This window comes from Mesoplodon mirus (assembly GCF_964341445.2).
Source record: "Mesoplodon mirus genome assembly, chromosome: 14".
NCBI classification, from domain to species: domain Eukaryota; kingdom Metazoa; phylum Chordata; class Mammalia; order Artiodactyla; family Ziphiidae; genus Mesoplodon; species Mesoplodon mirus.
The window spans coordinates 16,870,748-16,941,910 of NC_138990.1; the positions used below are offsets into that span (position 1 = coordinate 16,870,748).

Consider the following 71,163-nt stretch of genomic DNA (forward strand, 5'->3'; position numbering starts at 1 on the left):
CACCTTCCAACAGGCCGTCTCCAGCCAGCAATTTGAAGCACAGCTGAAATGAGAACTGCCCCAAATGTGAAGATCTTAGGAGCTTCCTAGAAGGTGGGAGGTTAATGATAGGCATCCTGCTGGGATCCCAGGGGAGTCTGAGCTGGCCTGAAGCTCATCTTCCTCCTCCACCTCTCAAGAGAAATGTGGAGGAAAGAAGACTTCAAAAACTGTGAGCAGGCAGAGGGAGGGATATTGGGGGCCGAAGCTGTAACTGAGGTCTTGGAGTGGGCTGTGAGCACGCAGAGCCTCTCGAGAGCCAGGCTCTGCCTTCTGAGGACTTCTCCCCTAAGGCTGCTCATAATTCACGTGATACCAGCCATATAGAGCCGACTTGGCCCACACTGTCACAGAAAGCCTTATCAGAATCTCTTCTTCTTCATACACTCTTGTGTCTGTTACTTGGTTATTGCCTTTGGTACTCCAGTGATGTGAACCACAGTCGCCAGGGGATGGAGGACACTAGTGACCCATCTTGCTCTGTGGCCTCAGTCCACAGCTTGAGGGTAAGGGAAGAGGCCAAATGAAGGTCAAGAAGGAAAGATGGAGTTTGAAGAGAAGACCTGAGTTAAGGGTGTCTTCTCAAGTCTTGATGACTGAAATGTAGCTCCAGTACCTGAAGTCCTGCTTGTTCTCAAGGCTGACCGCGGGGCTGGGTGCACTCAGTGAAGGAACCGTATACACTTAGTATTTCCTTGCTTGCTCACACTTGCCCTCCTCTGATACATCCTCTGCAAGACTGATCTTCCCCTGAAACAACTTTCCACCTGCTACTGTCATCTCAGGAACATTTGCTTCCCCTTCCTATTGCTCCCCTAGAATGCCATTGCAGCCAATTCATAATTTGATAATCATGCTGCTTACCGTAGTCTCAGCAACTTCGGATAAATTTTATTCGCTTTATTCCATAGTCTTCACCCATCAATAATCTTCCTTAACTTCCTAGCTGCAGGTTAACCCATTCGGAATCATTTCTTTTTCTTTCTCTTCTTTGGCAAATCCTTTCTATCTTTTAAGGTCTTTTTCTTGTCTCTCTACCATCCTGCCTTCCTGAACTTCTTTTTTTTCCGTTTCAGTAACCTTTCAATCTCCTTCCCCAATTTCCTCATACACATTGAGAGTTTATTCCTCACACGTTAGACAGCGGTTTATGAATGGCCAGGCATAATGGACTCAGAATGAGTTGTCACCCCCAAGGTACCTGTCTTGCTGGGGATCCACAGGTGAAGGGCTGTCTGCTGGACATATGTTTGCATGGAGTCAGGCTGAGTGGCCTCAGGGTGTTTGCCCTGCACTTGTGTGTGTTTCTCCCTAGTTGGTTTCCTTGTCCAGCCACCTGTGACCTCCCTCCATCCAGCCCAGGGAATCCTTCTCATCACAGGGGTAGGATGTTTGTCTCGTTTTCCATCACATCCTTTCCCCAATGTTTGGTTGTGAGTTGTTCCCATTCCAAAGACCTTTCCTCTTTGAAGAGAAAAGAGAAAATCTTTTCTCTCCTTTCCTCTCACTTCACTTCTGCTCTATTATCTCCTCCGTCCAGAATGGCCCACTGACTCAAATGGGTGTAGATCCGAAGATGGCAAGAAATGCCAGCAATTCTGAAATAATAATACGGATGGATCAGGAGAACTTGAAAACCTTTATCCCGCCACATTAAAAAAAATTGCACTTCCAGTGTATTCAGAGTCTCAGTGTAGAAACACAAATGATAGAGAAATTGAATTACACTCAAGTTTTTCTTTCCTCCTTTCCTGATTTATTCTCATCCTCAAAGTTAACATGATGAACTATTTGTTATGTAAACTTTCAGACATTTTCTACCCATGCACACTTTTCTTTTTTTCCCATAAGAGTGTGAACTAGGTCACTTTCAACATGCTGTGATTCTGTGATTCACTGTCTCCCACCGAGTCATCCACTGATAAAGTCATCTGTTTCATGGAGAAATATTTCCAATAGCTAATAGCCAATGTCTGTGGAGTGCTTACTCTGTGTCAGTTTCTTGTAAGTACTTTACAGATCTTTTGTACAACGTACCCATGGACCAGGTACAATTATAACCCCCAAGTGACAGATAAGTGTAGATAAGTACAAATAAATACAGTGGCCAAGTGACTTTCCCAAGACACTGGGAAGGGCTTCATGTGGAGCCTGAACCTCGACATGCATCGGAAGGTCCCCACAGGAGAGAAACCATATAAGTGTGGGGAGCGTGGTAAGCACTTCAGTCAGGCCTCAAGTCTTCAGCTTCATCAGAGCATCCACACTGGAGAGAAGCCGTACAGATGTGATGTGTGTGGTAAAGTCTTTAGTCGGTCTTCACAGCTTCAGTATCACAGGCGAGTTCATACAGGGGAGAAACCTTACCAGTGTGAGACGTGTGGTAAAAGCTTCAGTTGGCGCTCCAATCTTATAAGTCATCACAGAATGCATACTGGGGACACATTTTATGAAAGCAGCGAGAGTGGTAAGAACATCAAGGAACTGTCAGAGGATAGAAGTTCTACAAAATGTTGTTTTCAAAAAACTCACGTGCAACGTGAATTCTTGCAAGCGTCAGGTCTCATAGGAGAGAAAGTATTTTAAATTAGTTGGTGTTGAAGCAGTAGCTAAACAGATCCTAGTGTTCAGCAGAGCACACAGCAGAGACCCCTTCTGAGTGGTGCAGTAAGGGCTGCATTCAGAACTTTGACATTTATCAGATGTCACTTAGGAGATAGCACTTAGGAAAAGAGTTTGGTCTGGGCTTTAACAAAAGTGTAAGGATGAGCTAGTCAAAATTGATGTCCATGAGAATGTGCGCTCCATGAGGGCAGGGACTTGGCTGGTGAATCTACACAACCTTATCATTGACTAGTGCTTTTAGGTGTGCTCAGTACTTGTGTTTTAAATAAACCAAAAGGGGGAAATGTATAATATATGAAAGTTGTATCCAGATGGGGAAACCTGCAAAATAAAATTAATTCAGGACATGAACTTGTGTTGAAATACTGAAAACCACTGCAGAAAACCAATCTGCAATATATATTTTTTTAAATTTATTTTTGGCTGCCTTGGGTCTTTATTGCTGCACGCAGGCTTTCTCTAGTTGCAGTGAGTGGGGGTTACTTTTCATTGCAGTGTGTGGGCTTCTCATTGCAGTGGCTTCTCTTTGTGGAGCACGGGCTCTAGGTGTGCAGGCTTCAGTAGTTGTGGCACGCGGCTGAGCTGCTGTGCAGCATGTGGGATCTTCCTGGACCAGGGCTCAAACCCGTGTCCCCTGCATTGGCAGGCAGATTCTTAACCACTACGCCACCAGGGAAGGGAAGCCCCCCAATCTTCAATATTAATATGCTATTAGCCTATCGCAACGGGCTCCTTGCCTCCCGCAGCCTCTGTTCTCAAGTTGGGTGGTTATTTGAGACCCCGTCTAGTTTTCCAAGGACTGTGTTCAGTAGAAATTGAACTATCTTGTGATTTTTTTTTTCTGATGGTACAGAGTGAAAAAACATGATTAACTTTGCAACAACAGTAACTGCATAGTATACAATTGATTTTTTGTCTGTCAGTATTAAGGCAGGGTTTACTGTAACACTTTGAAAGTGTCACAAAAATTGTTTGTCCCTAGAAAAAAAAATTTTTAGTTGACCTTGAACTTACTGATTTCTAATTCTCTGCATTTTCATCCAGACTTTGAAATGTTTGCCTTCTAATTATTGTAGCATTTCTTCTAAACTTCTCAGGTAGGGGCTATGCCATATTCTTCCCCCACATCCATGAGGCAAATACCCAGAAAACTTGTAGGAATTTGATAAAATTATCCAGTGTATTATTGAGACAAGACTGACATTTATGTGCTTTTCCCTATTGGTTGCAGTAAAGCATGGTTTCAGGAAAGGAGTATATATATCAGAATATATTAGATCTCTTTGATTTAGAAATCATATAATTGGAAGTTATGGATTATGAGATTAAAATACCAAAAAGATGAACACCACATCAATGATGTCACTAAATTTTTTAATGGAAATTAGTGTACAGCTGTAAGAATTTGAGTTTTGATAGATTCCTATATTATTCTGAAGCCGGTAAAATGATGACAGGGACTTCCCTGGTGGTACAGTGGCTAAGAATTCGCCTGCCAATGCAGGGGACACGGGTTCGAGCCCTGGTCCAGGAAGATCCCACATGCTGTGGAGCAACTAAGCCCGTGTGCCACAACTACTGAGGCTGTGTGCCACAACTACTGAAGCCTACGTGCTTAGAGCCTGTGCTCCGCAACAAGAGAAGCCACTGCAATGAGAAGCCCGCGCACCGCAACGAAGAGTAGCCCACACTCACTGCAACTAGAGAAAGCCCGCACGCAGCAACGAAGACCCAATGCAGCCCAAAATAAATAAATTAAATAAAAAATTTATTTTAAAAATTTATGACATATCATAATCGCAGGAGATACACAATATGGGCTTTGAGAGGTCACAGATTGTAGCCTTCATAGTATAATCAACCATAAATCTTTGTTAGTGTTTGTGTATGTGTGCATGTGCACACATGTATGTGTACATGCATAAGATCATGTGTAAAGGGATACTCTTCCAGAGTGGTTTTCCTAGGCAAGGAGCATTTTGTGATATTTTTCCATTTTATAACTTCATGTTATATTTTTTTCATTGAATAGTGGGTATTGCCAAAGCAGGAAATTATTTTAATAGAATTTGAAAAAGTATTAAATAATTATCCCTTGCAGTTAAGACCTCATATGATTGTTCTATATTGTCATAAGGCATATAAGATCAAAATTATGGTATGAACTCTGGAAGCCAATTTCAAAAACAAAACAGTTCTCAGATTATTTTGCATACACAGAAAAATTCATGAGTTTCAACAGTTGAAGCTTTATTATTTATGCTGTGCTTTAACTACAGATCCATAATAGGGAGAGGGAAAATCCTGGAGCTAGAAACAAAAGTGGATATACCTACATTGTGGAGGTTTAAAAAAAAAAGTTTCTCTTGTTGAAAAGATGCACATGAGGAGAGAACTGAGCATAATAGCAGAGGACCCTCTGGATGTGGAACCAGTAAGGACAAAGCAGGTTTGGATGGCATTCCATACGCAGACCAATGGCGGTATTTTTAATATAGCTGGTTAAAGGGCTTTATTTAGCAAGTTACAGTTGACCCTTGAACAATATGGGTTTGAACTGGGCAGGTCCACTTATATGCAGGGTTTTTTTTAATAGTAATTCCTACAGTACTACATGATCTGTGGTTGGCTGAACCCATGGTTGCAGAATTGCAGATACAGAGGAACCACGGATATGGAAGTCTGACCATAAGTTATTTATACAGATCTGTCTACCCATCCATCCATCCGTCCACCCATCTGTAGAGAGAGAGAGGGAGTGAGTGCACGTGCTAGGTATTTACAGAAGTAGATATGGAAGTGCGAGGATATACAAACACACACATGTGTATGTGATGTATATAAGCATGTACATCCACGTTTCTATTTCAGGGCTGGAGCAAGGAAAGTGTAGAATGATCCTGGAGAAAATTTACTGTGCCAGAAAGTAGGAAAGAGCGGTGGGACGTGTAAAAAGATCCAGCTTGAAGAGACTCACACTGGGTAAATCTGAGCAATTTGACCCTAAAATAAATAATTATCATACAGAATATGAATAAAAAAAGAGGAAGGGAGGGAAGGAAGGGCTCTCATAATAGAATGCCAAACCATAAATATATAGAAGGAATGACGTAATGTAAAAATCATTATTTACAACCATCATAGTAATGATAGGTTCTGGCAAGAGTAATCAATGAATTATCAAACTACTGGTTGAAAGTTTACAAGGAGCAGGATGCTACAAAACCCAAAATATCTCTCCACAAAGTATTGATCACAACAAGAAATACAGTAGGTATAAATTTGGTGAACACTACCTTAGCCAAGAGGTGAACATTATCAATAACAGAAGAAACGAACGTTTTAGATCTCTGGGGTATGATATACTGAGAAGGACGCAACGTTGCTTCAGTATTATGTCTGACAGAAATAAACAACCAGATCTTATCACAAGGAAGCATCCACGTTGAGAGTCTCCTGTTTCACAGTTATGACCACAGGGAGCATAACTGGCCAAAGGTCCCAGCTGCTGCTCTTAAATCCATCACCACGTTTGCCTGGAGGCCGGCCTTGCCCCTGATTGCTCCTAGTCAGCACAGCAGGGATCCTAAGGCAGCCCATTTCTTGGAGACCAGGATTCCTCTGTCCAGTGACCTTTTTTCAAGGACTCTGACAGCCTTGAAGGATTTTACGTAGATGACAAGGCAGTCTCGGATGATTTACCAAATCTTTCTTCCAAATCTTCACTCAGGGTCAGACTTGCACTATGCGCTGATAGTTCTGCCAGCCTTCCAGAGCTCCCTGCCATTTTCTCTCCGATGTTTCCCCTAATGAAATATTGGTTCATTAAAGTCTTTCTCAGCACTTTGCCGTCTAGCTCTTGGAGGACCAGGACAAACCCCAAACCCTAGAAGCATCCCTTTTTGGCTCTTTCTAGTAACCTTCCTTTCCATATGGTAGCCACTAATTTGTAATGGTGTAGATTCACTTAGCCTATTTTGTACTTGATATAAATGGAGTCATGTAATAGGTGCTATTTTGTGTTGGCTTCATTTGCTCCCCAGTATATCCATGACATTTATCCATATTGATGGGAGTGGATACCGTTGATTCATTTTCATTGGTGGATATTATTGCAGTGTGTAAACATATCAAAATCTATTTATTAATCCCATTATTGGTGGGTATTGGGTACTTCCCCATTCTTGGCTATCACAGTTAGTGGTGATGTGAGCAATCTAGAATGTGCCTTGTGCACTTGTTTGAGGGATATTTCTATGGGTGGAACCAAAGGGTTATAGGGTATATGTTCAACTTTGGTAGATACAGTTGACCCTTGAAGAATGCATGGGCATGAGGGATGCATCTGAGTCTTTTATTCCATAGATGTTTTTAAAATCTCTCTCACTTTTGGCCCAAGAGTGCTGCGTTTGGGTTTACGGTGTTTCTTAACTTTGAAATAGTCCAATTTTTCAATTTTTTCTTTCACAGTTGGTGATTTTTTTGGTCTTAAGAAATTCTTCCTACTCCAAGGCAAAAAGGCTGTTATCTTACGTTTCTTTCCTAAAGCATCATTGTTTACTTTTCAAATTTAAGTCTGCAGATCTTCTGGAATTTATATTTTTATATCCTATGCAGTAATGATTAATATTTTTCCCATATGGATATCCAGCTGACTGAGAACCAATAGTTGACCCTTGGACAACATGGGTTTAAACTACACAAGTGCACTTATACGAGGATTTTTTTTAATAGTAAATACTGCACTACTACACGATCCAAGGTTGGTTCAATCCTCAGATGCAGAATTGCCGATTATGGAGAAACCATGTACGTACAGAGGACTGGCTATAAGTTATACTTGGATTTTCAACTTAGCAGAGGGTTGGCACCCCTAACCCCCTTGAACCCTAGTTCAAGGATCAACTGTATGAACAAGAGTTCTTTCCCCTCTCTGCTGCAGTGTTTTCTTTTCTTTCTTTTTTCTTTTGGCCGTGCTGCGTGGCTTGCAGGATCTCAGTTCCCTGACCAGGGATTGAACCAGGGTCACCACAGTGAAAGCGCCAAATCCTTACCACTAGACCACCAGGGAGCTCCCTGCAGTGTTTTCTTTTTACACGTTGTTATAATGTCTGTTTCAACATGGATTTTGATGTCTATTATCTTGTCTATCCTTGAGCAAACACCAGACTATCTTATATTGTAGATTGATAGTAAGATTTAATGTGACTAATATCTTTCTTTTCATTCTTCTTTCAGATTGTCCCAGCTCTTCTTTTATTTTTTATTTTTATGTTTTTTTAGATGTTGGGGGTAGGAGTTTATTTACTTATTTTTGCTGTGTTGGGTCTTCGTTTCTGTGCGAGGGCTTTCTTTAGTTGTGGCGAGCGGGGGCCACTCTTCATCGTGGTGCGTGGGCCTCACTATCACGGCCTCTTGTTGGGGAGCACAGGCTCCAGACGCGCAGGCTCAGTACGTGGCTCACGGGCCTAGTTGCTCCGTGGCCTGTGGGATCTTCCCAGACCAGGGCTCAAACCCGTGTCCCCTGCATTAGCAGGCAGATTCTCAACCACTGCGCCACCAGGGAAGCCCCCAGCTCTTCTTGTAGCTCTTTGCTTTCCCACATAATATTTGTAAACATCTCATCAATTTCCAAGGGAAAAAATGCTGATGTTTTTATTGGGGTTTGATTGAGCCTATAGATCATTTTGAGGATTACTGATATCTTTGTAATATTGAATCTTCAAGCCATGAATATCACTATTTTTAAGAATTTCTCTTGGAGAAAAATAAAAGTGGATCCCATGTAATAAAATGTACATAAATAGACTCCAAAATATATATATATATTTTTTCTTTTTGCGGTATGCGGGCCTCTCACTGTTGTGGCCTCTCCCGCCGCGGAGCACAGGCTCCGGATGCGCAGGCCCAGCGGCCATGGCCCACGGGCCCAGCCGCTCCGCGGCACATGGGATCCTCCCAGACCGGGGCACGAACCCGTATCCCCTGCATCGGCAGGCGGACTCTCAACCACTGCGCCACCAGGGAGGCCCGACTCCAGAATATTTAAAGGACCTACATGTGAAAGATAAGTCTAGAAAGTTAATTTTTAAAAGGTAGAAATATATTTTTTCACCTGAGGAGTTTCAGAAGCACAGATATTAAGAAATTATTGGTTTATTATCTTATAATTAAAGATTTCTATTCCATGAAGAACACAATAGAAAAATTTTAGAAACACGTGCCCAATTAGGAAAGGATACTTGTAATTGGTAAAACTGAAAAGGTATTAATAATCAGAATATGTAATAGAAATGAGGAAGAAAAAGATAGCATCCACATTAGAAAATGGGGCAAAAGTTTTAAGTAGACACGTATAGATGAAGCTACCAAGCATTTGAAAAAAAGATCAAACTTATTAGAAATCAGAGAAATTTAACTAAAACAAGATACTACTATACATTTAATACACTAGCAAAACGGTGATGAGTCGTCCAAATGAAGGTAAGTGGTTGCACAAAAACCTGACGTGCAACTCTTTGGTAATCTGGACTGGTGTAGCCGTTCAGGAAGTCAATCTGGCTATATTATTAAAGTATACATATTTGCTATGAAATAATTTCACTCGGGTATGTATTCCAAAGAAATTCTCAGATACGTCTATAAACAAATGTAAGAAGATGTTTATTTTATTATCATTGGCATGGCAGTTGGAAGAGTACAGGTAAAATGTGGGTGCAGAAAATGGAACTCTATGAAACAAATTAGATAGATGGGTGAATGTTTTTTTTGTTTGTTTGTTTTTCTGCGGTACGTGGGCCTCTCGCTGTTGTGGCCTCTCCCGCTGCGGAGCACAGGCTCCGGACGTGCAGGCTCAGCAGCCATGGCTCACGGGCCCAGCCGCTCCACGGCATGTGGGATTTTCCCAGACTGGGGCATGAACCCGCGTCCCCTGCATCGGCAGGCAGACTCTCAACCACTGTGCCACCAGGGAAGCCTGGATGGGTGAATCTTAAAAATATACTCCTGAATGAAGGAAATAAACACCAGAATGAATTTTATGACACAATATTATTTATATGAATTGAAAATATACACAAGTGCACATTTTGCACAAGAACACACCCAAAAGAAAACACATCAAACAAATTAGAATGGTAGCTTACGGGGTAGAGAAGGGAGTGGAGGGTGCCATAGGGAACAGGAGGTGAATAAATAAAACTTAATCATGTTACCGTATTTCATCATGCTATATCCAAGATTTCACTTTACTCGTAGTGGAAAGAAATCCTGTGTGCTATGTTGGCTTAAGTCAGGAATAGTTCTTGGAGGATACTTTCCTGAAAGAATTTGGAACACATTTTTGAAAAAATCTTTGTTTATACTATGGATGATCTTTTTTTGTTTGTTTTGTTTTTTTCTTTAATTTCTGTTTTGTGGGTGTGTGTGGGATCTACTTTATTTTTGTATTTCATTCATCTGATCTTATATTTTTCCATCTGCCTTCTTCAGTTTTATTATTCATTTATTAATTTCCTGAAATGGATGTTTTCTGAATCAATTTTCAACTTCCTTTCTACTTTATTTGTTTTGTTTTGTTTTGTTTTTGTTTTCCTTGCTGTATGCGGGCCTCTCACTGTTGTGGCCTCTCCCGTTGCGGAGCACAGGCTCCGGACGCCCAGGCTCAGCGGCCATGGCTCACGGGCCCAGCCGCTCCGCGGCATGTGGGATCCTCCCGGACCGGGGCACGAACCCGTGTCCCCTGCATCGGCAGGCGGACTCTCAACCACTGCGCCACCAGGGAAGCCCCCCTTTCTACCTTTAATATATGCTTTTAAGGCTCAACATTTCCCTCTATGTATGTGTTCCAATCTCCAGATCCAATTATGAATTTGAATGTTTCTCTTCATGGTTCTGTCAATGTTTGCTTTATAAAGTATCAGCTGAAGTTATTAGTTTCTGAGAATTTGAAATTTTTATGACTGTGAAGTGTCCCTCCGTATGTCAAGTAATGCTTTTTCCTTCCCCTTAGAGTTCACTTGGTCAAATAGCAATGTCACAGATTTTATAATTACAGAAATAACTTGAGACCTAGGATGTTGATGTCTGTCTCTAGAAAGGATTTTCCCTTGCTTCTGCACGGGTTGTAAGATGCTAACAAAACACGTTCACCTTTACACAATTTCAGGGAATGAGGTGTTTTGGCGTTTGGCTTCAGTCCCTGCCAAAGAAAGCCCAGTTTCCTTCTCCCCTTATTCCAATGGTGAAACTCTTTGGGGTTTACCAGGAAGCCTTCGTGGCTGGTAATGCTTTTATGTCGCTTAGCCTCTTGAAGACGTCCAAAATTCTACTGAGTTTGTACGCCTTTCAATGAACAGAATCTACACTCTTCTGAGGCCTACACAGGCGAACGGCAAGACGGCCTGAGACCTTCTCAGGGATTCCGGAAAGTGAAAACCAGAGTGAAAACAAGTAGTCCAGAGCTCGTGCCGGTAGACACCCCCGCACCCACCCTTGCATTCTGGGACATGTAGTCCAGAGCTCGTAAACTCGTGTAGTCCCAGATACTGCAGCTACAGTAACGCCTCGCTGTAAAGGTTTACCCGCGGAATTCTGGGAAATATGGTCCAGGAGTTCCGGGTTAGTCGCAGGCACTTCCGCCCCAGGAGGACACGTAGCAGCCATGTTTTGCCGGGTGACGGTGTTTCAGGTCCGCTCTTCACGACCCATTCAAGCTTCCCCTTTGCAGACCTTTCATTTGGGGAGAAAGAGGAGGAGCGGCTAAAAGCGGAGGTTTGAGGGCCTGGAGTGGTGATGTACGTCCCGCGGGCGGAGCTTCTTTGCGTTTGGTAACGTAGCCGGGATGGGGTGGGCTCAGGTCGTGCCTCCTGGGGTTTGAGGGTCTCCCCGGTTTTCTTCACCCCTAACCTGACCCCGTCCCCCACCTATGAGCTAGCCCTACCGCTTCATACGGCGTCACACTGGGTGAGTTGCTTAACTCCTCTGTGCCTCCGTTGCTGTTCGGTAAAAGGGGGGAAAAAGGAATGCCTTGTTAATATAGTGTTGTGAGGAGAAACGAGATAGCACAAGTAAAAGGTCTACAACTGCCTGATACATTGTTGGTATTAATACTACGCTAATTCGGGAGGCACCCATTTTGCAGCGGGATTCTGTGAGCCCAGGAAGCTGAATTGTCCTGGACTCCTGGCCTGTTTTGGAAGGAGAGGACTTGTAGCTGGTACGGGGGCGGAAGGGGGTGCGGTATGAATTAGTGGGGATGGAAACACAGCCCTGGTATTTCACAGTCTCCTTTCCTTCCCCAGCCCTGGCTTCTCAAAAAGCACTGCACGGAGGAAGAGGCAACAGAGCCCCACGTGAGTAGGACTTGGCATTCTTCTACTTAAGATATTCCTATAAATTGTAGAACGTATGAGACATGGGTAACGATGATAACTGAGCCTTGGTCACTAATTTCCATTCTAAAAGCTTTATGCAAATGAACATATTTCCATCAGGCGGTGGCTCTGTGAATCGGTACTGCTGTTTTCTCTACTTTAAGGCTGAGGAGCTGGGGGCAGGGAACACAACCCTGTTGGCCCATCCTCACCCAGATGGTAGGAGGTAGAGCTGGGGTTGGGACCCAGGCAGTTTGAGTCCAGCAGCTGAGTTTGCTAATCCCTTTGGTATATTCTCTTTGAGCATAGGGTACTGGCTAGAATCATATCATGAAAGGAGGTTGGGACTTAATTGTGGGGACCTTGAGAGCAAGGTTTAGGCTATTTTCTGAGTGTTTAAGATAGTTTTCTCAACTGGGTCATTTATTTTATTTCAAATAATATGTATATCATAGAAGTAGCATAATCATTATGGAAAAATGCAGATATATACATAAAGAACAATTTTAATTATCTGTAACTTTAGGATGTAAAGATAACAGTTGTTAATGTTTTCGTGCCTTTTTGTCTGGTTACTCTTTGTGTATGTTTCTGTGTCGTGGAGGCTGTTTTTTGTGGGACTGATGTTACACTGCAGTGCTACTCAAGTTGTGGTCCACAAACCAGCGGCATTGGCATCACTTGGATGGAAATGCCCAGCCTTGAGCCCCATTCGAGACCTTCTGATTTATAATTTCTGCGTAGGGGGTCCAGGAGGCTGCATTCCAACAAGATCCCGCAGTAATTCACATGCACGTGAAAATTCGAGAAGCTCAAGAGAGGGTCTTTTCTGGAAACTGAGGCCGAGGAAATTGACCCTGCTGGATGTCACAGATAAAACTGAGCTGGCTTCACCAAAGGCCTACTTAGTCCAATGATTTTATTCCCCCACTAATTATTGTCAACTGTCAGGGCCCCTTTCAGAATCCTGAATTGAGCAGAAGACAGCTAGCAAGTGTAGAGTCAAAAGGGAGGTCGTTAGAAGTTGTGAAGATATCTCTCTCCCAAGCTTTGGGGAGTGGAATCATTGCCATCTTTTGTACTAGATCGAACCCGGGCCCCCTGCATTGGGAATGTGGAGTCTTATCCACTGTACCACCAGGGAAGTCTCCCATTTATTTCTTAAACTTTCCTATATTTATAATGATATAATTACAATTCAGATTCCTGTCTTTTTTCATTTGAATTAGGTATGGACTGTCAAACTATTTTTTATTGTTGTTGCAGAATCCTGGCTTTTCTTAGTTCTCTTTACCTCTGTGCATAATTGTCAAAAGGGTACTTCCTGTTTAAAAAGAAACTTAACGTATTTTTATACCTTTTGTAAAAAGTTGTCCATGTCAATTTAAATATTATTGTTGCAGTCACAAAATCTTCAGGAAGACAAGCAGAGATTTTCAGAAGTCTATAAAGACTCTCCCATAACAGGGCAACAACGTATGACCTCCACATGTCTGACAGTCTTCTGTTGGTAGAAATCACATCTCTAAGGATAATTTCTAACTAAAATATCATCTGCTTTACCGCAGTTGCTAAGAAATAAGAAACCCTGACAGTGGTGTTCTCAGAGCTTCCTACCTTATGACGATCTCACGAGGTGGATGCCCGTGTTCTCCCCTACTGGCAGAGGACAGAACTGAGGCGAAGAGATGTGAATAATTTGCCCAGGGTGACACTGCTAGTGAATGGCGTAGCCTGATCAGAGCCCATGCATATTGACTCCAAAACCTACTCTGACTTACATGGTCTCTGTTTACCCCATACCCAGAATAAGAATGACCCCTGTGGAAGCTGCAGGCACACTGTGAGGGGGCCACTGTGTATGGCTGGGCAGGTCATTCCTCACACAGCCACTGAGGGGGTTCACGGGGGCATCTGGTATCTGCGTGGGGCTCTGCTCATCAAGCCTAATCAGCTGTAGCCACCCCGAGGACTGGGAGCCTTGGTAATTCACAATGAGCACCACGTGGGTTAGTGACTTCTTTTTCTTTAAACCAGTTTCCAGTTTGACTTCTTCTTTCCCTGTCTGTCTTGCTAGGACTCTGCACTGCCCCAGAAGGAGAGAGAAAATGAGCACATTCCAGGTGAGTAGAGCTTGCCTTTCTTGCTGTTAAAAACGCCATTTTTGTACTCAGGTTGGACACAGGTTTTCCTCTTTTTTTTCTTTTTCTTTTTTTTTTTTGATTGGAGTATAGTTGATTTACAATGTATTAATTTCAGGTGTACAGCAAAGTGATTCAGTTATACATATATATACATATATTTTCAGATTCTTTTCCCTTATAGGTTATTACGAAATATTGGGTATAGTTCCCTATGGGTTTTCTCTTTCAAGGAGAGTCTAAGCATATGAGGACCTGAGTGTGCCATGTGTGCTTTTTTTAAAATTCCTGTTAAATTTAATTGGTTTCGGTTTTAATTTTTGTTTTATTTCATCATTTTTTTATTTTACAAGTAAAAGAAAAATTAAGGGAAATGAAGGACATCTTCCAGTCTACTGCTTACCTGCTTACAAATTAGCTGCTTTTATATTTCTGTAATCTCTTCATCATATGTATTCATGGATGTGTATTTGTATTTATAACATAGGTACAGTTTTAAATTGTTTTTTTCATTTAATACTAGCTAACATTCACTTTTAATTGCTTTATCATGTTCCTGCAAACTTATGCACCTATTTTTTTTTTTTTTTTTCTGGTATGCGGGCCTCTCACTGTTGTGGCCTCTCCCGTTGCGGGGCACAGGCTCCGGACGTGCAGGCTCAGCGGCCATGGCTCACGGGCCCAGCCGCTCCGCGGCATGTGGGATCTTCCCGGACCGGGGCATGAACCCGTGTCCCCTGCGTCGGCAGGCGTACTCTCAACCACTGCGCCACCGGGGAAGCCCCTGACCTGGGGTATTTTGAGGAGTCTTGGGCGAATCAAATAATTTTCAGCTTTTTCCAAGGAAAGTACAAAACAGAAAACTTTACCCATTTCTTGTGCTTTTATGTTGGTGGGGTGAGGCTTATGGATGGTCTTTGGGTGAGGGATAGAAGAGGTCTGGATAACCCAGATAGCCCCATTACTTGGTGAGAAATAATGGTTTTGAAGTATGACTTGGCTACTTTAAAGTGGCTGTATCAGCTCAGTAGGAGTTAGCAGTTTGATGTGGCTACCAAAAAGCCAGTCTTAAGAGAAGTACCTCTGGTGGGGGAGGTAAGAACCCCACTCTGCTTTGCCTTGGTCAGACCTTAGTTGGAATACTGTGTTAAGTTCTGGGGACTGTAGACTAAGATAAATATAAAGCAACTAGGACCCACATTCAGGAGAAAGTTTGGATCACAATGTGGAAATGAAATCTGGACGTTTAGGGAAATAGGGCTGTGCAGCTGAAGAAAAGACTTGAAGGGCTGAGATAACAGTCTTCAAATATTAGAAGGATTGTCTTGTGGAAGAGGAATGTTGATTTTTTTTTTCTCTGTGGCCCTAAAAGCTGCAACCAGAAGCCACAGGCTCTGGGGAAGTGGATTTGTCCTTACAAGGAAGAATTTTTTGTTCTATCTGCCTAAATACGTTTTATCTGCCTAAATATGTTGAGTTTTGTTGTTGTTTTAGAAAGTGGTGGATTCCCAGTCCCTGAAGGTCCTAGGACATGTGCCAAGTAATTACTTGGTGGAGCCATGGCAGAGGAAATTCAAAGGTACCGTGGATTGGATTTCACAAGCATCAAAGTCCTTCCCAACCCTGAGCATCTCAGTACCTGTGGACTGTCCTTCCAGGCTTTGCCTCCACCTTTGTCACTAGGGTTGGGGTATGTTTTGGGGGGATGGATAGATGGATGGGTGACGGGGAATAGGAAGAATGTACAATGGCAAAGCAGTTACTTGGTCCATTCAAATTTGGTCTGCCATTTTTAAATTTTGCCTTTCCTATATACTCATTTGCTTGCCCTAAACTCTGGGCACCTGGAGGCCTTTGCTGTAACTGCTTGTGATCCTCAACATCGTACCCCATCTCATGCAATTGGGTTCTTATAAATGTTATTTGACAGTGATTTTTATCAGGTATCAAGTATTGTCAGGCTCCAATAGTAAGCGAATCTAACTTCGCTGTATGTACAAACGCTAGGTTTGTAAAGCTTGTGGCTGCCTCCCCTCTCTGGGGAAAGACAGAACCTGAATTCTTTTCCAAATTTCAGTGAGATGGAAATTTTGGGATACCCATGAGACAGAGAACCAGTCAAAGGGCTTCACACTTAAAAGTAGCCTTAAAAATTACCCATATGCCAGTTGCACTACTCCCAGCCCCCCCTGTCAAGTAGCAATCTTCAACTGTTTTGAAAGATCTCTAGCTCTTTTTATCCAATTAAGGACTGAAAGTGATTGACAGAAGGTTTTTGCTCATAGTCTACAGCTGAACTCTTGTGTCAACAGTAAATATTCCAGCAGAAGGAGTGGGGGTTTGATCATTTTACTGCTTTCTGCAGGGCAGACTCTGTGGGCTCATGGCAACATCTAATCTTCAGTGACCCCAGTTGTCACACCCAGGAGTAGGTTTCTCTCTAATCGTTTTCAGAGCTATGAACAGCAGGGAAACATGATTTATAGACCAAGAGGCATTTTCATCATGGGATTTGTGAGCATTTCATATCCCTTTCCTCATTATGGATACACTGCCCATCCTTTGGAAGAGACACTAAGGTGTTGGTCAGATCCTGTTAACCTCATTTACTTCCATGAATTCATGTCAAGTGTATTATGTTCATGGAGGAGATTTTCAAAACCCTACCAAATGGGTTTAGAGGAAGATGGGGCTAACTTCAGATGACTTCTTTAGGCCAGAGGTTTTCCTAGGCACCAGTAATCATCTGATTCTGCTTTCTAAGGCTGCTTCCCTTACTTACAATTCATACATAGAAGCTAAGTCCTTGATGCAAAGGTGTTCTTTACAGCTGTGGGTTTTACCTCAATCTCTGGGCTCCTTTAAAAAGTAAACTTCGAATATTCTTCTCAACCCTAGTTATTTGAACTCTCTGAGTCTCAGCTCAGTTTATTAACATGATTAATTTGCAGTGGATCTCTATGTCTTATGTCCTTAATACATTGCTTCACACAGGGGCACCAGCTCAGGAAGATTTTGTCTGTTGCAAATTTATGAGGAAGTGGAATATTTATTTTTAGTACTTTTTCACCACCTCCCCAACATCTACCTCCTGATCAGATACCATTTCTTCTTCTTCCTGTCTCTACATTTCCAATGCCATTAAAAAATGGCCCAATTCTCAGCCTGTTTTCCCCTAGTCCTTGCTAAAACAGTGGCTGATGATGGTTTAAGTTAAGGCACCACTTCTCATGAGGTTACTTGTATTTTAATAAAAATCTTTGAAGGGTAAACATTCAAAGTCCTGATTCTCTATGGTTAAATTTTAGGCAGTGTAAAAAATAGTTTTAGATGGAGACGAAGGGAGTTGGGTGGATTACACAGGACATGGGATGAACAGGGCTGTCACTTTTTTTGTTTTTTGCGGTACGCGGGCCTCTCCCTGTTGTGGCCTCTCCCGTTGCGGAGCACAGGCTCCGGACGTGCAGGCCCAGCGGCCGTGGCTCACGGGCCCAGCGGCCCCGCGGCATGCGGGATGCTCCCGGACCGGGGCACGAACCCGTGTCCCGTGCATTGGCAGGCGGACTCCCAACCACTGCGCCACCAGGGAAGCCCGAGGGCTGTCACTTTTGTTCAGTTACATGAACATGGTGACAGGCAAGCATAAATGCAGAGATGGCATTCCTGTGCTGGTATGGGGAAAAGGAAGAGAGGCCACTGGTCAGGACATTGTTTTGCCTAGGGAGGAAGAAGATCCAGTACTTTGGTAATTTATTTAAGCTTTTGTGTTTTTTTTTGCGGGATAGAGGAGCAAGTAGGGGAGCTCATACTTGAAGCCGAATCCGGCCTCCGTACCCTGACACTGAATTAAATCTCAAGACAGAGTTGTGGGTGAAGTAGAAAAGAATAGCTTTATTGCTTTGCCAGGCAAAGGGGGCTAGAGCAGGCGATTGCCCTCAAAACTCTGCGTCCCTGACCTGGAGAGGGTAGTGAGGAGTTTTATAGTAATCGTTCAAAGAGGAGAGTATGATCAGCTCATGGACATTTCTCTGATTGGTTGGTGGTGAGGTAAGTGGGTGTCAGCATCATCAACCTTACGGTTCCAACTGGTTCTGGGGTCTGCGTGTTTGTGGGTAGCACACCATTAACTTCTCCCACCTAGTGGGGGTTTCAGTATCTGCAAAACAGCTCAAAGATATTGTTATGTGTATCCCTTAAGGGGGAACCAAGACCCTGCCCGAAGGCTGCACTAGTGTTTCTTGTGACTATTCCTCCCTTGTCTCGCATCCCCTCCCTTCTCTAATTAGCAACTGTTTGAACCTGCTCCTTGGAACTCAGGGAAGGTCATGGAGGCTGAATGAAGCCTATTTCCTGTAATCAAGAAATGGGGGACACCGATACAGGCTTTGTGCCCAGGAGCCCACAGGGTCCTGCTAGGGATCATACTCAGTGCAAGGAGATGTGGAAAATCCAGAGATAAGGAATCATGGCGTCTTACTTTCCAAGGGCTCCTACTCTATGTTGTGGGGGAAATCAGACGCATTCATTAAGAGTCTGCCCGATTGAAGGATGTGAAAAGAGTTATCACAGAGGTACAACTAACATGCTGGGAAAATGTGTGGTCCATTCTCACTGGGATATCTGGAAGGGCTTCCTGTAGAAAGTGGGATTTTAATTGAACTTAAAAACAATTTGTACTTTGAAAAATTATACTCTTGAAAGAAATGAGTTGAGCAAGCGCCTGTCCTCTGATGGAGGGAGGGAAGTCTGGCCTAGTTGAGTGGAGGCGGGAAGGTGAGTGTTACGCTTAGTCTGGAAAACTCGGCAGGGTCTTCAACCCTACGGGGCTTTGAACGTTCGGTTGACTCTTTTCGGTTTTCTTCTTCTCGCATTGGGAAGCCATTTAAGATTTAAGCAGGGGAATAATAGTCTTAAAGAAAATAACTATGACCAGGATGAATTGAAGGGAGGGAGAAACGACATACTCATTTATCTATAATTTGGGGAAGAGAGGAAGATTATCTCTAATTCATTAGATGTGCATTGTATCAGCAGGAGGGAAATAAGCAGCATATCTTGATACATAAATCCTCCTCCCATATATGCATTCTTTTTCACCAGGGAGCAAGTATTTGGCAGCCAAGTTATCTTTAAAGTAATAATAAGAAAGCTATTTGGAATAAATGTTTCAGAACCATTTGTTACTTTGCACAGACCTATGAGCAAGTAGGATTGAGCTAAAGCATCTACAGTGGTATGTGGTTCTGCAGGGGCCGCCACCCTATTATATATACTTATATCTTGGCTAAACTCCAGCTGTTGCCACTGCTATTAGTCAAAGAACTGAAGTGTCAACGAGCTAGTCAAAATAGCAAAGTGGGAGTCAAGAGTTTTTCCGCCTGTTTCCTAAAGTCTTAGGAAGATTGTTTCCTTTTTATTCCTTATATTCAGAACATAAAAGCCTCCCAGACATCTAATCTTTACTAGGTCAAACATTTCAAAAGGCAGTGGGATTATTTTCCAGTTGCTTTTCAGTTTAAGGCAAGTGTTTTAGGGGCTTCCAAAGCCTCCCTCCTGAATCCATTTATGAAAAACAAAAACAAAAACAAAAAATGAAAGGCATTATTAACCCAACTACATTGTCTTGGTGTAAAAATCCTAACATATAGCGTAGTGGGAAAAGGTTCTGAATCATGACCTAAGAGATGTGAGTTCTAGACCCAGTTTTGTGAATGCATAGCTTGGTGGTTTTGTCAAGTCTCCTATTTAACAGGGAGGGATTAGAATTTTTCTGTATGGTTTCTGTACTATTCAGTAGTATTGTTCACAATTACTTTTGCCTAAGGAGTTTAGAAAATGGAGAGGCACATGATAATGTTGCAGGAAGAGGGACCTCTTCCAGGGCCCAAGAGTGGGCTCTTGTCTACCACTCAGAAAAGAATTTTCTGAGGAGACACACGTGCTGACAAAGCAACAGACTTTATTGGGAAGGGGTGTCCGGGTGCAGAGCAGGAGGGGAAGGGAACCCAGGAGAACTGCTCTGCCATGTGGCTCGCAGTCTCAGGTTTTATGGTGATGGGGTTAGTTTCTGGGTTGTCTCCGGCCAGTCATTCTGACTCAGGATCCTTTCTGGTGGTGCACACATTGCTCAGCTAAGATAGGTTCCAGAGAGAAGGATTCTGGGAGGTTGGTAGGACATATGGACAGGCGTCTCCTCTCTCCTTTTGACCTTTCCCTAATTCTTCCGGTTGGTGGTAGTTGGTTAGTTCCGCGTTCCTTACCAGGACCTCCTGTTTTAAGATAACTCGTGAAAGTGGTTACTGTCGGGCCTGGTCAGGGCAGGCAGTTTTGGGCAGTGGTCTCCCTAAAAATAAGATTGTGGTCAACAATTCTGGGTGGAAGTGATGTGTGTTACTTTTGGGCGAGAACTCACACTGCCAGTGTGAGGCTCCAGAATTCTTTCTCTCTACAAAGATGACTGAGAGAGGTGGCTTTGTCAAGCTGGGGGCAGGAATAAGGAAAACGAAGAGCAGAACTCCTAGGCAGCCCATGATGGGCATGTACAACGAGCGGGAAATGAACCTTTGTTGTTTTAAACCACTGAGATTTGGAGGAATTATTCAAGCTTATTCCTTTTTGTTTGTTTGTTTGTTTGTTTCTTTTGCAATATGCGGGCCTCTCACTGCTGTGAGAGGAAGATAATAACAATGACAAGTAGCAAAACCTCTAAAATGGAGACTATACTCCATTATAGCCAATTAATGGGAGTGGGAAGCTCGGGCTCACTGTCCAGGACATAGAAATAAAAGCTGAGGATGCTCTGAGGCATCTCTTGGATCTCTATAAGCCTCCATCATTTCTGCTGAGTAGGGTTGACAGATAAAATATAGGCTCTTCAGTTAAATATGAATGTCAGAAAAACAACGAGTACATTTTTAAGATAAGTATGCCCCAAATAGTACATAGGATCTACTTATACTAAAAGTGATGACTTATTATTCATGTGAAGTTCAAGTTTAACTGGGTATCCTGTATTTTTATTTAGTAAAGGTGACAGCCCTACTGATGATCCACAATGGAGGCAGTTCAGGAACGATACATGCTGGCTCTCGGACAGTCAGAAATGGCTTCAGCAGATCCAGGTACAGTATGAAATTCTTTCTGGATGTAGCTCAGAAGCCATGGCCAGCCCTTGACTGCAAGTACTGCCTCGGGTTTCCCTGAGGTGGGGTAAACCTTCCTCTTAATGGCCTTTTGGTAAGTCTGGAAGACCATATCCAAGGGGAGCCCCAAAGTCAGTTTCATCCTCACAACCATGTTTCCAATTTCTGGAATTGGCTGCATGTGACTCACAAGAGCTGAGGAGGTTTGTGAAAATTGGGAATGTCATAGCTTGAACCCTTTGTAGGTAAAGTTTTGCTGTTGTGAGAGTTTTACCAGGAGCAATGTGAAAGACTCCATGTGCCCAGGTAGATAGAAATAATCCTGTTCTACCTGTGTGTATGTGACAAGTCTCTAATAGTTCAGAGAGCAAGTATCTGGTCTTAGAAAGACTGATCCAAGCTTGGATGTTTCTGGTGACAAGGCAAGGTCCTGAGTTTCAAGTTCACCTTTTATGGTTGAGGAGACAATAAGGTGGTCAGAAGGGAAATCATGGAGGCGACCTTGGCTTCATCCATCGTGCAGGCTTGTATATGTGGTTCTATGTAGATTGTGTTTCTTCATTCCCAGAGCGAGAGCAGTGCCGAGGCTCTAGAAATGCCATGGATATTCTGAGCTGTCAGTGGCATTTCCCCGGTACTGTTCCCTTGGTGCCGCTCCTTGAAATGTCCAAAGGGATTATCATCTGTCTTGTGGCGGGTCCTAGCATTGTGAAAGGAAGCTGCTGCACCGGGCTCAGAGGATTTCGGATGTGGTGGGAGGAGGAGTAGTACTACGACTATAAATTGTATCACAGCATATCTATTCCATCTTGAGAGTGGGGTTGGGGGGTTATGAAGGGGGGCTTTTATTGTACTTTTATACATTGTACCCTTGAAACTAATTCAATTTTTTAAAATTAATTAATTTATTTTGGGCTGCATTGGGTCTTTGTTGCTGCTAGCGGGCGTTCTCTAGTTGCAGTGAGCGGGGGCTCCTCTTGGCTGTGGTGCACGGGCTTCTCATTGCAGTGGCTTCTCTTGTTGCGGAGCATGGGCTCTAGGCACGCAGGCTTCCGTAGTTGTGGCACGTGGGCTCGGTAGATGTGGCACACGGGCTCTAGAGCGCAGGCTCAGTAGTTGTGGCGCGCGGGCTTAGTTACTCCGTGGCACGTGGGATCTTCCCAGACCAGGGCTCGAACCCATGTCCCCTGCATTCGCAGGCATATTCTTAACCACTGCTCCACCAGGGAAGCCCGATAATTCAGTTTTTTATAAAGAGAAGGTTCCTAATATTATTCCAAAATTTTAAAAATATGTAGTTGGATAACACTATGAAAAATTAACTGATATATTCTTTTATTATTTCTCTTTGCTCCCTGGATTTTTTTCCCCATCCAGTCAGCTAGGCACTGTGAGTTCACTGCATTAGGAAGGTAAAGACTCAGCAGAAATGAGGGAGAAAAACAGAAAAGTCTCAGCTTTGGAATGTTCACAACGGAGGCCACAGTAGAACAGGTGAGAATTCTGTGAACCAAAAATAAATGTCGTCTCAAATGCAAAAAAGTATTCTCTGCACTGGGAGGCAGGAGAGGGAGGGAGGGAAGGACTGAAGGAGAGAGATCAGTGTGGCCAGGGACATGGAGACTGTGCTTGAGGACGATATGCCCAGGAAGAGAATCAGAATCTGGAGAAGATTCAGCCTGCACGTGATCATTGCCTCCAGCCAGCACCCTCATCTCAGACGTTGGGAAATTCAGAGAGAGAGTGGGAGTACGTCAGGAGGGCCACGCGCATAGTCTGTGTGGCAGGGGTTGTGGCCGTTCCCTATTTGTGAGGAGTCCCCAGCAATTTGCAGGCCTCTTCTGGAAAATGCTGGCGGACGTCTCTAGTGCTTATGTGAAAGCTTGTTCACAAACCTTGAAAGATACAGATGTAGATGACAGATAGACGCATAGATAGAAAAATGTCATTAAATAAAAGCTCCAGGAAAGGTTTGGAAAATGCCCTTTATTGCCTAGGACGCTTCTATTGTCATATGATGTTAGACTGAGTGCCGGTCCCTTCATCCTCCTTCAGACCACGGCATTCTGTCTGCTACTCTCCCGAGGGTCCTTTCTTCTCCCTGGAAGGGATAAAACAAATGAGGTAGGACAGGAAGAGACAAGAAGCACTCCAAGCTCTGCTGGTCAGGGTTACCCTCCAGCATTGCCTTAATGCTCAGAGCCACACACACCACAGTGAGCTTGGCTCCAGATCAACTACCACGCAACGAAGGTTCTGGAACACTTCCATATCTCGGGGGACCTCATTTCCACGTGACTCTCTTTCATATTCCCCTTTGTCACAGAAGGCTAGGTACAGTGGTCAGGGTGAGATCTCGGCTCAGGCCCAAGGCTCTCAGACCTCAAAGTTCTGGTCCTGCAAGGGCCCCCGTCCTCTCTTGAGACCACTCCTGGCTCTCTCTGCCGAGAAGGAGCTGCTGGCGGTACGTCCTCTAAGAGTTGAGGTCCATCGTGCAGACCCTGAGAAAACTCCTAGGAAAAGGCTCCACCTTCTTGTTTACGTCAACAGAGCTGACGTAAAATGCCTTTGTTAGTGCTGGGTGTGTCCCATTTGATGCAACTGCAGAGCCATTAGGTCAACCAGCACATGTGTGCGGCCCCTTCCCTTAGACTCCTCTGGGCCGTCGTGACATAGGCTCAGAAGAGTGCCAGCCTCAAGCCTTACCTCTTCCAAGGGACGGCCACACCGTCTTCCAGGATCTTCTGTCCCATGAATCTCAGTTGCTGTTTGGAACTCAGAGGAGAGAAAAGACCCTGCCTGCGGGGTCTCTTTGGGCTGGGGCCTTCCCCCGTGGGCTGCTCTCCCTCATTCTCCTTTTCTTCTTGCTTCTCTTCCTCCTCCTCCTCCTCCTCCTCCTCCTCCTCCTCCTCCTCCTCAGGTGTGCTCTCGGATTCCACATTGCCCATCCACTGGGCCATGTTGAGATGAAAGACACGGCAGCTGAAGCCCTGCAGGACGCCGCCCTTCACGTGCTGCTGGAGGATCTCCAAGGTGGGGAAGACCCGGCAGCAGGCCATGCACCTGAAGCCGGTCTCCATGGTCACCATCCAGTCCGGTGTCTTGGCCCTGGGTCTCTCCTCGACGGCAGGTGACCCTGATGGGCTGCCTGGCTCTGCCCTTTCCTCATGCTCTTTCTCCTCCCCAGTGGGCTCACTGTCAGACAGGAGGCTTTCGGTGGACACATCAGAGGGGCAAGTGCCTACTGTGCACGCATCCTCAGGAAGGGTCACTTCTTCTATCGTCAGCTGCTTTTCAGGCAACTCCAAGGGTTTCTTTGTCTTCCAGGAGACAGCGACACCCTTGTTCACTTGTACCTGCACGTAGTATATTTTCATGCCCCTTTCCTCTTTGTCTGGGTGCAGATAGTCCTTACAGGGTGAAGAGAGTGAGGAGGAGACACAGTGTGATGGGGGAGCGGTCTCCCCTTCTTCCTGAACCTGGGCTAGGGGTGCTGTAGGCCAGGCAGTGTCTCGAAATCTCCGCATTGCTGAAAAAGGAAATTAAAACCATAATAACATGCATGGGCCGTGCCGGAAGCTGAGGGAGCAGGTGTGGTAGACGAGAGAGGGACATTTACATGACGTAGCTATGTCGTGAGCTTGGTGTCTGTTGGCCGTAGGATGGAGCGGTGTATCTGGTGTCATCTGTGGGCTTTTCATGTGCGTGGGGGGGATACTGGAGCGGTGTCTGTATACAGGGGTGTGGAGTATGGTGGTGAGGGCTGTGGTAAGTGAGGGATGCGGCTGGATGCGTGTATGACAAGGAGTGTGATTTTGGTAATATCGGTGGTGCATTACTTGTGGAATGGGGCTGTGGTGCTTGGGGTTTATGTGTGCTCTGAGAAGGGCTGTGCCTGGAGGGCAGATGTATGTGTGAGCTGTGTGGACCTGAGCTGGATGGTCCTGCTCTCAGGCTGGAGGTGTATGATGCAGAACTCTGTCCTTCTCTGGAAGCAAAGGCAAAGACAAAGCCTACATTTTCCTCTGAAGATGCTTAATCTGGTCCCTCTTCCCTCCACCTCAAGCCCAGACCTTTCCGGCCCCTGCTCCTTGACTTCCCCACCATGGTACTACCAGTATTCACACCGCCCCCCCAGACTCAGCTGGCATCCACGCCCTCGGAACAGCTCAGCCATCCTGCCCAGGCTCCTCCACAGAGCCCTCATCACCTCTGATGACCCTGGATTTCCTCTCAGCCTCCCTGGGATCTGTGTGCCTCCTGCCTCACAGCCAAGCACCCCCTCACCTGAGGAGCCCCGCGCCCTTACCAGCGTAGCTGAGCTTGCGCGGAGTAGAAGTACAGAAGAAGTATTTAGGGGCAGAGGAGACCTCCACTGCCCCTGGGCTGCAGCCTTGGGCCACCACAGTGGATCCAAGCCGAGGGGGATCCTCTTGTGACTTCGAGATTCCTGAGGGAGGAATGGAAGGCTCAGGGTGGGTTCATCAGTCCTCTGTCCACAAATATTTGCTGAGTGTGTGACACGTGTCAGGTGCAGTGAATACACACAGTTGAGAGTGTGGTTCCCAGTGGATCCTCCAGGATTTAATTCCAATCAATACTTATTCTCTCACTGTCTAGTTGGTAATGTAGGCCTCGGTGGTGACTGTGAGTGTGTGGGAAGAGTGAGTGATGTGTATCAGTTAAGTCTGTGGTAAGTGTGGGGTTGGCATGGGGAGCACAGTGCAGATGTGTCTATCTGTGTCTGTGGCCTTTGTGTGCATTTTTTCTGTTCACAAGTCAGGAATTCTGGGACATGTAACTTTTCCTCATTACATGGTGTGGCTTGTATTTATGGTGCGTGTTCATTCATTCATTCACCAAGATTCAGTGAGCAGCTACTCCTGTGTATCCGGCACTCTTCCATTGTTGTAGTCTCTGGTAACGCTGCACATTCTAGTAGGGGAAGACACACACTAAACAAAACTACAATAAATATATAATACATCAGCTGGTGGTAAGTATATAAGGGTTGCCAGACTTAGCGAACAAGAATACAAGGCACCCAGTTAAATTTCAGTTTCAGATAAACCCAGAATAATTTTTTAGTGTAAGTATTCCCATGCAGTATTTGTTCTTACTTAGTTTTAGTGTAAGTATGGCCCATACAATATGTGGGACATACGGATACTGAAAAATTACTTGTTGTTTATCTGGAATTCAAATTGAACTGGATAGCCCATATTTTCTCTGGCAATCCTGACATGGGTTACTGAGACTGTGGTTTACTGTGGTTTGTACAAAGCGGGTCTGGCATTACTCAAGAATGTGTTACAAGTGTGGTGTGTATGACACGTGACTGGTTGTTACAGAGGTAATTAGCGATGGCTGAAGTTAGCTGTGTTTGTGCGAGAGTTGTGGAGATACATATATATATATATATATATATATATATATATATATATATAGTGTGTGTGTGTGTGTCCTATATATATAGTGTGTGTGTCTATATACATATCTCATCTCCAGCGTTTGGTGTTGGAGGAGAGGATTGTGATACAGGTGGGTTGTATGAGAACGTAGTACAGGAGGGATCCGTGTATATACCTCCATGTGCTGTGTGTGGTTTACTAAGGAAGTTATATGTGGGGTGTGTGATATTTTTGCTGCATCAGAGTGTACATGGGTGTATGAGTTACTGTCTCATAAAACACCCCTAACAAGAATTCTGTATACACTCTTACGTACACCGAGTGTCAGCCAGGTCCAGGCAGGGTGACAAGAACTTTACCACGCAGACTTTATATCTGGTAAGCACTCTAACCCCATTCATCTCGCTCTTCTCTGCACTAACACACACACACACACACACACACACACACACACACACACACACACACACACACACACACACACACACACACACACACACACACACACACACACACACACACACACACACACACACACACACACACACACACACACACACACACACACACCAAAATATTCTGAATGGTCAGGGGCAGTCATTGCCTTCCCCAGCCTGTCCCAGCCACTGCCTGGAAATCTGCCTGCTGTCTAGACCTCCATTGCCAGGGCCCATCCTACAGTCTCCAGGGCCCTGGGCCTGGTAGGAGCTACTGGGCTCTAATCTGGGGCAGAGGCCTCTAGCTGGAGCTTTGGGGTGACCACCCCTCTCCCAGGGCAAGCTACTCGCCTACATTTAATGCACGCAGGCACCACGTGGCCCGTGGCTCTCAGAGCTCCCTGCAGGACCCTGAGGCCATTTCTCACCCCCGCTCACGTTGTCTCAATCTCTGGAAAACCCTTCCCTTCCCTTGATCTCCTTTGGGAAATTCTTCCTGTTGAAGGAATAAATCCTCCTTGCTTTCAATATGACACCATCCCTAGACAAACAATCTTCTTTCAAAGTGCATTCCACTTGTCAAGATATTTTTCAACAGGGCCTTCAACTCATGGGGCTTCTCTTTCCACTTTGGTAAAAGAGGCCAAGTAACTCATGGGTCTCTCTCAGCATCCTTGCATCCTTCACATCCCCCACCTCATGACCCCAGGGAAAGATCCAAGAGAATAAGAGAGAAATCGGGGACTGAGAAAAGCTGCACCTCTAGGTCTGTGCAAGCAGGATGCAGCCTGCTGTGAGTCCGACAAAGCTCCAGGCCCGGCTGCCCCAGGAGAGAGTCCTCAGAGCAGCGGAGCTGACCTCCCATCTCCCAGGGGGCATCTGGCCGTTCTGTGCCGTCTCACACCCCAGGGGCCCTCCAGATAGATACGGCAGCATCAGTGAGACAAGGTCTCTCGCTCCCTGCTTCACAGGTGACACGTTCTCAGTCCCCCGCTTCCTAGAGAAGCTTCAGTTTGGCAGAAACCCATGTGCCCCAGCCAAGTTGCCCCCCACATACCTCCTCCGTTCTCGGCAGTTTCCTGGGACTCTTCATTTTCCAGATGTTTCCTCTTTTGTCGCCGTTCCATCGTACCAACTAGAAGTCTCCCTTAGAAGATGCCTCAAGAGATGTCCAACTCCTCCTCTTCCCTACAGGTTGGCCCTTCTTGGCTCTTGGGCAATCCGTTGAAATGATTCAATACAAACAAAAATAGTCAAGTCTCCTAAATGGCTGAAAAACTTGTACCACTGAGTGAACCAGCAGTACTGCCTAGTGCTCACCAGGGCTGTTATGTTTGCAAGGTTGCCAGGCGCACAGTGGAATTCTGTGACCTCAGTGATGACATCAGAGCGTTCGGTGGACCTAGGTTGAGCACAGTGTCTGCAGTAGCACAGGCCCCATTTTCAAGAACAATTCCTTTTTCCCAGCCGAAGCTTTCCCGTGAAAGGGAAAGGTTCATACCATATCTATTATAAATTGTATCATACCATGTCTATTATAAAATTCACATTTTGATTGGAGATCTTTTAATGTCTTTTCTAGAGAGATTTAATATGAATGTTTTAAATGGTCTCCAGTTTCCCTGTGGATTATTGACATTTTAAACTCTGCACTTCAATTTTCCCTCAATACGTGTAATTTTGTCACGGCTATTTCTGTACTTAAAGATGAGGAACTATATAATTGATGTCTTCATTTTTTCCCCATCTCTTTCCAAGGCACTGCATTTGATTGTGTCTTGCGACTGAGTGAAAAATGCTAGTCCTTGAGTCAGGACATTGGGCCCTTTAGCAAGTAACTCAACCTATCTGGGCTTCAGCTTCTGTATGTGCGATCAAGAGGCTTGGACTAGCTGACTTTTCAAATGCTGTGTTTCTTTGATTCACTCTCACTTACTGATCTGCTCCTTAAGAAGAGGGTCTGTTCTCATAAAGTAACAACAGTCTTTCGTACTCAGTTTGTTAGTTATATTGCCTTCTACGTATGCTTAGCTCTAAATAATTTATACGGCTCTTGTGACAATTTTTAGATCTTCTTTTTTTCTTATTTTCTTTTATAGTTTCTAATTTGTTATCGCCAGTGTAGAGGAGCCTGATTGACTTTTAAAATTTATTGATCTTGTATGTGTGTGCCTTGTTGAACCGTCTTATTAGTTCCTGCTAGTTTATCTGTGGGTTCTTTTGGGTCTCCTAGATAAATGAGCATATTAAATGTAAATAATGTGTTCTTTGGATAAAGTTTATTTTCTTGCATCTCTCTATATAGAAGCAATATGTTGAATTGATTTAAATATTTAAATACTTACATACCTGTTATCACAATCTAACATTCTTTATCTTATTTTCTTTCAATCAATATTATGTTTTCAAGATTTATCCACGTGAATCCATATAGATCTAGGTCTTTGATTTTTGACTGTTTGATATTATGTGATCACATGCATATAGCATCATTTATTTTCCATTCAAGCATTATTGGACAATTGGATTGTTTCCCTCCCTTCTCTAGAACAAACAACATTTCCTAGAATATCCCTGAAGATGTCTGACAGTCGAGAAGGGCCAGGCTGCCCGAAGGATTGCTACTTGCTTTTAGCCACCTTCCAACAGGCCGTCTCCAGCCAGCAATTTGAAGCACAGCTGAAATGAGAACTGCCCCAAATGTGAAGATCTTAGGAGCTTCCTAGAAGGTGGGAGGTTAATGATAGGCATCCTGCTGGGATCCCAGGGGAGTCTGAGCTGGCCTGAAGCTCATCTTCCTCCTCCACCTCTCAAGAGAAATGTGGAGGAAAGAAGACTTCAAAAACTGTGAGCAGGCAGAGGGAGGGATATTGGGGGCCGAAGCTGTAACTGAGGTCTTGGAGTGGGCTGTGAGCACGCAGAGCCTCTCGAGAGCCAGGCTCTGCCTTCTGAGGACTTCTCCCCTAAGGCTGCTCATAATTCACGTGATACCAGCCATATAGAGCCGACTTGGCCCACACTGTCACAGAAAGCCTTATCAGAATCTCTTCTTCTTCATACACTCTTGTGTCTGTTACTTGGTTATTGCCTTTGGTACTCCAGTGATGTGAACCACAGTCGCCAGGGGATGGAGGACACTAGTGACCCATCTTGCTCTGTGGCCTCAGTCCACAGCTTGAGGGTAAGGGAAGAGGCCAAATGAAGGTCAAGAAGGAAAGATGGAGTTTGAAGAGAAGACCTGAGTTAAGGGTGTCTTCTCAAGTCTTGATGACTGAAATGTAGCTCCAGTACCTGAAGTCCTGCTTGTTCTCAAGGCTGACCGCGGGGCTGGGTGCACTCAGTGAAGGAACCGTATACACTTAGTATTTCCTTGCTTGCTCACACTTGCCCTCCTCTGATACACCCTCTGCAAGACTGATCTTCCCCTGAAACAACTTTCCACCTGCTACTGTCATCTCAGGAACATTTGCTTCACCTTCCTAGTGTCCCCCTAGAATGCCATTGCAGCCAATTCATAATTTGATAATCATGCTGCTTACCATATTCTCAGCAACTTCTGAGAAATTTTATTCACTTTATTCCATAGTCTTCACCCATCAATAATCTTCCTTAACTTCCTAGCTGCAGGTTAACCCATTCGGAATCATTTCTTTTGCTTTCTCTTCTTTGGCAAATCCTTTCTATCTTTTAAGGTCTTTTTCTTGTCTCTCTACCATCTTGCCTTCCTGAACTTCTTTTTTTTTTCGTTTAAGTAACCTTTCAATCTCCTTCCCCAATTTCCTCATAAACATTGAGAGTTTATTCCTCACACGTTAGACAGCGGTTTATGAATGGCCAGGCATAATGGACTCAGAATGAGTTGGCACCCCCGAGGTACCTGTCTTGCTGGGGAGCCACAGGTGAAGGGCTGTCTGCTGGACACATGTTTGCATGGAGTCAGGCTGAGTGGCCTCAGGGTGTTTGCTCTGCACTTGTGTGTGTTTCTCCCTAGTTGGTTTCCTTGTCCAGCCACCTGTGACCTCCCTCCATCCAGCCCAGGGAATCCTTCTCATCACAGGGGTAGGATGTTTGTCTCGTTTTCCATCACATCCTTTCCCCAAAGTTTGGTTGTGAGTTGTTCCCATTCCAAAGACCTTTCCTCTTTGAAGAGAAAAGAGAAAATCTTGTCTCTCCTTTTCTCTCACTTCACTTCTGCTCTATTATCTCCTCCGTCCAGAATGGCCCACTGACTCAGATGGGTGTAGATCCAAAGATGGCAAGAAATGCCAGCAATTCTGAGCTAATAATACGGATGGATCAGGAGAACTTGAAAACCTTTATCCCGCCACATTAAAAAAAATTGCACTTCCAGTGTATTCAGAGTCTCAGTGTAGAAACACAAATGATAGAGAAATTGAATTACACTCAAGTTTTTCTTTCCTCCTTTCCTGATTTATTCTCATCCTCAAAGTTAACATGATGAACTCTTTCTTGTGTAAAGTTTCAGACATTTTCTACGCATGCACACTTTTCTTCTTTTCACATAAGAGTGTGAACTAGGTCACTTTCAACATGCTGTGATTCTGTGATTCACTGTCTCCCACCGAGTCATCCACGGATAAAGTCATCTGTTTCACGGAGAACTATTTCCAATAGCTAATAGCCAGTGTCTGTGGAGTGCTTACTCTGTGTCGGTTTCTTGTAACTACTTTACAGATCATTTGTACAGCGTACCCATGGACCAGGTACAATTATGACCCCCAAGTGACAGATAAGTGCAGATAAGTACAAATAAATACAGAGGCCAAGTGACTTGCCCAAGACGCTGGAGCAAATCAAAATCCATGCCTCTGTAATCATTTTGCTCTATTGCCTCTGTCTGGGAGGCTTGATGATTTGGCAACTAAAACCTTAAATATCATGTTCCATTTTTATATCTGTGACACAAGCGTGGGGCTGTGATACGGGGTAACTAACCTGACTACTTTTGAAAACCCTTATGCACCTGGATGAAAGTAAGCCAGGGACTGCAAGCCATAGATTTAAGGTTTCCTACCAACTTTAAAAAATAGCTTCTTGAATGCAATTTATGTAGTGTCAAGTCTAGGATGTAGTCCAAATAGTAACAGAAAAATGGAGATATGTAGGAAAATACTTAAAGTTGACAAGTATTGGGAGTGTAGTATTTTTGGGGCCAGCGTGTAGACCACAGGAAAACTTGCTGTTTCCATCCCAAAGGGAAGAGCCCTACGTTGCAACTGCCAAGGTCCCTGGGGCAGCAAGTGTGCTCACTGCTTAGTAAAGAAGCATCCTCAGTTTGATAGAATCATATGGGAGCCTTACATTTGGTTAGCAGTTCTACATTCTTGATGTAATAATATTTTCAGGGTGTGGGAGGGTATCAAGCTCTGAAAATACCCTTGGAGAGATCTGCTTATTAAGTTTGGCTTTTTCAATCTCCCTACTACTTCTTTACTAAACACCAGGCGGTTTCCTTCACTTTTCAGAACCATGTTGTTTTTCCCTTGTCTAATGAACTTTGAAATACTTTTGGATGAGCTATTAAGTTTGGGGAAAAATAAACATCTCTTTAAAATAAGGAAGATAATAACAATGACAAGTAGAAAAAGCTCTAAAACAGAGAATATCCTCCATTCTAGCCAATGACTGGGAGTGGAAGGTTCGTGCTCGCTATCCAGGACGTAGAAATAAAAGCTGAGGAGGCGCTGAGGCGTCTCCTGGATCTCTATGAGCCTCCATCATTTCTGCTGAGTAGGGTTGACAGATAAAATATAGGCTGTTTAGTTAAATATGAATGTTTGAAAAACAACAAGTACATTTTGAAGATAAGTATGCCCCAAATAGTTCATAGGATCTACTTATACTAAAAATAATGACTTATTATTCATGTGAAGTTCAAGTTTAACTGGGTATCCTGTATTTTTATTTACTAAATCTGACAGCCCTACTGATGATCCACAACGGAGGCAGTTGAGGAGCGGTACATGCTGGCTCTCGGACAGTCAGAAATGGCTTCAGCAGATCCAGGTACAGTATGAAATTCTTTTTGGATGTAGCTCAGAAGCCATGGCCAGCCCTTGACTGCAAGTACTGCCTCGGGTTTCCCTGAGGTGGGGTAAACCTTCCTCTTAATGGCCTTTTGGTAAGTCTGGAAGACCATATCCAAGGGGAGCCCCAAAGTCAGTTTCATCCTCACAACCATGTTTCCAATTCCTGGAATTGGCTGCATGTGACTCACAAGAGCTGAGGAGGTTTGCGGAAGTTGGGAGTGTCATAGCTTGAACCCTTTGTAGGTAAAGTTTTGCTGTTGTGAGAGTTTTAACAGGAGCAATGTGAAAGACTCCATGTCCCCAGGTAGATAGAAATAATCCTGTTCTACCTGTGTGTATGTGACAAGTCTCTAATAGTTCAGAGAGCAAGTATCTGGTCTTAGAAAGAGTGATCCAAGCTTGGATGTTTCTGGTGACAAGGCAAGGTCCTGAGTTTCAAGTTCACCTTTTATGGTTGAGGAGACAATAAGGTGGTCAGAAGGGAAATCATGGAGGCGACCTTGGCTTCATCCATCGTGCAGGCTTGTATATGTGGTTCTATGTAGATTGTGTTTCTTCATTCCCAGAGCGAGAGCAGTGCCGAGGCTCTAGAAATGCCATGGATATTCTGAGCTGTCAGTGGCATTTCCCCGGTACTGTTCCCTTGGTGCCGCTCCTTGAAATGTCCAAAGGGATTATCATCTGTCTTGTGGCGGGTCCTAGCATTGTGAAAGGAAGCTGCTGCACCGGGCTCAGAGGATTTCGGATGTGGTGGGAGGAGGAGTAGTACTACGACTATAAATTGTATCACAGCATATCTATTCCATCTTGAGAGTGGGGTTGGGGGGTTATGAAGGGGGGCTTTTATTGTACTTTTATACATTGTACCCTTGAAACTAATTCAATTTTTTAAAATTAATTAATTTATTTTGGGCTGCATTGGGTCTTTGTTGCTGCTAGCGGGCGTTCTCTAGTTGCAGTGAGCGGGGGCTCCTCTTGGCTGTGGTGCACGGGCTTCTCATTGCAGTGGCTTCTCTTGTTGCGGAGCATGGGCTCTAGGCACGCAGGCTTCCGTAGTTGTGGCACGTGGGCTCGGTAGATGTGGCACACGGGCTCTAGAGCGCAGGCTCAGTAGTTGTGGCGCGCGGGCTTAGTTACTCCGTGGCACGTGGGATCTTCCCAGACCAGGGCTCGAACCCATGTCCCCTGCATTCGCAGGCATATTCTTAACCACTGCTCCACCAGGGAAGCCCGATAATTCAGTTTTTTATAAAGAGAAGATTCCTAATATTATTCCAAAATTTTAAAAATATGTAGTTGGATAACACTATGAAAAATTAACTGATATATTCTTTTATTATTTCTCTTTGCTCCCTGGATTTTTTTCCCCATCCAGTCAGCTAGGCACTGTGAGTTCACTGCATTAGGAAGGTAAAGACTCAGCAGAAATGAGGGAGAAAAACAGAAAAGTCTCAGCTTTGGAATGTTCACAACGGAGGCCACAGTAGAACAGGTGAGAATTCTGTGAACCAAAAATAAATGTCGTCTCAAATGCAAAAAAGTATTCTCTGCACTGGGAGGCAGGAGAGGGAGGGAGGGAAGGACTGAAGGAGAGAGATCAGTGTGGCCAGGGACATGGAGACTGTGCTTGAGGACGATATGCCCAGGAAGAGAATCAGAATCTGGAGAAGATTCAGCCTGCACGTGATCATTGCCTCCAGCCAGCACCCTCATCTCAGACGTTGGGAAATTCAGAGAGAGAGTGGGAGTACGTCAGGAGGGCCACGCGCATAGTCTGTGTGGCAGGGGTTGTGGCCGTTCCCTATTTGTGAGGAGTCCCCAGCAATTTGCAGGCCTCTTCTGGAAAATGCTGGCGGACGTCTCTAGTGCTTATGTGAAAGCTTGTTCACAAACCTTGAAAGATACAGATGTAGATGACAGATAGACGCATAGATAGAAAAATGTCATTAAATAAAAGCTCCAGGAAAGGTTTGGGAAATGCCCTTTATTGCCTAGGACGCTTCTATTGTCATATGATGTTAGACTGAGTGCCGGTCCCTTCATCCTCCTTCAGACCACGGCATTCTGTCTGCTACTCTCCCGAGGGTCCTTTCTTCTCCCTGGAAGGGATAAAACAAATGAGGTAGGACAGGAAGAGACAAGAAGCACTCCAAGCTCTGCTGGTCAGGGTTACCCTCCAGCATTGCCTTAATGCTCAGAGCCACACACACCACAGTGAGCTTGGCTCCAGATCAACTACCACGCAACGAAGGTTCTGGAACACTTCCATATCTCGGGGGACCTCATTTCCACGTGACTCTCTTTCATATTCCCCTTTGTCACAGAAGGCTAGGTACAGTGGTCAGGGTGAGATCTCGGCTCAGGCCCAAGGCTCTCAGACCTCAAAGTTCTGGTCCTGCAAGGGCCCCCGTCCTCTCTTGAGACCACTCCTGGCTCTCTCTGCCGAGAAGGAGCTGCTGGCGGTACGTCCTCTAAGAGTTGAGGTCCATCGTGCAGACCCTGAGAAAACTCCTAGGAAAAGGCTCCACCTTCTTGTTTACGTCAACAGAGCTGACGTAAAATGCCTTTGTTAGTGCTGGGTGTGTCCCATTTGATGCAACTGCAGAGCCATTAGGTCAACCAGCACATGTGTGCGGCCCCTTCCCTTAGACTCCTCTGGGCCGTCGTGACATAGGCTCAGAAGAGTGCCAGCCTCAAGCCTTACCTCTTCCAAGGGACGGCCACACCGTCTTCCAGGATCTTCTGTCCCATGAATCTCAGTTGCTGTTTGGAACTCAGAGGAGAGAAAAGACCCTGCCTGCGGGGTCTCTTTGGGCTGGGGCCTTCCCCCGTGGGCTGCTCTCCCTCATTCTCCTTTTCTTCTTGCTTCTCTTCCTCCTCCTCCTCCTCCTCCTCCTCCTCCTCCTCCTCCTCCTCCTCAGGTGTGCTCTCGGATTCCACATTGCCCATCCACTGGGCCATGTTGAGATGAAAGACACGGCAGCTGAAGCCCTGCAGGACGCCGCCCTTCACGTGCTGCTGGAGGATCTCCAAGGTGGGGAAGACCCGGCAGCAGGCCATGCACCTGAAGCCGGTCTCCATGGTCACCATCCAGTCCGGTGTCTTGGCCCTGGGTCTCTCCTCGACGGCAGGTGACCCTGATGGGCTGCCTGGCTCTGCCCTTTCCTCATGCTCTTTCTCCTCCCCAGTGGGCTCACTGTCAGACAGGAGGCTTTCGGTGGACACATCAGAGGGGCAAGTGCCTACTGTGCACGCATCCTCAGGAAGGGTCACTTCTTCTATCGTCAGCTGCTTTTCAGGCAACTCCAAGGGTTTCTTTGTCTTCCAGGAGACAGCGACACCCTTGTTCACTTGTACCTGCACGTAGTATATTTTCATGCCCCTTTCCTCTTTGTCTGGGTGCAGATAGTCCTTACAGGGTGAAGAGAGTGAGGAGGAGACACAGTGTGATGGGGGAGCGGTCTCCCCTTCTTCCTGAACCTGGGCTAGGGGTGCTGTAGGCCAGGCAGTGTCTCGAAATCTCCGCATTGCTGAAAAAGGAAATTAAAACCATAATAACATGCATGGGCCGTGCCGGAAGCTGAGGGAGCAGGTGTGGTAGACGAGAGAGGGACATTTACATGACGTAGCTATGTCGTGAGCTTGGTGTCTGTTGGCCGTAGGATGGAGCGGTGTATCTGGTGTCATCTGTGGGCTTTTCATGTGCGTGGGGGGGATACTGGAGCGGTGTCTGTATACAGGGGTGTGGAGTATGGTGGTGAGGGCTGTGGTAAGTGAGGGATGCGGCTGGATGCGTGTATGACAAGGAGTGTGATTTTGGTAATATCGGTGGTGCATTACTTGTGGAATGGGGCTGTGGTGCTTGGGGTTTATGTGTGCTCTGAGAAGGGCTGTGCCTGGAGGGCAGATGTATGTGTGAGCTGTGTGGACCTGAGCTGGATGGTCCTGCTCTCAGGCTGGAGGTGTATGATGCAGAACTCTGTCCTTCTCTGGAAGCAAAGGCAAAGACAAAGCCTACATTTTCCTCTGAAGATGCTTAATCTGGTCCCTCTTCCCTCCACCTCAAGCCCAGACCTTTCCGGCCCCTGCTCCTTGACTTCCCCACCATGGTACTACCAGTATTCACACCGCCCCCCCAGACTCAGCTGGCATCCACGCCCTCGGAACAGCTCAGCCATCCTGCCCAGGCTCCTCCACAGAGCCCTCATCACCTCTGATGACCCTGGATTTCCTCTCAGCCTCCCTGGGATCTGTGTGCCTCCTGCCTCACAGCCAAGCACCCCCTCACCTGAGGAGCCCCGCGCCCTTACCAGCGTAGCTGAGCTTGCGCGGAGTAGAAGTACAGAAGAAGTATTTAGGGGCAGAGGAGACCTCCACTGCCCCTGGGCTGCAGCCTTGGGCCACCACAGTGGATCCAAGCCGAGGGGGATCCTCTTGTGACTTCGAGATTCCTGAGGGAGGAATGGAAGGCTCAGGGTGGGTTCATCAGTCCTCTGTCCACAAATATTTGCTGAGTGTGTGACACGTGTCAGGTGCAGTGAATACACACAGTTGAGAGTGTGGTTCCCAGTGGATCCTCCAGGATTTAATTCCAATCAATACTTATTCTCTCACTGTCTAGTTGGTAATGTAGGCCTCGGTGGTGACTGTGAGTGTGTGGGAAGAGTGAGTGATGTGTATCAGTTAAGTCTGTGGTAAGTGTGGGGTTGGCATGGGGAGCACAGTGCAGATGTGTCTATCTGTGTCTGTGGCCTTTGTGTGCATTTTTTCTGTTCACAAGTCAGGAATTCTGGGACATGTAACTTTTCCTCATTACATGGTGTGGCTTGTATTTATGGTGCGTGTTCATTCATTCATTCACCAAGATTCAGTGAGCAGCTACTCCTGTGTATCCGGCACTCTTCCATTGTTGTAGTCTCTGGTAACGCTGCACATTCTAGTAGGGGAAGACACACACTAAACAAAACTACAATAAATATATAATACATCAGCTGGTGGTAAGTATATAAGGGTTGCCAGACTTAGCGAACAAGAATACAAGGCACCCAGTTAAATTTCAGTTTCAGATAAACCCAGAATAATTTTTTAGTGTAAGTATTCCCATGCAGTATTTGTTCTTACTTAGTTTTAGTGTAAGTATGGCCCATACAATATGTGGGACATACGGATACTGAAAAATTACTTGTTGTTTATCTGGAATTCAAATTGAACTGGATAGCCCATATTTTCTCTGGCAATCCTGACATGGGTTACTGAGACTGTGGTTTACTGTGGTTTGTACAAAGCGGGTCTGGCATTACTCAAGAATGTGTTACAAGTGTGGTGTGTATGACACGTGACTGGTTGTTACAGAGGTAATTAGCGATGGCTGAAGTTAGCTGTGTTTGTGCGAGAGTTGTGGAGATACATATATATATATATATATATATATATATATATATAGTGTGTGTGTGTGTGTGTCCTATATATATAGTGTGTGTGTCTATATACATATCTCATCTCCAGCGTTTGGTGTTGGAGGAGAGGATTGTGATACAGGTGGGTTGTATGAGAACGTAGTACAGGAGGGATCCGTGTATATACCTCCATGTGCTGTGTGTGGTTTACTAAGGAAGTTATATGTGGGGTGTGTGATATTTTTGCTGCATCAGAGTGTACATGGGTGTATGAGTTACTGTCTCATAAAACACCCCTAACAAGAATTCTGTATACACTCTTACGTACACCGAGTGTCAGCCAGGTCCAGGCAGGGTGACAAGAACTTTACCACGCAGACTTTATATCTGGTAAGCACTCTAACCCCATTCATCTCGCTCTTCTCTGCACTAACACACACACACACACACACACACACACACACACACACACACACACACACACACACACACACACACACACACACACACACACACACACACACACACACACCAAAATATTCTGAATGGTCAGGGGCAGTCATTGCCTTCCCCAGCCTGTCCCAGCCACTGCCTGGAAATCTGCCTGCTGTCTAGACCTCCATTGCCAGGGCCCATCCTACAGTCTCCAGGGCCCTGGGCCTGGTAGGAGCTACTGGGCTCTAATCTGGGGCAGAGGCCTCTAGCTGGAGCTTTGGGGTGACCACCCCTCTCCCAGGGCAAGCTACTCGCCTACATTTAATGCACGCAGGCACCACGTGGCCCGTGGCTCTCAGAGCTCCCTGCAGGACCCTGAGGCCATTTCTCACCCCCGCTCACGTTGTCTCAATCTCTGGAAAACCCTTCCCTTCCCTTGATCTCCTTTGGGAAATTCTTCCTGTTGAAGGAATAAATCCTCCTTGCTTTCAATATGACACCATCCCTAGACAAACAATCTTCTTTCAAAGTGCATTCCACTTGTCAAGATATTTTTCAACAGGGCCTTCAACTCATGGGGCTTCTCTTTCCACTTTGGTAAAAGAGGCCAAGTAACTCATGGGTCTCTCTCAGCATCCTTGCATCCTTCACATCCCCCACCTCATGACCCCAGGGAAAGATCCAAGAGAATAAGAGAGAAATCGGGGACTGAGAAAAGCTGCACCTCTAGGTCTGTGCAAGCAGGATGCAGCCTGCTGTGAGTCCGACAAAGCTCCAGGCCCGGCTGCCCCAGGAGAGAGTCCTCAGACCAGCGGAGCTGACCTCCCATCTCCCAGGGGGCATCTGGCCGTTCTGTGCCGTCTCACACCCCAGGGGCCCTCCAGATAGATACGGCAGCATCAGTGAGACAAGGTCTCTCGCTCCCTGCTTCACAGGTGACACGTTCTCAGTCCCCCGCTTCCTAGAGAAGCTTCAGTTTGGCAGAAACCCATGTGCCCCAGCCAAGTTGCCCCCCACATACCTCCTCCGTTCTCGGCAGTTTCCTGGGACTCTTCATTTTCCAGATGTTTCCTCTTTTGTCGCCGTTCCATCGTACCAACTAGAAGTCTCCCTTAGAAGATGCCTCAAGAGATGTCCAACTCCTCCTCTTCCCTACAGGTTGGCCCTTCTTGGCTCTTGGGCAATCCGTTGAAATGATTCAATACAAACAAAAATAGTCAAGTCTCCTAAATGGCTGAAAAACTTGTACCACTGAGTGAACCAGCAGTACTGCCTAGTGCTCACCAGGGCTGTTATGTTTGCAAGGTTGCCAGGCGCACAGTGGAATTCTGTGACCTCAGTGATGACATCAGAGCGTTCGGTGGACCTAGGTTGAGCACAGTGTCTGCAGTAGCACAGGCCCCATTTTCAAGAACAATTCCTTTTTCCCAGCCGAAGCTTTCCCGTGAAAGGGAAAGGTTCATACCATATCTATTATAAATTGTATCATACCATGTCTATTATAAAATTCACATTTTGATTGGAGATCTTTTAATGTCTTTTCTAGAGAGATTTAATATGAATGTTTTAAATGGTCTCCAGTTTCCCTGTGGATTATTGACATTTTAAACTCTGCACTTCAATTTTCCCTCAATACGTGTAATTTTGTCACGGCTATTTCTGTACTTAAAGATGAGGAACTATATAATTGATTTCTTCATTTTTTCCCCATCTCTTTCCAAGGCACTGCATTTGATTGTGTCTTGCGACTGAGTGAAAAATGCTAGTCCTTGAGTCAGGACATTGGGCCCTTTAGCAAGTAACTCAACCTATCTGGGCTTCAGCTTCTGTATGTGCGATCAAGAGGCTTGGACTAGCTGACTTTTCAAATGCTGTGTTTCTTTGATTCACTCTCACTTACTGATCTGCTCCTTAAGAAGAGGGTCTGTTCTCATAAAGTAACAACAGTCTTTCGTACTCAGTTTGTTAGTTATATTGCCTTCTACGTATGCTTAGCTCTAAATAATTTATACGGCTCTTGTGACAATTTTTAGATCTTCTTTTTTTCTTATTTTCTTTTATAGTTTCTAATTTGTTATCGCCAGTGTAGAGGAGCCTGATTGACTTTTAAAATTTATTGATCTTGTATGTGTGTGCCTTGTTGAACCGTCTTATTAGTTCCTGCTAGTTTATCTGTGGGTTCTTTTGGGTCTCCTAGATAAATGAGCATATTAAATGTAAATAATGTGTTCTTTGGATAAAGTTTATTTTCTTGCATCTCTCTATATAGAAGCAATATGTTGAATTGATTTAAATATTTAAATACTTACATACCTGTTATCACAATCTAACATTCTTTATCTTATTTTCTTTCAATCAATATTATGTTTTCAAGATTTATCCACGTGAATCCATATAGATCTAGGTCTTTGATTTTTGACTGTTTGATATTATGTGATCACATGCATATAGCATCATTTATTTTCCATTCAAGCATTATTGGACAATTGGATTGTTTCCCTCCCTTCTCTAGAACAAACAACATTTCCTAGAATATCCCTGAAGATGTCTGACAGTCGAGAAGGGCCAGGCTGCCCGAAGGATTGCTACTTGCTTTTAGCCACCTTCCAACAGGCCGTCTCCAGCCAGCAATTTGAAGCACAGCTGAAATGAGAACTGCCCCAAATGTGAAGATCTTAGGAGCTTCCTAGAAGGTGGGAGGTTAATGATAGGCATCCTGCTGGGATCCCAGGGGAGTCTGAGCTGGCCTGAAGCTCATCTTCCTCCTCCACCTCTCAAGAGAAATGTGGAGGAAAGAAGACTTCAAAAACTGTGAGCAGGCAGAGGGAGGGATATTGGGGGCCGAAGCTGTAACTGAGGTCTTGGAGTGGGCTGTGAGCACGCAGAGCCTCTCGAGAGCCAGGCTCTGCCTTCTGAGGACTTCTCCCCTAAGGCTGCTCATAATTCACGTGATACCAGCCATATAGAGCCGACTTGGCCCACACTGTCACAGAAAGCCTTATCAGAATCTCTTCTTCTTCATACACTCTTGTGTCTGTTACTTGGTTATTGCCTTTGGTACTCCAGTGATGTGAACCACAGTCGCCAGGGGATGGAGGACACTAGTGACCCATCTTGCTCTGTGGCCTCAGTCCACAGCTTGAGGGTAAGGGAAGAGGCCAAATGAAGGTCAAGAAGGAAAGATGGAGTTTGAAGAGAAGACCTGAGTTAAGGGTGTCTTCTCAAGTCTTGATGACTGAAATGTAGCTCCAGTACCTGAAGTCCTGCTTGTTCTCAAGGCTGACCGCGGGGCTGGGTGCACTCAGTGAAGGAACCGTATACACTTAGTATTTCCTTGCTTGCTCACACTTGCCCTCCTCTGATACACCCTCTGCAAGACTGATCTTCCCCTGAAACAACTTTCCACCTGCTACTGTCATCTCAGGAACATTTGCTTCACCTTCCTAGTGTCCCCCTAGAATGCCATTGCAGCCAATTCATAATTTGATAATCATGCTGCTTACCATATTCTCAGCAACTTCTGAGAAATTTTATTCACTTTATTCCATAGTCTTCACCCATCAGTAATCTTCCTTAACTTCCTAGCTGCAGGTTAACCCATTCGGAATCATTTCTTTTGCTTTCTCTTCTTTGGCAAATCCTTTCTATCTTTTAAGGTCTTTTTCTTGTCTCTCTACCATCTTGCCTTCCTGAACTTCTTTTTTTTTTCGTTTAAGTAACCTTTCAATCTCCTTCCCCAATTTCCTCATAAACATTGAGAGTTTATTCCTCACACGTTAGACAGCGGTTTATGAATGGCCAGGCATAATGGACTCAGAATGAGTTGGCACCCCCGAGGTACCTGTCTTGCTGGGGAGCCACAGGTGAAGGGCTGTCTGCTGGACACATGTTTGCATGGAGTCAGGCTGAGTGGCCTCAGGGTGTTTGCTCTGCACTTGTGTGTGTTTCTCCCTAGTTGGTTTCCTTGTCCAGCCACCTGTGACCTCCCTCCATCCAGCCCAGGGAATCCTTCTCATCACAGGGGTAGGATGTTTGTCTCGTTTTCCATCACATCCTTTCCCCAAAGTTTGGTTGTGAGTTGTTCCCATTCCAAAGACCTTTCCTCTTTGAAGAGAAAAGAGAAAATCTTGTCTCTCCTTTTCTCTCACTTCACTTCTGCTCTATTATCTCCTCCGTCCAGAATGGCCCACTGACTCAGATGGGTGTAGATCCAAAGATGGCAAGAAATGCCAGCAATTCTGAGCTAATAATACGGATGGATCAGGAGAACTTGAAAACCTTTATCCCGCCACATTAAAAAAAATTGCACTTCCAGTGTATTCAGAGTCTCAGTGTAGAAACACAAATGATAGAGAAATTGAGTTACACTCAAGTTTTTCTTTCCTCCTTTCCTGATTTATTCTCATCCTCAAAGTTAACATGATGAACTCTTTCTTGTGTAAAGTTTCAGACATTTTCTACGCATGCACACTTTTCTTCTTTTCACATAAGAGTGTGAACTAGGTCACTTTCAACATGCTGTGATTCTGTGATTCACTGTCTCCCACCGAGTCATCCACGGATAAAGTCATCTGTTTCACGGAGAACTATTTCCAATAGCTAATAGCCAGTGTCTGTGGAGTGCTTACTCTGTGTCGGTTTCTTGTAACTACTTTACAGATCATTTGTACAGCGTACCCATGGACCAGGTACAATTATGACCCCCAAGTGACAGATAAGTGCAGATAAGTACAAATAAATACAGAGGCCAAGTGACTTGCCCAAGACGCTGGAGCAAATCAAAATCCATGCCTCTGTAATCATTTTGCTCTATTGCCTCTGTCTGGGAGGCTTGATGATTTGGCAACTAAAACCTTAAATATCATGTTCCATTTTTATATCTGTGACACAAGCGTGGGGCTGTGATACGGGGTAACTAACCTGACTACTTTTGAAAACCCTTATGCACCTGGATGAAAGTAAGCCAGGGACTGCAAGCCATAGATTTAAGGTTTCCTACCAACTTTAAAAAATAGCTTCTTGAATGCAATTTATGTAGTGTCAAGTCTAGGATGTAGTCCAAATAGTAACAGAAAAATGGAGATATGTAGGAAAATACTTAAAGTTGACAAGTATTGGGAGTGTAGTATTTTTGGGGCCAGCGTGTAGACCACAGGAAAACTTGCTGTTTCCATCCCAAAGGGAAGAGCCCTACGTTGCAACTGCCAAGGTCCCTGGGGCAGCAAGTGTGCTCACTGCTTAGTAAAGAAGCATCCTCAGTTTGATAGAATCATATGGGAGCCTTACATTTGGTTAGCAGTTCTACATTCTTGATGTAATAATATTTTCAGGGTGTGGGAGGGTATCAAGCTCTGAAAATACCCTTGGAGAGATCTGCTTATTAAGTTTGGCTTTTTCAATCTCCCTACTACTTCTTTACTAAACACCAGGCGGTTTCCTTCACTTTTCAGAACCATGTTGTTTTTCCCTTGTCTAATGAACTTTGAAATACTTTTGGATGAGCTATTAAGTTTGGGGAAAAATAAACATCTCTTTAAAATAAGGAAGATAATAACAATGACAAGTAGAAAAAGCTCTAAAACAGAGAATATCCTCCATTCTAGCCAATGACTGGGAGTGGAAGGTTCGTGCTCGCTATCCAGGACGTAGAAATAAAAGCTGAGGAGGCGCTGAGGCGTCTCCTGGATCTCTATGAGCCTCCATCATTTCTGCTGAGTAGGGTTGACAGATAAAATATAGGCTGTTTAGTTAAATATGAATGTTTGAAAAACAACAAGTACATTTTGAAGATAAGTATGCCCCAAATAGTTCATAGGATCTACTTATACTAAAAATAATGACTTATTATTCATGTGAAGTTCAAGTTTAACTGGGTATCCTGTATTTTTATTTACTAAATCTGACAGCCCTACTGATGATCCACAACGGAGGCAGTTGAGGAGCGGTACATGCTGGCTCTCGGACAGTCAGAAATGGCTTCAGCAGATCCAGGTACAGTATGAAATTCTTTTTGGATGTAGCTCAGAAGCCATGGCCAGCCCTTGACTGCAAGTACTGCCTCGGGTTTCCCTGAGGTGGGGTAAACCTTCCTCTTAATGGCCTTTTGGTAAGTCTGGAAGACCATATCCAAGGGGAGCCCCAAAGTCAGTTTCATCCTCACAACCATGTTTCCAATTCCTGGAATTGGCTGCATGTGACTCACAAGAGCTGAGGAGGTTTGCGGAAGTTGGGAGTGTCATAGCTTGAACCCTTTGTAGGTAAAGTTTTGCTGTTGTGAGAGTTTTAACAGGAGCAATGTGAAAGACTCCATGTCCCCAGGTAGATAGAAATAATCCTGTTCTACCTGTGTGTATGTGACAAGTCTCTAATAGTTCAGAGAGCAAGTATCTGGTCTTAGAAAGAGTGATCCAAGCTTGGATGTTTCTGGTGACAAGGCAAGGTCCTGAGTTTCAAGTTCACCTTTTATGGTTGAGGAGACAATAAGGTGGTCAGAAGGGAAATCATGGAGGCGACCTTGGCTTCATCCATCGTGCAGGCTTGTATATGTGGTTCTATGTAGATTGTGTTTCTTCATTCCCAGAGCGAGAGCAGTGCCGAGGCTCTAGAAATGCCATGGATATTCTGAGCTGTCAGTGGCATTTCCCCGGTACTGTTCCCTTGGTGCCGCTCCTTGAAATGTCCAAAGGGATTATCATCTGTCTTGTGGCGGGTCCTAGCATTGTGAAAGGAAGCTGCTGCACCGGGCTCAGAGGATTTCGGATGTGGTGGGAGGAGGAGTAGTACTACGACTATAAATTGTATCACAGCATATCTATTCCATCTTGAGAGTGGGGTTGGGGGGTTATGAAGGGGGGCTTTTATTGTACTTTTATACATTGTACCCTTGAAACTAATTCAATTTTTTAAAATTAATTAATTTATTTTGGGCTGCATTGGGTCTTTGTTGCTGCTAGCGGGCGTTCTCTAGTTGCAGTGAGCGGGGGCTCCTCTTGGCTGTGGTGCACGGGCTTCTCATTGCAGTGGCTTCTCTTGTTGCGGAGCATGGGCTCTAGGCACGCAGGCTTCCGTAGTTGTGGCACGTGGGCTCGGTAGATGTGGCACACGGGCTCTAGAGCGCAGGCTCAGTAGTTGTGGCGCGCGGGCTTAGTTACTCCGTGGCACGTGGGATCTTCCCAGACCAGGGCTCGAACCCATGTCCCCTGCATTCGCAGGCATATTCTTAACCACTGCTCCACCAGGGAAGCCCGATAATTCAGTTTTTTATAAAGAGAAGATTCCTAATATTATTCCAAAATTTTAAAAATATGTAGTTGGATAACACTATGAAAAATTAACTGATATATTCTTTTATTATTTCTCTTTGCTCCCTGGATTTTTTTCCCCATCCAGTCAGCTAGGCACTGTGAGTTCACTGCATTAGGAAGGTAAAGACTCAGCAGAAATGAGGGAGAAAAACAGAAAAGTCTCAGCTTTGGAATGTTCACAACGGAGGCCACAGTAGAACAGGTGAGAATTCTGTGAACCAAAAATAAATGTCGTCTCAAATGCAAAAAAGTATTCTCTGCACTGGGAGGCAGGAGAGGGAGGGAGGGAAGGACTGAAGGAGAGAGATCAGTGTGGCCAGGGACATGGAGACTGTGCTTGAGGACGATATGCCCAGGAAGAGAATCAGAATCTGGAGAAGATTCAGCCTGCACGTGATCATTGCCTCCAGCCAGCACCCTCATCTCAGACGTTGGGAAATTCAGAGAGAGAGTGGGAGTACGTCAGGAGGGCCACGCGCATAGTCTGTGTGGCAGGGGTTGTGGCCGTTCCCTATTTGTGAGGAGTCCCCAGCAATTTGCAGGCCTCTTCTGGAAAATGCTGGCGGACGTCTCTAGTGCTTATGTGAAAGCTTGTTCACAAACCTTGAAAGATACAGATGTAGATGACAGATAGACGCATAGATAGAAAAATGTCATTAAATAAAAGCTCCAGGAAAGGTTTGGGAAATGCCCTTTATTGCCTAGGACGCTTCTATTGTCATATGATGTTAGACTGAGTGCCGGTCCCTTCATCCTCCTTCAGACCACGGCATTCTGTCTGCTACTCTCCCGAGGGTCCTTTCTTCTCCCTGGAAGGGATAAAACAAATGAGGTAGGACAGGAAGAGACAAGAAGCACTCCAAGCTCTGCTGGTCAGGGTTACCCTCCAGCATTGCCTTAATGCTCAGAGCCACACACACCACAGTGAGCTTGGCTCCAGATCAACTACCACGCAACGAAGGTTCTGGAACACTTCCATATCTCGGGGGACCTCATTTCCACGTGACTCTCTTTCATATTCCCCTTTGTCACAGAAGGCTAGGTACAGTGGTCAGGGTGAGATCTCGGCTCAGGCCCAAGGCTCTCAGACCTCAAAGTTCTGGTCCTGCAAGGGCCCCCGTCCTCTCTTGAGACCACTCCTGGCTCTCTCTGCCGAGAAGGAGCTGCTGGCGGTACGTCCTCTAAGAGTTGAGGTCCATCGTGCAGACCCTGAGAAAACTCCTAGGAAAAGGCTCCACCTTCTTGTTTACGTCAACAGAGCTGACGTAAAATGCCTTTGTTAGTGCTGGGTGTGTCCCATTTGATGCAACTGCAGAGCCATTAGGTCAACCAGCACATGTGTGCGGCCCCTTCCCTTAGACTCCTCTGGGCCGTCGTGACATAGGCTCAGAAGAGTGCCAGCCTCAAGCCTTACCTCTTCCAAGGGACGGCCACACCGTCTTCCAGGATCTTCTGTCCCATGAATCTCAGTTGCTGTTTGGAACTCAGAGGAGAGAAAAGACCCTGCCTGCGGGGTCTCTTTGGGCTGGGGCCTTCCCCCGTGGGCTGCTCTCCCTCATTCTCCTTTTCTTCTTGCTTCTCTTCCTCCTCCTCCTCCTCCTCCTCCTCCTCCTCCTCCTCCTCCTCCTCCTCAGGTGTGCTCTCGGATTCCACATTGCCCATCCACTGGGCCATGTTGAGATGAAAGACACGGCAGCTGAAGCCCTGCAGGACGCCGCCCTTCACGTGCTGCTGGAGGATCTCCAAGGTGGGGAAGACCCGGCAGCAGGCCATGCACCTGAAGCCGGTCTCCATGGTCACCATCCAGTCCGGTGTCTTGGCCCTGGGTCTCTCCTCGACGGCAGGTGACCCTGATGGGCTGCCTGGCTCTGCCCTTTCCTCATACTCTTTCTCCTCCCCAGTGGGCTCACTGTCAGACAGGAGGCTTTCGGTGGACACATCAGAGGGGCAAGTGCCTACTGTGCACGCATCCTCAGGAAGGGTCACTTCTTCTATCGTCAGCTGCTTTTCAGGCAACTCCAAGGGTTTCTTTGTCTTCCAGGAGACAGCGACACCCTTGTTCACTTGTACCTGCACGTAGTATATTTTCATGCCCCTTTCCTCTTTGTCTGGGTGCAGATAGTCCTTACAGGGTGAAGAGAGTGAGGAGGAGACACAGTGTGATGGGGGAGCGGTCTCCCCTTCTTCCTGAACCTGGGCTAGGGGTGCTGTAGGCCAGGCAGTGTCTCGAAATCTCCGCATTGCTGAAAAAGGAAATTAAAACCATAATAACATGCATGGGCCGTGCCGGAAGCTGAGGGAGCAGGTGTGGTAGACGAGAGAGGGACATTTACATGACGTAGCTATGTCGTGAGCTTGGTGTCTGTTGGCCGTAGGATGGAGCGGTGTATCTGGTGTCATCTGTGGGCTTTTCATGTGCGTGGGGGGGATACTGGAGCGGTGTCTGTATACAGGGGTGTGGAGTATGGTGGTGAGGGCTGTGGTAAGTGAGGGATGCGGCTGGATGCGTGTATGACAAGGAGTGTGATTTTGGTAATATCGGTGGTGCATTACTTGTGGAATGGGGCTGTGGTGCTTGGGGTTTATGTGTGCTCTGAGAAGGGCTGTGCCTGGAGGGCAGATGTATGTGTGAGCTGTGTGGACCTGAGCTGGATGGTCCTGCTCTCAGGCTGGAGGTGTATGATGCAGAACTCTGTCCTTCTCTGGAAGCAAAGGCAAAGACAAAGCCTACATTTTCCTCTGAAGATGCTTAATCTGGTCCCTCTTCCCTCCACCTCAAGCCCAGACCTTTCCGGCCCCTGCTCCTTGACTTCCCCACCATGGTACTACCAGTATTCACACCGCCCCCCCAGACTCAGCTGGCATCCACGCCCTCGGAACAGCTCAGCCATCCTGCCCAGGCTCCTCCACAGAGCCCTCATCACCTCTGATGACCCTGGATTTCCTCTCAGCCTCCCTGGGATCTGTGTGCCTCCTGCCTCACAGCCAAGCACCCCCTCACCTGAGGAGCCCCGCGCCCTTACCAGCGTAGCTGAGCTTGCGCGGAGTAGAAGTACAGAAGAAGTATTTAGGGGCAGAGGAGACCTCCACTGCCCCTGGGCTGCAGCCTTGGGCCACCACAGTGGATCCAAGCCGAGGGGGATCCTCTTGTGACTTCGAGATTCCTGAGGGAGGAATGGAAGGCTCAGGGTGGGTTCATCAGTCCTCTGTCCACAAATATTTGCTGAGTGTGTGACACGTGTCAGGTGCAGTGAATACACACAGTTGAGAGTGTGGTTCCCAGTGGATCCTCCAGGATTTAATTCCAATCAATACTTATTCTCTCACTGTCTAGTTGGTAATGTAGGCCTCGGTGGTGACTGTGAGTGTGTGGGAAGAGTGAGTGATGTGTATCAGTTAAGTCTGTGGTAAGTGTGGGGTTGGCATGGGGAGCACAGTGCAGATGTGTCTATCTGTGTCTGTGGCCTTTGTGTGCATTTTTTCTGTTCACAAGTCAGGAATTCTGGGACATGTAACTTTTCCTCATTACATGGTGTGGCTTGTATTTATGGTGCGTGTTCATTCATTCATTCACCAAGATTCAGTGAGCAGCTACTCCTGTGTATCCGGCACTCTTCCATTGTTGTAGTCTCTGGTAACGCTGCACATTCTAGTAGGGGAAGACACACACTAAACAAAACTACAATAAATATATAATACATCAGCTGGTGGTAAGTATATAAGGGTTGCCAGACTTAGCGAACAAGAATACAAGGCACCCAGTTAAATTTCAGTTTCAGATAAACCCAGAATAATTTTTTAGTGTAAGTATTCCCATGCAGTATTTGTTCTTACTTAGTTTTAGTGTAAGTATGGCCCATACAATATGTGGGACATACGGATACTGAAAAATTACTTGTTGTTTATCTGGAATTCAAATTGAACTGGATAGCCCATATTTTCTCTGGCAATCCTGACATGGGTTACTGAGACTGTGGTTTACTGTGGTTTGTACAAAGCGGGTCTGGCATTACTCAAGAATGTGTTACAAGTGTGGTGTGTATGACACGTGACTGGTTGTTACAGAGGTAATTAGCGATGGCTGAAGTTAGCTGTGTTTGTGCGAGAGTTGTGGAGATACATATATATATATATATATATATATATATATATAGTGTGTGTGTGTGTGTCCTATATATATAGTGTGTGTGTCTATATACATATCTCATCTCCAGCGTTTGGTGTTGGAGGAGAGGATTGTGATACAGGTGGGTTGTATGAGAACGTAGTACAGGAGGGATCCGTGTATATACCTCCATGTGCTGTGTGTGGTTTACTAAGGAAGTTATATGTGGGGTGTGTGATATTTTTGCTGCATCAGAGTGTACATGGGTGTATGAGTTACTGTCTCATAAAACACCCCTAACAAGAATTCTGTATACACTCTTACGTACACCGAGTGTCAGCCAGGTCCAGGCAGGGTGACAAGAACTTTACCACGCAGACTTTATATCTGGTAAGCACTCTAACCCCATTCATCTCGCTCTTCTCTGCACTAACACACACACACACACACACACACACACAGCAAAATATTCTGAATGGTCAGGGGCAGTCATTGCCTTCCCCAGCCTGTCCCAGCCACTGCCTGGAAATCTGCCTGCTGTCTAGACCTCCATTGCCAGGGCCCATCCTACAGTCTCCAGGGCCCTGGGCCTGGTAGGAGCTACTGGGCTCTAATCTGGGGCAGAGGCCTCTAGCTGGAGCTTTGGGGTGACCACCCCTCTCCCAGGGCAAGCTACTCGCCTACATTTAATGCACGCAGGCACCACGTGGCCCGTGGCTCTCAGAGCTCCCCGCAGGACCCTGAGGCCATTTCTCACCCCCGCTCACGTGGTCTCAATCTCTGGAAAACCCTTCCCTTCCCTTGATCTCCTTTGGGAAATTCTTCCTGTTGAAGGAATAAATCCTCCTTGCTTTCAATATGACACCATCCCTAGACAAACAATCTTCTTTCAAAGTGCATTCCACTTGTCAAGATATTTTTCAACAGGGCCTTCAACTCATGGGGCTTCTCTTTCCACTTTGGTAAAAGAGGCCAAGTAACTCATGGGTCTCTCTCAGCATCCTTGCATCCTTCACATCCCCCACCTCATGACCCCAGGGAAAGATCCAAGAGAATAAGAGAGAAATCGGGGACTGAGAAAAGCTGCACCTCTAGGTCTGTGCAAGCAGGATGCAGCCTGCTGTGAGTCCGACAAAGCTCCAGGCCCGGCTGCCCCAGGAGAGAGTCCTCAGACCAGCGGAGCTGACCTCCCATCTCCCAGGGGGCATCTGGCCGTTCTGTGCCGTCTCACACCCCAGGGGCCCTCCAGATAGATACGGCAGCATCAGTGAGACAAGGTCTCTCGCTCCCTGCTTCACAGGTGACACGTTCTCAGTCCCCCGCTTCCTAGAGAAGCTTCAGTTTGGCAGAAACCCATGTGCCCCAGCCAAGTTGCCCCCCACATACCTCCTCCGTTCTCGGCAGTTTCCTGGGACTCTTCATTTTCCAGATGTTTCCTCTTTTGTCGCCGTTCCATCGTACCAACTAGAAGTCTCCCTTAGAAGATGCCTCAAGAGATGTCCAACTCCTCCTCTTCCCTACAGGTTGGCCCTTCTTGGCTCTTGGGCAATCCGTTGAAATGATTCAATACAAACAAAAATAGTCAAGTCTCCTAAATGGCTGGAAAACTTGTACCACTGAGTGAACCAGCAGTACTGCCTAGTGCTCACCAGGGCTGTTATGTTTGCAAGGTTGCCAGGCGCACAGTGGAATTCTGTGACCTCAGTGATGACATCAGAGCGTTCGGTGGACCTAGGTTGAGCACAGTGTCTGCAGTAGCACAGGCCCCATTTTCAAGAACAATTCCTTTTTCCCAGCCGAAGCTTTCCCGTGAAAGGGAAAGGTTCATACCATATCTATTATAAATTGTATCATACCATGTCTATTATAAAATTCACATTTTGATTGGAGATCTTTTAATGTCTTTTCTAGAGAGATTTAATATGAATGTTTTAAATGGTCTCCAGTTTCCCTGTGGATTATTGACATTTTAAACTCTGCACTTCAATTTTCCCTCAATACGTGTAATTTTGTCACGGCTATTTCTGTACTTAAAGATGAGGAACTATATAATTGATTTCTTCATTTTTTCCCCATCTCTTTCCAAGGCACTGCATTTGATTGTGTCTTGCGACTGAGTGAAAAATGCTAGTCCTTGAGTCAGGACATTGGGCTCTTTAGCAAGTAACTCAACCTATCTGGGCTTCAGCTTCTGTATGTGCGATCAAGAGGCTTGGACTAGCTGACTTTTCAAATGCTGTGTTTCTTTGATTCACTCTCACTTACTGATCTGCTCCTTAAGAAGAGGGTCTGTTCTCATAAAGTAACAACAGTCTTTTCCTAACCTTGGGTTGGGCGGAGTTTACCTGTTCGTACTCAGTTTGTTAGTTATATTGCCTTCTACGTATGCTTAGCTCTAAATAATTTATATGGCTCTTGTGACTCTTTTTAGATCTTCTTTTTTTCTTATTTTCTTTTACAGTTTCTAATTTGTTATCGCCAGTGTAGAGGAGCCTGATTGAGTTTTAAAATTTATTGATCTTGTGTGTGTGTGTGCCTTGTTGAACCGTCTTATTAGTTCCTGCTAGTTTATCTGTGGGTTCTTTTGGGTCTCCTAGATAAATGAGCATATTAAATGTAAATAATGTGTTCTTTGGATAAAGTTTATTTTCTTGCATCTCTCTATATAGAAGCAATATGTTGAATTGATTTAAATATTTAAATACTTACATACCTGTTATCACAGTCTAACGTTCTTTATCTTATTTTCTTTCAATCAATATTATGTTTTCAAGATTTATCCACGTGAATCCATATAGATCTAGGTCTTTGATTTTTGACTGTTTGATATTATTTGATCACATGCATATAGCATCATTTATTTTCCATTCAAGCATTATTGGACAATTGGATTGTTTCCCTCCCTTCTCTAGAACAAACAACATTTCCTAGAATATCCCTGAAGATGTCTGACAGTCGAGAAGGGCCAGGCTGCCCGAAGGATTGCTACTTGCTTTTAGCCACCTTCCAACAGGCCGTCTCCAGCCAGCAATTTGAAGCACAGCTGAAATGAGAACTGCCCCAAATGTGAAGATCTTAGGAGCTTCCTAGAAGGTGGGAGGTTAATGATAGGCATCCTGCTGGGATCCCAGGGGAGTCTGAGCTGGCCTGAAGCTCATCTTCCTCCTCCACCTCTCAAGAGAAATGTGGAGGAAAGAAGACTTCAAAAACTGTGAGCAGGCAGAGGGAGGGATATTGGGGGCCGAAGCTGTAACTGAGGTCTTGGAGTGGGCTGTGAGCACGCAGAGCCTCTCGAGAGCCAGGCTCTGCCTTCTGAGGACTTCTCCCCTAAGGCTGCTCATAATTCACGTGATACCAGCCATATAGAGCCGACTTGGCCCACACTGTCACAGAAAGCCTTATCAGAATCTCTTCTTCTTCATACACTCTTGTGTCTGTTACTTGGTTATTGCCTTTGGTACTCCAGTGATGTGAACCACAGTCGCCAGGGGATGGAGGACACTAGTGACCCATCTTGCTCTGTGGCCTCAGTCCACAGCTTGAGGGTAAGGGAAGAGGCCAAATGAAGGTCAAGAAGGAAAGATGGAGTTTGAAGAGAAGACCTGAGTTAAGGGTGTCTTCTCAAGTCTTGATGACTGAAATGTAGCTCCAGTACCTGAAGTCCTGCTTGTTCTCAAGGCTGACCGCGGGGCTGGGTGCACTCAGTGAAGGAACCGTATACACTTAGTATTTCCTTGCTTGCTCACACTTGCCCTCCTCTGATACACCCTCTGCAAGACTGATCTTCCCCTGAAACAACTTTCCACCTGCTACTGTCATCTCAGGAACATTTGCTTCCCCTTCCTAGTGCCCCCCTAGAATGCCATTGCAGCCAATTCATAATTTGATAATCATGCTTCTTACCATAGTCTCAGCAACTTCTGAGAAATTTTATTCACTTTATTCCATAGTCTTCACCCATCAATAATCTTCCTTAACTTCCTAGCTGCAGGTTAACCCATTCGGAATCATTTCTTTTTCTTTCTCTTCTTTGGCAAATCCTTTCTATCTTTTAAGGTCTTTTTCTTGTCTCTCTACCATCCTGCCTTCCTGAACTTCTTTTTTTTCCGTTTAAGTAACCTTTCAATCTCCTTCCCCAGTTTCCTCATACACATTGAGAGTTTATTCCTCACACGTTAGACAGCGGTTTATGAATGGCCAGGCATAATGGACTCAGAATGAGTTGGCACCCCCGAGGTACCTGTCTTGCTGGGGAGCCACAGGTGAAGGGCTGGCTGCTGGACACATGTTTGCATGGAGTCAGGCTGAGTGGCCTCAGGGTGTTTGCCCTGCACTTGTGTGTGTTTCTCCCTAGTTGGTTTCCTTGTCCAGCCACCTGTGACCTCCCTCCATCGAGCCCAGGGAATCCTTCTCATCACAGGGGTAGGATGTTTGTCTCATTTTCCATCACATCCTTTCCCCAAAGTTTGGTTGTGAGTTGTTCCCATTCCAAAGACCTTTCCTCTTTGAAGAGAAAAGAGAAAATCTTTTCTCTCCTTTCCTCTCACTTCACTTCTGCTCTATTATCTCCTCCGTCCAGAATGGCCCACTGACTCACATGGGTGTAGATCCAAAGATGGCAAGAACTGCCAGCAATTCTGAGATAATACGGATGGATCAGGAGAACTTGAAAACCTTTATCCCGCCACATTAAAAAAAATTGCACTTCCAGTGTATTCAGAGTCTCAGTGTAGAAACACAAATGATAGAGAAATTGAATTACACTCAAGTTTTTCTTTCCTCCTCTCCTGATTTATTCTCATCCTCCAAGTTAACATGATGAACTCTTTCTTGTGTAAACTTTCAGACATTTTCTACGCATGCACACTTTTCTTCTTTTCACATAAGAGTGTGAACTAGGTCACTTTCAACATGCTGTGATTCTGTGATTCACTGTCTCCCACCGAGTCATCCACGGATAAAGTCATCTGTTTCACGGAGAACTATTTCCAATAGCTAATAGCCAATGTCTGTGGAGTGCTTACTCTGTGTCGGTTTCTTGTAACTACTTTACAGATCATTTGTACAGCGTACCCATGGACCAGGTACAATTATGACCCCCAAGTGACAGATAAGTGCAGATAAGTACAAATAAATACAGAGGCCAAGTGACTTGCCCAAGACGCTGGAGCAAATCAAAATCCATGCCTCTGTAATCATTTTGCTCTATTGCCTCTGTCTGGGAGGCTTGATGATTTGGCAACTAAAACCTTAAATATCATGTTCCATTTTTATATCTGTGACACAAGCGTGGGGCTGTGATACGGGGTAACTAACCTGACTACTTTTGAAAACCCTTATGCACCTGGATGAAAGTAAGCCAGGGACTGCAAGCCATAGATTTAAGGTTTCCTACCAACTTTAAAAAATAGCTTCTTGAATGCAATTTATGTAGTGTCAAGTCTAGGATGTAGTCCAAGTAGTAACAGAAAAATGGAGATATGTAGGAAAATACTTAAAGTTGACAAGTATTGGGAGTGTAGTATTTTTGGGGCCAGCGTGTAGACCACAGGAAAACTTGCTGTTTCCATCCCAAAGGGAAGAGCCCTACGTTGCAACTGCCAAGGTCCCTGGGGCAGCAAGTGTGCTCACTGCTTAGTAAAGAAGCATCCTCAGTTTGATAGAATCATATGGGAGCCTTACATTTGGTTAGCAGTTCTACATTCTTGATGTAATAATATTTTCAGGGTGTGGGAGGGTATCAAGCTCTGAAAATACCCTTGGAGAGATCTGCTTATTAAGTTTGGCTTTTTCAATCTCCCTACTACTTCTTTACTAAACACCAGGCGGTTTCCTTCACTTTTCAGAACCATGTTGTTTTTCCCTTGTCTAATGAACTTTGAAATACTTTTGGATGAGCTATTAAGTTTGGGGAAAAATAAACATCTCTTTAAAATAAGGAAGATAATAACAATGACAAGTAGAAAAAGCTCTAAAACAGAGAATATCCTCCATTCTACCCAATGACTGGGAGTGGAAGGTTCGTGCTCGCTGTCCAGGACGTAGAAATAAAAGCTGAGGAGGCGCTGAGGCGTCTCCTGGATCTCTATGAGCCTCCATCATTTCTGCTGAGTAGGGTTGACAGATAAAATATAGGCTGTTTAGTTAAATATGAATGTTTGAAAAACAACAAGTACATTTTGAAGATAAGTATGCCCCAAATAGTTCATAGGATCTACTTATACTAAAAATAATGACTTATTATTCATGTGAAGTTCAAGTTTAACTGGGTATCCTGTATTTTTATTTACTAAATCTGACAGCCCTACTGATGATCCACAACGGAGGCAGTTGAGGAGCGGTACATGCTGGCTCTCGGACAGTCAGAAATGGCTTCAGCAGATCCAGGTACAGTATGAAATTCTTTTTGGATGTAGCTCAGAAGCCATGGCCAGCCCTTGACTGCAAGTACTGCCTCGGGTTTCCCTGAGGTGGGGTAAACCTTCCTCTTAATGGCCTTTTGGTAAGTCTGGAAGACCATATCCAAGGGGAGCCCCAAAGTCAGTTTCATCCTCACAACCATGTTTCCAATTCCTGGAATTGGCTGCATGTGACTCACAAGAGCTGAGGAGGTTTGCGGAAGTTGGGAGTGTCATAGCTTGAACCCTTTGTAGGTAAAGTTTTGCTGTTGTGAGAGTTTTAACAGGAGCAATGTGAAAGACTCCATGTCCCCAGGTAGATAGAAATAATCCTGTTCTACCTGTGTGTATGTGACAAGTCTCTAATAGTTCAGAGAGCAAGTATCTGGTTTTAGAAAGAGTGATCCAAGCTTGGATGTTTCTGGTGACAAGGCAAGGTCCTGAGTTTCAAGTTCACCTTTTATGGTTGAGGAGACAATAAGGTGGTCAGAAGGGAAATCATGGAGGCGACCTTGGCTTCATCCATCGTGCAGGCTTGTATATGTGGTTCTATGTAGATTGTGTTTCTTCATTCCCAGAGCGAGAGCAGTGCCGAGGCTCTAGAAATGCCATGGATATTCTGAGCTGTCAGTGGCATTTCCCCGATACTGTTCCCTTGGTGCCGCTCCTTGAAATGTCCAAAGGGATTATCATCTGTCTTGTGGCGGGTCCTAGCATTGTGAAAGGAAGCTGCTGCACCGGGCTCAGAGGATTTCGGATGTGGTGGGAGGAGGAGTAGTACTACGACTATAAATTGTATCACAGCATATCTATTCCATCTTGAGAGTGGGGTTGGGGGGTTATGAAGGGGGGCTTTTATTGTACTTTTATACATTGTACCCTTGAAACTAATTCAATTTTTTAAAATTAATTAATTTATTTTGGGCTGCATTGGGTCTTTGTTGCTGCTAGCGGGCGTTCTCTAGTTGCAGTGAGCGGGGGCTCCTCTTGGCTGTGGTGCACGGGCTTCCCATTGCAGTGGCTTCTCTTGTTGCGGAGCATGGGCTCTAGGCACGCAGGCTTCCGTAGTTGTGGCACGTGGGCTCGGTAGATGTGGCACACGGGCTCTAGAGCGCAGGCTCAGTAGTTGTGGCGCGCGGGCTTAGTTACTCCGTGGCACGTGGGATCTTCCCAGACCAGGGCTCGAACCCATGTCCCCTGCATTCGCAGGCATATTCTTAACCACTGCTCCACCAGGGAAGCCCGATAATTCAGTTTTTTATAAAGAGAAGGTTCCTAATATTATTCCAAAATTTTAAAAATATGTAGTTGGATAACACTATGAAAAATTAACTGATATATTCTTTTATTATTTCTCTTTGCTCCCTGGATTTTTTTCCCCATCCAGTCAGCTAGGCACTGTGAGTTCACTGCATTAGGAAGGTAAAGACTCAGCAGAAATGAGGGAGAAAAACAGAAAAGTCTCAGCTTTGGAATGTTCACAACGGAGGCCACAGTAGAACAGGTGAGAATTCTGTGAACCAAAAATAAATGTCGTCTCAAATGCAAAAAAGTATTCTCTGCACTGGGAGGCAGGAGAGGGAGGGAGGGAAGGACTGAAGGAGAGAGATCAGTGTGGCCAGGGACATGGAGACTGTGCTTGAGGACGATATGCCCAGGAAGAGAATCAGAATCTGGAGAAGATTCAGCCTGCACGTGATCATTGCCTCCAGCCAGCACCCTCATCTCAGACGTTGGGAAATTCAGAGAGAGAGTGGGAGTACGTCAGGAGGGCCACGCGCATAGTCTGTGTGGCAGGGGTTGTGGCCGTTCCCTATTTGTGAGGAGTCCCCAGCAATTTGCAGGCCTCTTCTGGAAAATGCTGGCGGACGTCTCTAGTGCTTATGTGAAAGCTTGTTCACAAACCTTGAAAGATACAGATGTAGATGACAGATAGACGCATAGATAGAAAAATGTCATTAAATAAAAGCTCCAGGAAAGGTTTGGAAAATGCCCTTTATTGCCTAGGACGCTTCTATTGTCATATGATGTTAGACTGAGTGCCGGTCCCTTCATCCTCCTTCAGACCACGGCATTCTGTCTGCTACTCTCCCGAGGGTCCTTTCTTCTCCCTGGAAGGGATAAAACAAATGAGGTAGGACAGGAAGAGACAAGAAGCACTCCAAGCTCTGCTGGTCAGGATTACCCTCCAGCATTGCCTTAATGCTCAGAGCCACACACACCACAGTGAGCTTGGCTCCAGATCAACTACCACGCAACGAAGGTTCTGGAACACTTCCATATCTCGGGGGACCTCATTTCCACGTGACTCTCTTTCATATTCCCCTTTGTCACAGAAGGCTAGGTACAGTGGTCAGGGTGAGATCTCGGCTCAGGCCCAAGGCTCTCAGACCTCAAAGTTCTGGTCCTGCAAGGGCCCCTGTCCTCTCTTGAGACCACTCCTGGCTCTCTCTGCCGAGAAGGAGCTGCTGGCGGTACATCCTCTAAGAGTTGAGGTCCATCGTGCAGACCCTGAGAAAACTCCTAGGAAAAGGCTCCACCTTCTTGTTTACGTCAACAGAGGTCAATGCCTTTCTTAGTGCTGGGTGTGTCCCATTTGATGCAACTGCAGAGCCATTAGGTCAACCAGCACATGTGTGCGGCCCCTTCCCTTAGACTCCTCTGGGCCGTCGTGACATAGGCTCAGAAGAGTGCCAGCCTCAAGCCTTACCTCTTCCAAGGGACGGCCACACCGTCTTCCAGGATCTTCTGTCCCATGAATCTCAGTTGCTGTTTGGAACTCAAAGGAGAGAAAAGACCCTGCCTGCGGGGTCTCTTTGGGCTGGGGCCTTCCCCCGTGGGCTGCTCTCCCTCATTCTCCTTTTCTTCTTGCTTCTCTTCCTCCTCCTCCTCCTCCTCCTCCTCCTCCTCCTCCTCCTCCTCAGGTGTGCTCTCGGATTCCACATTGCCCATCCACTGGGCCATGTTGAGATGAAAGACACGGCAGCTGAAGCCCTGCAGGACGCCGCCCTTCACGTGCTGCTGGAGGATCTCCAAGGTGGGGAAGACCCGGCAGCAGGCCATGCACCTGAAGCCGGTCTCCATGGTCACCATCCAGTCCGGTGTCTTGGCCCTGGGTCTCTCCTCGATGGCAGGTGACCCTGATGGGCTGCCTGGCTCTGCCCTTTCCTCATACTCTTTCTCCTCCCCAGTGGGCTCACTGTCAGACAGGAGGCTTTCGGTGGACACATCAGAGGGGCAAGTGCCTACTGTGCACGCATCCTCAGGAAGGGTCACTTCTTCTATCGTCAGCTGCTTTTCAGGCAACTCCAAGGGTTTCTTTGTCTTCCAGGAGACAGCGACACCCTTGTTCACTTGTACCTGCACGTAGTATATTTTCATGCCCCTTTCCTCTTTGTCTGGGTGCAGATAGTCCTTACAGGGTGAAGAGAGTGAGGAGGAGACACAGTGTGATGGGGGAGCGGTCTCCCCTTCTTCCTGAACCTGGGCTAGGGGTGCTGTAGGCCAGGCAGTGTCTCGAAATCTCCGCATTGCTGAAAAAGGAAATTAAAACCATAATAACATGCATGGGCCGTGCCGGAAGCTGAGGGAGCAGGTGTGGTAGACGAGAGAGGGACATTTACATGACGTAGCTATGTCGTGAGCTTGGTGTCTGTTGGCCGTAGGATGGAGCGGTGTATCTGGTGTCATCTGTGGGCTTTTCATGTGCGTGGGGGGGATACTGGAGCGGTGTCTGTATACAGGGGTGTGGAGTATGGTGGTGAGGGCTGTGGTAAGTGAGGGATGCGGCTGGATGCGTGTATGACAAGGAGTGTGATTTTGGTAATATCGGTGGTGCATTACTTGTGGAATGGGGCTGTGGTGCTTGGGGTTTATGTGTGCTCTGAGAAGGGCTGTGCCTGGAGGGCAGATGTATGTGTGAGCTGTGTGGACCTGAGCTGGATGGTCCTGCTCTCAGGCTGGAGGTGTATGATGCAGAACTCTGTCCTTCTCTGGAAGCAAAGGCAAAGACAAAGCCTACATTTTCCTCTGAAGATGCTTAATCTGGTCCCTCTTCCCTCCACCTCAAGCCCAGACCTTTCCGGCCCCTGCTCCTTGACTTCCCCACCATGGTACTACCAGTATTCACACCGCCCCCCCAGACTCAGCTGGCATCCACGCCCTCGGAACAGCTCAGCCATCCTGCCCAGGCTCCTCCACAGAGCCCTCATCACCTCTGATGACCCTGGATTTCCTCTCAGCCTCCCTGGGATCTGTGTGCCTCCTGCCTCACAGCCAAGCACCCCCTCACCTGAGGAGCCCCGCGCCCTTACCAGCGTAGCTGAGCTTGCGCGGAGTAGAAGTACAGAAGAAGTATTTAGGGGCAGAGGAGACCTCCACTGCCCCTGGGCTGCAGCCTTGGGCCACCACAGTGGATCCAAGCCGAGGGGGATCCTCTTGTGACTTCGAGATTCCTGAGGGAGGAATGGAAGGCTCAGGGTGGGTTCATCAGTCCTCTGTCCACAAATATTTGCTGAGTGTGTGACACGTGTCAGGTGCAGTGAATACACACAGTTGAGAGTGTGGTTCCCAGTGGATCCTCCAGGATTTAATTCCAATCAATACTTATTCTCTCACTGTCTAGTTGGTAATGTAGGCCTCGGTGGTGACTGTGAGTGTGTGGGAAGAGTGAGTGATGTGTATCAGTTAAGTCTGTGGTAAGTGTGGGGTTGGCATGGGGAGCACAGTGCAGATGTGTCTATCTGTGTCTGTGGCCTTTGTGTGCATTTTTTCTGTTCACAAGTCAGGAATTCTGGGACATGTAACTTTTCCTCATTACATGGTGTGGCTTGTATTTATGGTGCGTGTTCATTCATTCATTCACCAAGATTCAGTGAGCAGCTACTCCTGTGTATCCGGCACTCTTCCATTGTTGTAGTCTCTGGTAACGCTGCACATTCTAGTAGGGGAAGACACACACTAAACAAAACTACAATAAATATATAATACATCAGCTGGTGGTAAGTACATAAGGGTTGCCAGACTTAGCGAACAAGAATACAAGGCACCCAGTTAAATTTCAGTTTCAGATAAACCCAGAATAATTTTTTAGTGTAAGTATTCCCATGCAGTATTTGTTCTTACTTAGTTTTAGTGTAAGTATGGCCCATACAATATGTGGGACATACGGATACTGAAAAATTACTTGTTGTTTATCTGGAATTCAAATTGAACTGGATAGCCCATATTTTCTCTGGCAATCCTGACATGGGTTACTGAGACTGTGGTTTACTGTCGTTTGTACAAAGCGGGTCTGGCATTACTCAAGAATGTGTTACAAGTGTGGTGTGTATGACACGTGACTGGTTGTTACAGAGGTAATTAGCGATGGCTGAAGTTAGCTGTGTTTGTGCGAGAGTTGTGGAGATACATATATATATATATATATAGTGTGTGTGTGTGTGTCCTATATATATAGTGTGTGTGTCTATATACATATCTCATCTCCAGCGTTTGGTGTTGGAGGAGAGGATTGTGATACAGGTGGGTTGTATGAGAACGTAGTACAGGAGGGATCCGTGTATATACCTCCATGTGCTGTGTGTGGTTTACTAAGGAAGTTATATGTGGGGTGTGTGATATTTTTGCTGCATCAGAGTGTACATGGGTGTATGAGTTACTGTCTCATAAAACACCCCTAACAAGAATTCTGTATACACTCTTACGTACACCGAGTGTCAGCCAGGTCCAGGCAGGGTGACAAGAACTTTACCACGCAGACTTTATATCTGGTAAGCACTCTAACCCCATTCATCTCGCTCACACACACACACACACACACACACACACACACACACACTCACACACCCACACACCCACACACACACAGGAACATAGAGCAAAATATTCTGAATGGTCAGGGGCAGTCATTGCCTTCCCCAGCCTGTCCCAGCCACTGCCTGGAAATCTGCCTGCTGTCTAGACCTCCATTGCCAGGGCCCATCCTACAGTCTCCAGGGCCCTGGGCCTGGTAGGAGCTACTGGGCTCTAATCTGGGGCAGAGGCCTCTAGCTGGAGCTTTGGGGTGACCACCCCTCTCCCAGGGCAAGCTACTCGCCTACATTTAATGCACGCAGGCACCACGTGGCCCGTGGCTCTCAGAGCTCCCCGCAGGACCCTGAGGCCATTTCTCACCCCCGCTCACGTGGTCTCAATCTCTGGAAAACCCTTCCCTTCCCTTGATCTCCTTTGGGAAATTCTTCCTGTTGAAGGAATAAATCCTCCTTGCTTTCAATATGACACCATCCCTAGACAAACAATCTTCTTTCAAAGTGCATTCCACTTGTCAAGATATTTTTCAACAGGGCCTTCAACTCATGGGGCTTCTCTTTCCACTTTGGTAAAAGAGGCCAAGTAACTCATGGGTCTCTCTCAGCATCCTTGCATCCTTCACATCCCCCACCTCATGACCCCAGGGAAAGATCCAAGAGAATAAGAGAGAAATCGGGGACTGAGAAAAGCTGCACCTCTAGGTCTGTGCAAGCAGGATGCAGCCTGCTGTGAGTCCGACAAAGCTCCAGGCCCGGCTGCCCCAGGAGAGAGTCCTCAGACCAGCGGAGCTGACCTCCCATCTCCCAGGGGGCATCTGGCCGTTCTGTGCCGTCTCACACCCCAGGGGCCCTCCGGATAGATACGGCAGCATCAGTGAGACAAGGTCTCTCGCTCCCTGCTTCACAGGTGACACGTTCTCAGTCCCCCGCTTCCTAGAGAAGCTTCAGTTTGGCAGAAACCCATGTGCCCCAGCCAAGTTGCCCCCCACATACCTCCTCCGTTCTCGGCAGTTTCCTGGGACTCTTCATTTTCCAGATGTTTCCTCTTTTGTCGCCGTTCCATCGTACCAACTAGAAGTCTCCCTTAGAAGATGCCTCAAGAGATGTCCAACTCCTCCTCTTCCCTACAGGTTGGCCCTTCTTGGCTCTTGGGCAATCCGTTGAAATGATTCAATACAAACAAAAATAGTCAAGTCTCCTAAATGGCTGGAAAACTTGTACCACTGAGTGAACCAGCAGTACTGCCTAGTGCTCACCAGGGCTGTTATGTTTGCAAGGTTGCCAGGCGCACAGTGGAATTCTGTGACCTCAGTGATGACATCAGAGCGTTCGGTGGACCTAGGTTGAGCACAGTGTCTGCAGTAGCACAGGCCCCATTTTCAAGAACAATTCCTTTTTCCCAGCCGAAGCTTTCCCGTGAAAGGGAAAGGTTCATACCATATCTATTATAAATTGTATCATACCATGTCTATTATAAAATTCACATTTTGATTGGAGATCTTTTAATGTCTTTTCTAGAGAGATTTAATATGAATGTTTTAAATGGTCTCCAGTTTCCCTGTGGATTATTGACATTTTAAACTCTGCACTTCAATTTTCCCTCAATACGTGTAATTTTGTCACGGCTATTTCTGTACTTAAAGATGAGGAACTATATAATTGATTTCTTCATTTTTTCCCCATCTCTTTCCAAGGCACTGCATTTGATTGTGTCTTGCGACTGAGTGAAAAATGCTAGTCCTTGAGTCAGGACATTGGGCCCTTTAGCAAGTAACTCAACCTATCTGGGCTTCAGCTTCTGTATGTGCGATCAAGAGGCTTGGACTAGCTGACTTTTCAAATGCTGTGTTTCTTTGATTCACTCTCACTTACTGATCTGCTCCTTAAGAAGAGGGTCTGTTCTCATAAAGTAACAACAGTCTTTTCCTAACCTTGGGTTGGGCGGAGTTTAACTGTTCGTACTCAGTTTGTTAGTTATATTGCCTTCTACGTATGCTTAGCTCTAAATAATTTATATGGCTCTTGTGACTCTTTTTAGATCTTCTTTTTTTCTTATTTTCTTTTACAGTTTCTAATTTGTTATCGCCAGTGTAGAGGAGCCTGATTGAGTTTTAAAATTTATTGATCTTGTGTGTGTGTGTGCCTTGTTGAACCGTCTTATTAGTTCCTGCTAGTTTATCTGTGGGTTCTTTTGGGTCTCCTAGATAAATGAGCATATTAAATGTAAATAATGTGTTCTTTGGATAAAGTTTATTTTCTTGCATCTCTCTATATAGAAGCAATATGTTGAATTGATTTAAATATTTAAATACTTACATACCTGTTATCACAATCTAACGTTCTTTATCTTATTTTCTTTCAATCAATATTATGTTTTCAAGATTTATCCACGTGAATCCATATAGATCTAGGTCTTTGATTTTTGACTGTTTGATATTATGTGATCACATGCATATAGCATCATTTATTTTCCATTCAAGCATTATTGGACAATTGGATTGTTTCCCTCCCTTCTCTAGAACAAACAACATTTCCTAGAATATCCCTGAAGATGTCTGACAGTCGAGAAGGGCCAGGCTGCCCGAAGGATTGCTACTTGCTTTTAGCCACCTTCCAACAGGCCGTCTCCAGCCAGCAATTTGAAGCACAGCTGAAATGAGAACTGCCCCAAATGTGAAGATCTTAGGAGCTTCCTAGAAGGTGGGAGGTTAATGATAGGCATCCTGCTGGGATCCCAGGGGAGTCTGAGCTGGCCTGAAGCTCATCTTCCTCCTCCACCTCTCAAGAGAAATGTGGAGGAAAGAAGACTTCAAAAACTGTGAGCAGGCAGAGGGAGGGATATTGGGGGCCGAAGCTGTAACTGAGGTCTTGGAGTGGGCTGTGAGCACGCAGAGCCTCTCGAGAGCCAGGCTCTGCCTTCTGAGGACTTCTCCCCTAAGGCTGCTCATAATTCACGTGGTACCAGCCATATAGAGCCGACTTGGCCCACACTGTCACAGAAAGCCTTATCAGAATCTCTTCTTCTTCATACACTCTTGTGTCTGTTACTTGGTTATTGCCTTTGGTACTCCAGTGATGTGAACCACAGTCGCCAGGGGATGGAGGACACTAGTGACCCATCTTGCTCTGTGGCCTCAGTCCACAGCTTGAGGGTAAGGGAAGAGGCCAAATGAAGGTCAAGAAGGAAAGATGGAGTTTGAAGAGAAGACCTGAGTTAAGGGTGTCTTCTCAAGTCTTGATGACTGAAATGTAGCTCCAGTACCTGAAGTCCTGCTTGTTCTCAAGGCTGACCGCGGGGCTGGGTGCACTCAGTGAAGGAACCGTATACACTTAGTATTTCCTTGCTTGCTCACACTTGCCCTCCTCTGATACATCCTCTGCAAGACTGATCTTCCCCTGAAACAACTTTCCACCTGCTACTGTCATCTCAGGAACATTTGCTTCCCCTTCCTATTGCTCCCCTAGAATGCCATTGCAGCCAATTCATAATTTGATAATCATGCTGCTTACCGTAGTCTCAGCAACTTCGGATAAATTTTATTCGCTTTATTCCATAGTCTTCACCCATCAATAATCTTCCTTAACTTCCTAGCTGCAGGTTAACCCATTCAGAATCATTTCTTTTTCTTTCTCTTCTTTGGCAAATCCTTTCTATCTTTTAAGGTCTTTTTCTTGTCTCTCTACCATCCTGCCTTCCTGAACTTCTTTTTTTTCCGTTTCAGTAACCTTTCAATCTCCTTCCCCAATTTCCTCATACACATTGAGAGTTTATTCCTCACACGTTAGACAGCGGTTTATGAATGGCCAGGCATAATGGACTCAGAATGAGTTGTCACCCCCAAGGTACCTGTCTTGCTGGGGATCCACAGGTGAAGGGCTGTCTGCTGGACATATGTTTGCATGGAGTCAGGCTGAGTGGCCTCAGGGTGTTTGCCCTGCACTTGTGTGTGTTTCTCCCTAGTTGGTTTCCTTGTCCAGCCACCTGTGACCTCCCTCCATCCAGCCCAGGGAATCCTTCTCATCACAGGGGTAGGATGTTTGTCTCGTTTTCCATCACATCCTTTCCCCAATGTTTGGTTGTGAGTTGTTCCCATTCCAAAGACCTTTCCTCTTTGAAGAGAAAAGAGAAAATCTTTTCTCTCCTTTCCTCTCACTTCACTTCTGCTCTATTATCTCCTCCGTCCAGAATGGCCCACTGACTCAAATGGGTGTAGATCCGAAGATGGCAAGAAATGCCAGCAATTCTGAAATAATAATACGGATGGATCAGGAGAACTTGAAAACCTTTATCCCGCCACGTTAAAAACAATTGCACTTCCAGTGTATTCAGAGTCTCAGTGTAGAAACACAAATGATATAGAAATTGAATTACACTCAAGTTTTTCTTTCCTCCTTTCCTGATTTATTCTCATCCTCAAAGTTAACATGATGAACTATTTGTTATGTAAACTTTCAGACATTTTCTACCCATGCACACTTTTCTTTTTTTCACATAAGAGTGTGAACTAGGTCACTTTCAACATGCTGTGATTCTGTGATTCACTGTCTCCCACCGAGTCATCCACTGATAAAGTCATCTGTTTCATGGAGAAATATTTCCAATAGCTAATAGCCAATGTCTGTGGAGTGCTTACTCTGTGTCAGTTTCTTGTAAGTACTTTACAGATCTTTTGTACAACGTACCCATGGACCAGGTACAATTATAACCCCCAAGTGACAGATAAGTGTAGATAAGTACAAATAAATACAGTGGCCAAGTGACTTTCCCAAGACACTGGGAAGGGCTTCATGTGGAGCCTGAACCTCGACATGCATCGGAAGGTCCCCACAGGAGAGAAACCATATAAGTGTGGGGAGCGTGGTAAGCACTTCAGTCAGGCCTCAAGTCTTCAGCTTCATCAGAGCATCCACACTGGAGAGAAGCCGTACAGATGTGATGTGTGTGGTAAAGTCTTTAGTCGGTCTTCACAGCTTCAGTATCACAGGCGAGTTCATACAGGGGAGAAACCTTACCAGTGTGAGACGTGTGGTAAAAGCTTCAGTTGGCGCTCCAATCTTATAAGTCATCACAGAATGCATACTGGGGACACATTTTATGAAAGCAGCGAGAGTGGTAAGAACATCAAGGAACTGTCAGAGGATAGAAGTTCTACAAAATGTTGTTTTCAAAAAACTCACGTGCAACGTGAATTCTTGCAAGCGTCAGGTCTCATAGGAGAGAAAGTATTTTAAATTAGTTGGTGTTGAAGCAGTAGCTAAACAGATCCTAGTGTTCAGCAGAGCACACAGCAGAGACCCCTTCTGAGTGGTGCAGTAAGGGCTGCATTCAGAACTTTGACATTTATCAGATGTCACTTAGGAGATAGCACTTAGGAAAAGAGTTTGGTCTGGGCTTTAACAAAAGTGTAAGGATGAGCTAGTCAAAATTGATGTCCATGAGAATGTGCGCTCCATGAGGGCAGGGACTTGGCTGGTGAATCTACACAACCTTATCATTGACTAGTGCTTTTAGGTGTGCTCAGTACTTGTGTTTTAAATAAACCAAAAGGGGGAAATGTATAATATATGAAAGTTGTATCCAGATGGGGAAACCTGCAAAATAAAATTAATTCAGGACATGAACTTGTGTTGAAATACTGAAAACCACTGCAGAAAACCAATCTGCAATATATATTTTTTTAAATTTATTTTTGGCTGCCTTGGGTCTTTATTGCTGCACGCAGGCTTTCTCTAGTTGCAGTGAGTGGGGGTTACTTTTCATTGCAGTGTGTGGGCTTCTCATTGCAGTGGCTTCTCTTTGTGGAGCACGGGCTCTAGGTGTGCAGGCTTCAGTAGTTGTGGCACGCGGCTGAGCTGCTGTGCAGCATGTGGGATCTTCCTGGACCAGGGCTCAAACCCGTGTCCCCTGCATTGGCAGGCAGATTCTTAACCACTACGCCACCAGGGAAGGGAAGCCCCCCAATCTTCAATATTAATATGCTATTAGCCTATCGCAACGGGCTCCTTGCCTCCCGCAGCCTCTGTTCTCAAGTTGGGTGGTTATTTGAGACCCCGTCTAGTTTTCCAAGGACTGTGTTCAGTAGAAATTGAACTATCTTGTGATTTTTTTTTTCTGATGGTACAGAGTGAAAAAACATGATTAACTTTGCAACAACAGTAACTGCATAGTATACAATTGATTTTTTGTCTGTCAGTATTAAGGCAGGGTTTACTGTAACACTTTGAAAGTGTCACAAAAATTGTTTGTCCCTAGAAAAAAAAATTTTTAGTTGACCTTGAACTTACTGATTTCTAATTCTCTGCATTTTCATCCAGACTTTGAAATGTTTGCCTTCTAATTATTGTAGCATTTCTTCTAAACTTCTCAGGTAGGGGCTATGCCATATTCTTCCCCCACATCCATGAGGCAAATACCCAGAAAACTTGTAGGAATTTGATAAAATTATCCAGTGTATTATTGAGACAAGACTGACATTTATGTGCTTTTCCCTATTGGTTGCAGTAAAGCATGGTTTCAGGAAAGGAGTATATATATCAGAATATATTAGATCTCTTTGATTTAGAAATCATATAATTGGAAGTTATGGATTATGAGATTAAAATACCAAAAAGATGAACACCACATCAATGATGTCACTAAATTTTTTAATGGAAATTAGTGTACAGCTGTAAGAATTTGAGTTTTGATAGATTCCTATATTAATCTGAAGCCGGTGAAATGATGACAGGGACTTCCCTGGTGGTACAGTGGCTAAGAATTCGCCTGCCAATGCAGGGGACACGGGTTCGAGCCCTGGTCCAGGAAGATCCCACATGCTGTGGAGCAACTAAGCCCGTGTGCCACAACTACTGAGGCTGTGTGCCACAACTACTGAAGCCTACGTGCTTAGAGCCTGTGCTCCGCAACAAGAGAAGCCACTGCAATGAGAAGCCCGCGCACCGCAACGAAGAGTAGCCCACACTCACTGCAACTAGAGAAAGCCCGCACGCAGCAACGAAGACCCAATGCAGCCCAAAATAAATAAATTAAATAAAAAATTTATTTTAAAAATTTATGACATATCATAATCGCAGGAGATACACAATATGGGCTTTGAGAGGTCACAGATTGTAGCCTTCATAGTATAATCAACCATAAATCTTTGTTAGTGTTTGTGTATGTGTGCATGTGCACACATGTATGTGTACATGCATAAGATCATGTGTAAAGGGATACTCTTCCAGAGTGGTTTTCCTAGGCAAGGAGCATTTTGTGATATTTTTCCATTTTATAACTTCATGTTATATTTTTTTCATTGAATAGTGGGTATTGCCAAAGCAGGAAATTATTTTAATAGAATTTGAAAAAGTATTAAATAATTATCCCTTGCAGTTAAGACCTCATATGATTGTTCTATATTGTCATAAGGCATATAAGATCAAAATTATGGTATGAACTCTGGAAGCCAATTTCAAAAACAAAACAGTTCTCAGATTATTTTGCATACACAGAAAAATTCATGAGTTTCAACAGTTGAAGCTTTATTATTTATGCTGTGCTTTAACTACAGATCCATAATAGGGAGAGGGAAAATCCTGGAGCTAGAAACAAAAGTGGATATACCTACATTGTGGAGGTTTAAAAAAAAAAGTTTCTCTTGTTGAAAAGATGCACATGAGGAGAGAACTGAGCATAATAGCAGAGGACCCTCTGGATGTGGAACCAGTAAGGACAAAGCAGGTTTGGATGGCATTCCATACGCAGACCAATGGCGGTATTTTTAATATAGCTGGTTAAAGGGCTTTATTTAGCAAGTTACAGTTGACCCTTGAACAATATGGGTTTGAACTGGGCAGGTCCACTTATATGCAGGGTTTTTTTTAATAGTAATTCCTACAGTACTACATGATCTGTGGTTGGTTGAACCCATGGTTGCAGAATTGCAGATACAGAGGAACCACGGATATGGAAGTCTGACCATAAGTTATTTATACAGATCTGTCTACCCATCCATCCATCCGTCCACCCATCTGTAGAGAGAGAGAGGGAGTGAGTGCACGTGCTAGGTATTTACAGAAGTAGATATGGAAGTGCGAGGATATACAAACACACACATGTGTATGTGATGTATATAAGCATGTATATCCACGTTTCTATTTCAGGGCTGGAGCAAGGAAAGTGTAGAATGATCCTGGAGAAAATTTACTGTGCCAGAAAGTAGGAAAGAGCGGTGGGACGTGTAAAAAGATCCAGCTTGAAGAGACTCACACTGGGTAAATCTGAGCAATTTGACCCTAAAATAAATAATTATCATACAGAATATGAATAAAAAAAGAGGAAGGGAGGGAAGGAAGGGCTCTCATAATAGAATGCCAAACCATAAATATATAGAAGGAATGACGTAATGTAAAAATCATTATTTACAACCATCATAGTAATGATAGGTTCTGGCAAGAGTAATCAATGAATTATCAAACTACTGGTTGAAAGTTTACAAGGAGCAGGATGCTACAAAA

The 71,163-nt window shown here is 45.3% G+C and overlaps 3 protein-coding genes across 5 annotated transcripts; 1 reads left to right on the plus strand and 2 right to left on the minus strand.

Annotated features, from left to right (window-relative positions):
* Positions 1-11,255: 11,255 nt before the first annotated feature.
* On the plus strand, positions 11,256-24,317 carry LOC309815220 (uncharacterized protein). Of its 3 annotated transcripts, XM_082641869.1 has the most exons (6): positions 11,256-11,436; positions 11,967-12,017; positions 14,116-14,161; positions 21,204-21,300; positions 22,699-22,815; positions 24,242-24,317. In XM_082641869.1, exons 1-5 carry the CDS (start codon positions 11,266-11,268, stop codon positions 22,727-22,729), a joined length of 396 nt encoding a protein of 131 aa, XP_082497995.1. In that variant the 5' UTR covers positions 11,256-11,265; the 3' UTR covers positions 22,730-22,815; positions 24,242-24,317. The 3 variants fall into 3 exon arrangements, 1 of the variants encoding a protein (XP_082497995.1); XR_014295818.1 differs by lacking the exon at positions 24,242-24,317 and having other exon boundaries at positions 11,256-11,459; positions 22,699-22,812; XR_014295819.1 differs by lacking the exon at positions 24,242-24,317 and having other exon boundaries at positions 11,258-11,492; positions 22,699-22,812.
* Positions 23,008-26,634, minus strand: LOC309815218 (protein FAM170A-like). Its single transcript, XM_082641868.1, has one exon. It carries the CDS (start codon positions 24,846-24,848, stop codon positions 24,024-24,026), a length of 825 nt encoding a protein of 274 aa, XP_082497994.1. The 5' UTR covers positions 24,849-26,634; the 3' UTR covers positions 23,008-24,023.
* An 8,582-nt stretch (positions 26,635-35,216) lies between these two features.
* On the minus strand, positions 35,217-38,533 carry LOC309815217 (protein FAM170A-like). The gene has a single exon (XM_082641867.1). It carries the CDS (start codon positions 36,745-36,747, stop codon positions 35,920-35,922), a length of 828 nt encoding a protein of 275 aa, XP_082497993.1. The 5' UTR covers positions 36,748-38,533; the 3' UTR covers positions 35,217-35,919.
* Between the last annotated feature and the right edge of the window lie 32,630 nt (positions 38,534-71,163).

Excerpts from the sequence above, each read along its gene's own strand:
- LOC309815220 (XM_082641869.1), top strand. The coding sequence starts at position 11,266 with ATGGTCCAGGAGTTCCGGGTTAGTCGCAGGCACTTCCGCCCCAGGAGG. Across the intron at positions 14,162-21,203 it reads AGAAAATGAGCACATTCCAG|TAAAGGTGACAGCCCTACTG; the intron begins GTGAGTAGAGCT and ends ATTTTTATTTAG. Across the intron at positions 21,301-22,698 it reads AATGGCTTCAGCAGATCCAG|TCAGCTAGGCACTGTGAGTT; the intron begins GTACAGTATGAA and ends TTCCCCATCCAG.
- LOC309815218 (XM_082641868.1), bottom strand. The coding sequence starts at position 24,848 with ATGCGGAGATTTCGAGACACTGCCTGGCCTACAGCACCCCTAGCCCAG.
- LOC309815217 (XM_082641867.1), bottom strand. The coding sequence starts at position 36,747 with ATGCGGAGATTTCGAGACACTGCCTGGCCTACAGCACCCCTAGCCCAG.